This window comes from Quercus robur, chromosome 2 (genome assembly GCF_932294415.1).
Source record: "Quercus robur chromosome 2, dhQueRobu3.1, whole genome shotgun sequence".
Lineage (NCBI taxonomy): Eukaryota > Viridiplantae > Streptophyta > Magnoliopsida > Fagales > Fagaceae > Quercus > Quercus robur.
In genome coordinates this window covers 96615551-96687639 of record NC_065535.1, presented here as the reverse complement: position 1 = coordinate 96687639, position 72089 = coordinate 96615551, and the positions used below count along the sequence as shown (strand labels likewise).

The following is a 72089-nucleotide window of genomic DNA, read 5'->3' as shown; positions in this document are numbered from 1 at the left end:
GGGTAGTGCTCTTCAAAATTCACACCAGTTGGGACTTGGGAGTCTTTGCAATATGAATCTAATTTTGAGTATTCAAACATACTTCTGAACTTTCGTTCAATCCTGCATATTCTAAAGTAAATTTCCAACCCCACCCATTCACACCCTTACTTTCAATCACTCATTTGACTTCTTGGCTTCTTGCAAGTCATGAACTGATCATTTTGACATCTTCATTTTGGGCTAACACTTAGTTTAAGAGAAATAAAATAGTAAACTCAAAGTCAAACTTACCTCAAGAAATAACAGAATTAGTAAAAAAGATTAATTAAGAGATAACCTCTAGAACAAATTAACATCCATGTAATATACTATTGTCATGTACATCACACTGCAAATAGCAGCAGTTGCAACCTAAAATTTTCAGATCAGGACATCTATTCTATCTACATGATTCTTTCTTGAGTATACTTACATTCTAGTTCCATTTGAAGATATACACATGATGCATTTCAACTAACAAGTTCATAGCTAGTTTATGGACTCTTCCTGTTTCCTACTCCATAGACTTCAAATATAACAGTCATCATAGTAACAAAAACCTAACTTTTTCTTCTGTTTGGGGGAAAATTCTGACAAAGAGCTTCAGTCAAAGAGATTGCATCTTTTTCATTCTGAACTGTCCTCCAAACCTAGAAATTTGATGTATAAGAATTAGTATCACTCCAACATTTGAGCAATGACATTGATAAAGGATCCCTTTTTTCACCATGTGGACCCACATAATACCATAAAGAGCATTCACAATTCTAAACTGCTTGCTTTCAAGGTGCATGACTCAGATCTTGGGGAAAATTCTCTGGCAAAGAGCTTCAGTTTTGGGGAAATTCTGGCTAAGAGCTTCGGTCAAAGAGACTGCATCTTGTTCACTCTGATCTTTCCTACAAACCTTGAAGTTCAATGGAGAATTAGTATCACTCCAACGTTTGAGCACCGACATCGAAAAGGGACCCCTTTTTTCACCATGTGGACCCACACAATACCATATAGAGCATCCAGTGTTCTCAATTGCTTGCTTTCTAGGTGCATGATTCAGAATTTGTTCATCATCATCACTTAACTCAATAAACTCAACTGTTGACATGTTTTGCTTTTTCTCATTTGTCTGTTCATGACTTATTTTTGGAGAAATAACATCGCAATGGCCCTCAAGAGCAAAAGTGCGTGATTTTTGTGGCAATTCTTCAAGAAGCAATGACTTTGAACGGCGCTGCTTTACTTCAGGAGTAAAAGTGAGAGATCCTTGTGGCAAAACTTCAGGATGCAAAGCCCTGGAATAGTGCTGCCCTCTTTGAAGAATGTCGTCACCTTTAACACCAGGGGCAAATTTATGAAATTGTTCAGTTGATTTTTTGTAAAGAGATCCTTCAGACTGCTGCTTCTCTTCTGGGATAGGCACACGGAATTGGACTGCCTTTACTGGGGCAACAAAAGCTAAGCCATGGAAATGAACACACAATATAGAGGGTTAAACTTTCTACTTTTATCAAAGAACATCTACAGACTGAATCAAAAGCTAAATTGAAATTACAGAGCATTTCATTATCCAAATTGGGGCCGAATCAACAACTGAACTGTACAGTCTGCTGAAAACCCCCCACGGCTCCCATGAGGGAACTCCATGCGCTGGCAATAAAGTATTGCATGCATTTTCTGCAGTATATGCAGGTCCCTTAAATGAAAATAAAAAGGATGCTTGATTGGTACCTCTAGTCCAATTTTAGACAAAGATCAAGGAGGATATGAAGCCCTGATGGTAAACTATACCTCCAATTAGTGTGGTTCATAATTTCTCAACAGTAATGTGTATGTTGTGTGTGTTAGTGGGCATAGCCCAAAGCTATTTGCTTGTTTTCTGCTTCACTATTTTCTCTACAGGGTGTTGGCATTGTAGAGTTTAGTAGAAAAGTGATTTAGAGTTCAACAACAGCTGATCTTGCAAAAAGAAGCTAAGACAATAACAAAGCTAGTCAACTTATTTGATAATTATTCTCATACTCAATACAAAGATGTTGAAAATTATAGACTTACTAGCTAAGAATTTTATATTATGAAAATATCAAAGGTGAGATTAGCCATTTTTAGTGACGCACAATTAGATTGCAGAGAAACAGTAGAATTAAATTCACAAATGACTCTGGAAAAGACCAGACTTATAGAAGCTGATTCTTGGAAGACAGTTTCCTATAATATTTTGCAACCATCAAGATACTCAAAATTTTGCAGAAGAATCATTGATTTAGTTTGACATATTAGATTTCGAAAAGGCAAAAAAAGAACGGAATCTTGAAGTATTGTCAGAATTTAGAAACCTTGATTCTGCATGCATACATGTCCAGCTCCCATTCAATTATTGGACACAAAAACTACTGAAATTTCAAACAAAGATCAATCTGCAAAATCCACAGTAATAGACACGAGTACACAACTCAAACAGACAGATACATGTCTTTATTATGCACATATAATTTTTTTATCATAAAAGTCAAAACTCAGCAAACCTGCAGGATATTTTCTACCATTTGGGTAGCAAGAAGTTCCTTTGCCTTTTAAATCAGTGCAGGGGAGTTCAGAAGTCCCAGGGGCTAATTCTGGCAAGCATCCTTGTTTATCTTTTCTAGAAGAGTCCTCAAAAGTGAGTTCATCCTCTACTACATCAGCAATTACTTCTGGAACCTCATGCAGCAACCGTGACTGTTCTGATGGTTTCTGAAGCAGCATCTTTCTATCCATGTATTCAGAAAGCTTATGTGCAAGTTAAGCATCACATTTTTTTTCATCAAGAAATATATAGACCAGACTAATTCTGGACACTACAAATACAGAAATCAATTAAACTGGAAGAAATAATAAAGACACAAATAATTTATACTGAACATATGAAAATGCCAATCAACAGAAACTTCCAATTGATATGAGGTTTCGAATGGACTTGTCATCACATGAATAGAAGAAAGCTGTGAGCTTGTGACCCAGTAGAAGGTGTCTTTAATGTAAGAAGTATACACATCACTAGCTTTCTATTGATTTTATTTTTCTGCATTTAGAATTTAGAATTTTATGTTCCAACTCCAAGAATTGTTGATTCAACAATCCCCTCTTTCATGGGGCTGGGCTCCATCCCATGAGAGAGGGGCTGTTCAAGCAACAATGAGGAGAGTTGAAATAAAACCCCTTATAAACAAACATAACAATACATACGCACATATTATAGGTAGTTGTTATTTCAAATCAAAAATTGTTTTCACACTCCCATCTCTCATGGTGGTGGGTTCCATCCCATGAGAGGGGCAATGTTCAAGCAACAATCTGGAGTTGAAATAGCAACTCCCATATATATAATGGTAAAGTCTTCGACTACCAAACAAAAGTGCAAATATGATTCTTGAGAGCAGTCACTTAATGCATGAAAGAAAAAATGCTGAAATGTAAGACTGTATTCAAGCCACCAGTTCAGGATCCCACTTAAGTGGGACCAACACTGGCCAATCACCTTTTACATGATCACCTCAACCTTAATCTCATGGTGTGTTTTAATAACACAAGAATCATATTTGAGAATCCATAGCTTCCCAGAATGGTCCATTAATACTGAATTTGAGTTACATATACTGCATAAAGAAAGGATATTCTCTTCTCCAGCCCTTTTCATTTGCCTGATCAATGCGTCTTTGCAATAAAATCAGCTCTCGCACAATCCACTATCATATAAAAATTCCAAGATAATATAAATCATAACAGCAAAATCAGGAGAATAGCAGCTATCAAAATAAATAGAGAGGCACAACACACAATGGGGTGTTTGGGAATTTTAGATTGTGTTTGAACACACAAGGAGGTTAGCATAACCAAGATTAATATAGAGAAAATAGAGAGACGACCGCTTATAAAACTTCCAAACTGAACCCTTATAAATAAATTCCCAAAAAAAAAAAAATGAAGAACATGTTTAAAGCTGGAAAACAGTTTGACTGTATTTGAGATGCTGCATGTAAGACAGTCAAATGACTTGATTTCAAGGAACTAGAAGTACATGGAATTAGCCATGCACCACCCCCACCAGCCCCCCCCCCCCCCCCCCCCCCCCCCCCCCCGCGCTTTTTCTCGGTGGTAGGGGTGCAAAGAAAGAATTAGGGAACGAATTGAAGAATATGAATCCTTAATACTCCACATTTATTTAACCATCCATAAACTTCAAAAAAATCACAGTTACACTCTTCTTACTCAAAAAAATCTAAAATATATCTTGAACTCATTTCAAATTCAACTCTACAACTTTAGTGAATAGGTGAATGAGCACCAAGTCGCTCCAGAGAAATGATTATGAATATCATATAACATGTCCGCAAAATTATGATTTTTTTAGATCTTTCATTATCTTGCTTGAGTGTTTTTTTTTTGGCTATCCAATATGAGAAATTCAGTTATCAATCTGTCTCTAACAATAATCAGGGAGGCACCCCAGACCTGAAATGTCTTTCAATTTATACTCCAAGACTGCAAAGAATAGGCCAAGGAGCCCCAAAGTAAACATAAAGAAGTTATAGTGAATCCTAATATTTGACACATCCAGAAAAGTTTTTATTTCTTTTCTTCTTCTACCATGGAATGTCATTTCTTCCTTTTCCACATGCATGCTTGTCAGCCCATATGTACTCTTGGAATTACACTATAAATGACATAATCTTCTAACTTTTTAAGTAGATAGAGAAAAATTAAAATAAACACACGTGTATCAAAAAAGAGAACATATAGTCTCGATACATACATGCTTTATTATATCCTCATGCAGAGTTCTAGCCTTCTCCTCAAACTCCACCTATAAAAGAAGGCAAACTATTTAAGGAGCTGGAATAGCAGTTTTTAATTCATTACTTGCAAGGTATTACATAAGCACCATAAAATTATTCACAACCAATACAGCAAAAGGTGAAAATCATATCATCCCAGATACATGATATAAATGAAATATATCATCCCACAAGGTAAAAAACCTCAACATACACCAATATTAGGGAAAATATAAATGAAATATAAAATTTTTTTTTTCTTTTCTATTGGATAACTTAAATTTATTTAAAGAAAGAAGAAAGAAGAACAACTTAAGTATATGAGGAGAATACAAAAGGTCCCCATAAAATTTACAATCTAAAGTCTGCTTTTCTTTTTTGGCTGCTAGTTTAGAATCCTCATAAGTAATAAATATATTCTTGGAGCAATGAACAGTAAACACTCAAATACACATAATTACACTATGCAAGCACAAAAAACAGTTTAAGCATGAAAAGACAGGCCACTAATTGTACTTTTTTTTTTTTGATAAGTGACAGGCCACTAATTATACTTTCTAGATCATGTAGCAAAGATGTAGCACAACATAAGAGAAGGTTCCTCAATTCCTTACGAGCAAAATTGTTTCCATAATACGTGGACAATTATTTCCTAACTAGGTCTCCTTCCAAGAATTTTAATCATTCCTGTTTGACTGTTCCAATATTACAAAGGTGCTTATCTAGAATATTTTAAAGCTAGGCATTAGGGGATAGATTTTTCAAGGAAAACCAAAACTGATGCAACTCTGAAATTAAAGAACAGAAAAATAAAAATAACCAAGGAATCAACACCTAGGCTTGCTTGGAATCGGTACCAAGCAAGAAAGCAAAGCCTAGGAATATGCACCTAGAGTCACCTTATAGTAACACCAAACTATTGAGGGAAAACTCCAACTACTAATTTTATTACTTGAGAAAATTGTTTAAGTGCGCCTCTGTAGGAGTACAATAGCGTGCTTATATAGATTACTATGACTTAACCCTAATTCTTTTTTTCTTTTTTATGAGAAGAACCCTATATCTAATTGACTTAGGACTTCCCAATTATATGAATTATAGATATACTCTTGACTCTAGGAAATTAAATAAAATATATATAACTTAATTAACTATTAAGAATCAAAATAAAATCTAATTGACCAGTAAAATGCAAATGACTTCTAAAATTATATAAAAATAAATTTGTCTTCACGCTTCCCGAATCACTCCCATCCAATTTGTTACTTTATTTCCACAATACAGTGGTCTGCTATTCAAGAATAATTATTACACAATTTAGCAGATATAGGCACCACTTAGAAAGTGGGAAGTGTTTCAATTTCAAAAGAAAGATGCTTGAGCCTCTGAAGCAAAGAGCCAATCATGATATATCCAAGTAACAGGTAGTTATTTCCCAGAAGAACATTAAAATGGTGTCCATAAATAGTCGTGAAAATTCTTGAAAATGCTTATGAGGATTTTAATTATAATCTACATAAAGTTGAAAATTTGAGGTTCATGCATGTTCCATCCTTTCATTTCCAAATTACCTCAGTTTGAAAGCAGATTTTCTAAAAGACTCACCCCACAGCCAAAAGAGACAGAACTTAAAAAAGAAGAAGAAGAAGGGCAAGACCTTCATAAAATAATGTCTACCATGTGGAAGAAAATTCCAATTGTTTGTACCCTACCAATGACTAAGGCTCAAGATATATAAAATCAAGAGTCCTTTGCAAAAGACTGTTGTTAGTTGTAATTTGTTTCCACAAAGAAAGCAATGTGCTTTTACATATTGTTTCCCATTTTAAAGATAATCAAATATTGATTCTATTAGTATAGTTAATCCCTAGTGTATCTGGGTGCCGTCCCCTTGGCATCTTTTACATTAATTTTTGCACTTGTCAAAAAAGAAAAAAATCTATTAAAACACTTGATCAATTTCTTGAGATCTGATATATATTAGTACTAGTGACTTTGAAGTTTCCACAATGCCTTTTGAATTTACAGTAAGTGACACTACTTACAACAGTAGGCTTTCTGAGCAGGCCATCTTTCACTCTTTGGAGCAGATCCTCACATTCTTCCTGAAAAAAGACAGCATCTGATCATTGGGATTTTCATTTAAAACCAGCACATATTTGGAACTAAACAATAATTTCTGCTAGAAAGCGAGGGGTATGTCAATTGATGAGGAAAATATTGTAATTAGGAAAGGTTTCACGGATGAACTATGGCTAAAAACTCTACTCAACCAGAAAATTAAAAAGCATTTTTCCTTTGCAATTACAGATCAGTAGAAACCATATTTAAGAAAATCTTTTACAACATCAACTCTGGATAAACCCAGTGCTCACTGTAGAAACAAGTCCTAAGATTTTCATTTTCTTTTTCCAGCAAAGCTCATAACTAAACCATCATTTTTTCTGATAGGTAGCTCATAACTAAATCAACATAAATTAAACTAGTAGATATATAAATTTAATTATTATAATTGACTTAGGAAATTAATCATCCCATGTTTCTTTTGATTTTTATACTATTGTGCTTTTATATCTTTATAAATAGGACAAAAATACTATAGAAACAAAAGAAAATAAAGACATTCAAAACACTAACACTGTTGTTACCTTAGAGAAGTCATCATCAGAAAGCTTGCAAATGGATACATCTTTTGGACGATTGGAAACTTGTAGGAGTGTTTCACCATTTGTTGAAGCTCTCTTTATGCCTGTGATGATAAAAGTTACAACACACAAAAGAAGGTTTAGTCACCCAAGACAGGAACTTTATAGCATTCACTGAAAGAACATTCGCCAAAAGACTGATCTAGTTTCATGTCCAGTGCAAGTGATAGTAAGGAGATATATATAATTAGATGAATCCTAGATCTTCTGAGCTACTCTTCTCTATCTTCCCATAAGCTGTCTTAACATGGCCTAGACTTGGAATCAACTTCATTAAAAGAGTAATTTACATTTCCTACTGGGATGGTTTTTGAAATTAAAGTTCATAATGGGGAGTAAATTATGGAGTTTTTTTTTTTTTTTTTTTTTTTTTTACACTTAGTTTCCTCAGGTTATATAGTATTTATTTGACACTTAGATTTTCATGTCATCAGAACCAATTCCTAAAACTACAAGCCACATCATTTATTTATTGCTATATGACAAGCCACATCTTTAAGGCATTCAAACGCCACAAATTTGTGAAACCCAGAATCTAGTACTACTTTTATGTGTATGATCCATGTAAAGGTTTTTCGGTCCAAGCAGAAAATTCCGCACCACATTTGTACCTAAGTTGTTTTAGTGATTAAAAGTATTAAATAAAAAATTGTTGTTATAATAAAGAATTAAGCTTTGCCATAATTTTTACTCAGAAACAACATTATGTTATTAAAGTAAATTCAGAAGTGGCAAACGTAACAATAACTCTCTGGAACAGCTATGACAGCAAAGATCCCTGTAACTATTAGTTATTCATAATTTGTAGCCATTAATAAGGAAATTACCTTTAACTTGCACAAGCTGATGAGTATTTTTTTGCAAGTAGTCATTTGGGTCTGACTTTATTCTCACAAAACTTCCCATTAATTTTCCTTCAAAAGTTTCAGGCTGCTTCAACAGCTCTTCCACTAAACTCCTCTTCAAATAGACAAGCTTGATGTTTTCAACAACTATGGATGCAAAACAGCTTCGCTGTACAACTGGAGTTACAATTGGAGTTGATTCCTTCAGAGATATTCCATCTGAGCTCAACTTTCTTTGCCTTTTAGAGGGGAACAAAACACCTTCATCCCTTTCTTCTGAACTACACCCAAACTCAGATTCCTCCCATTGCTCAAGGTTCACAGCAAAGTGAGCTTTCAGGAGGTTATGTATACTATTTTTAATCACCGACTTTCTTCCTAAGAGAGATTGTAGCCTCTCATCACAAAGAACTCTCTTCTTTTTTTCTGGGTCAAAAAGCTTGTTCTCTCTACAATAATCAGTAATGATAGTCGTAACATCATTTTGTGATAATTCTTTGGTTGAATCTTTACCGATAGAAGAAAGAAATTCTATGAGAGGTCTTGAGCCCCATCCAATGAACTCCTTTTTCTTTGATTTTGCCTTCTTTTTCATTGCACTTTTATCTCCCGTGGATCTCTTCCTTTTTCCCACAGCCTTGTTTTCTACTATATCATCCAGGTCCTCATAATCAGATACTATAAGGTGACTTTCTTCGTCAAATTGATCATCGTCTTCATCTTCTTCCCCTTCACAAGTTTCATTTGAATCATAGCCAGCCATGTAGTTCTTATTCTTCTTCAGTAATTTATCTGCGGAATGGACATGCTTTGAAGTTAACCCTTCCTTTTCTTTGATTATCTCCCAATATTCCTTGAAAAGGCCCTCATATGTATCTCTATCTTTGAAGTCTATCTTGCCCTGTATCATAACCAGATAGCTAATGGGAAAAAAAGTAACAAGGCTTAAATTTATTTGGCCAAACCAATAAGACACTTATTGAAAGAAGAAAAAGAACCCTCAAGAAGCTGAAACAAAAGTAGGAAAACTGATTATTTGAATCCATTGATGAAAATAAGGTTTAGGTTATTTGCAAAATATAATTATGCCTTTTTTTCACCTGAGACTTAACCTTCATAATCTAAAGATCAGCATTAAATTCTCATCTTTTCATTTCACTTACAAGCCACTTATCCTTGTAATGAACTGTGGCAAGCTATAGGCTGAAGAGCTATTTTCTTTTGTTATTAAATCACTAGTTCTGTGAATAATTGGGAGAACTTCCTTAAAAAAATTATTTTGAAAAATTCTGAATGTAACAAAAATGGAAACAATCAAACAAAGGAGATAAGATAGCATTATGTCAAGACAGCCATTCTCGCTCTCTCTCTCTCTCAGCATTTTTCTTTGTCTAAGACTCTATGTTGCTCCTCTCTTGTATACTTATGGACTAAAAAAGCGGATTCTTGGTGGCTTTTAGACTTTTAGTTGAATTCTAAAAAGGGAAAAACAATATTAGAAGATAGTTGAAGAAGCAACAAATCCTGAATACAAGAAAGAACGAATTAGAGATGTTTTATATGGTACTGGCATGTCTAATGTGGTTAATTTGGCAGGAATGTAAAAAATGATCTTTTGAAGATATTGAGAGGCCCTTAGATCTGGTAAAGTCTCTGCTAGTAGGGACTTTGTTTGAGTGGTCTTGTATTTGGGGTTTTACGCAATGCATTTCTATTTTTGATTTCTTACAATCTGTTAGCATTTCTTATTGATTTGTTAATATTGTTTCAAGTACAGTGTGTTCATCATTGTGAACACAGAGTACATTTTTATTTAATAAAACTTCTATTACCTATAAAAAAAAAAAAAAAAAATCAAATTAGAGATGTATTTCCAGAGTCAGACAACCATACCCCATCAAAGTCGACATCGATGTTTTCTTCTATAAGTTGTGCAAGAGTCAAGCAGTGATTGCAAAATCCTTTCTTCCCTCTAACACATGCAAACTCAGCATCACAGATGCAGCGTCCACAAACAGCATTTGGGCAACAAAAGCACTGAAATTTTGAGTTTTTCTGGCAAATGAAGCAAGAATGCCAACCTAAAATATAAAACTTTAGCTTTTTATAAGCAGGTACAACTACAATGATGCAAGCATAAAATAGAGGGGCTAATAAAAAATACTAAGAAAGCACCACAAAGTACTATAGAAAGGCTTAGTTTATTTAGAAAGTAAAGTAATTTGCCGATGAAGTGGAGCTGAAAGATGATCTATCTTCCGTAACTGCACAAATTTAGGATGAAAAAAACATTGACATAATATGATGGAACATATCTTCTCTATCAATTGCAAAGTTGGGTATGCATTTTTCATTATTTGAGGTAAAAAATCATAGTAATATTACTTAATTCAATATCCAATAGGCAAAAATCTGGTCCAGATTTAAATGGTGCTATTTCCCTAAACCATTAAGATAATGCGGCAGGTGTGACATCTAGGATAATCAAAATGGGGAAAAGGTTGTGGCACGCATATCATATGTATCATACATAAAAAAGGGATGTGTTGTCAGGCTCCATGTATTTCACATATACCTAATCTGCATGATGCTTGAACAGTAGAATTCATTCAAAATGACAGAATATTACACAGAAGTATCATCATAGATAAAATTTAGTAGCTAACCGCAAGTCCAGCGATCTACAGTCTTCACAAAAGAATCATCTCTTCCCACACAATGAGGATGATACGCTTTAAGACAATCCCTGAAAGAAATGAATATGCTATAAAAAAAAAACTGAAAATGTCTTTTGACACCACACCAAAAAGTATATTTTATATGAAAGTTCTTAGGAGAGAGACATAATAATTTCCAATTATATTTGAAAGTTCTTAGGAGAAAGAGATGTATCAGTATCCAGTTATATAGGATATATAGGAATTTATACATCTGACCAGCATCCCTAATCACCTAGCCCGTTAGAAACATAGCATGCTTGTGCTAGCAAAGACCAAGTTTGTAGCAGGGAACTGGTAACCAGAAATCAAATATGCACCATGACAAGTTTCTTAATTCTGAAAACTAAAAGTAGATATACAATTCCTTTGATCAAACATGTAAGATATTAGCAAAATCATAAATTTGAACAGACTTTCAAATCATCCGGTGCCGTTAGTAATATATCATAGTAATACTCGTGTGCCTAAATGCCAAGCTTGTATCTAAATACTGTTTACCACAAAGCAAATGTATTAAATTACAAGTTTCTTAATTCTGAAACCAATACTACACCTACAATATCTTTGATGACTTAACCTAGCATTTTAAGTTTTATTTTAGACATATGGATCAGATTGTAGAGGTGGAAAACCAGCAGCAGTAAACACTTAGCAGCAGAAGTCATTAAGCTGCAGCAACCCACCATCAGAAAGGGTTGGTAATCAGGTAATGACAAGTTAATTTATCCAAATTTTGGGCAGATTATTTAAAAATCATTCTAATACCACAAAAACAAAAGTGACCATATAAAAATAAAAGGACCAAAATATTTCATCCAAATTTACTGTTCATTCAATCCAGGTACCACACCCTTGCTATATATATCACAGTTATAATAATAATTCCAAAGCCAATGAGCTACCCTCCACCACAGGTGCCTTACATTCCTCACTCAATCATATGCATGGCACGTGCAACAAATCCAACAAACAAACATGTTTGATACTGATTTGGACACCCCGTTATTTTATTTTTTCCAACTCTCTCTTCCATAGCATTGTAAATGACAAAACTGCCCTTATTACTAAAGATTGAGAGGACCAACTTTTGAATTTTTTAAAATAAATAATTGGCATGCCCAAATGAAAAAAGTTGTGGTTTTTTTGAGAACTCACTTGTACTCACAGACCATGAGCAACCCTCCATCTTTGCAGATGAAGCAGTAATCTTCTGCAATCTCTTCCTTCTTTCTCCTATTCTTCCTTGCCATAATCTTTGAACCAAACACTATCTAACTTCCAAAATTAATCCCAGGGCAACCCAAATCCTTGAAACTCAAAAGCTGAGAAACCCTGTCAAATAAACAAGAAATATCAGATATACATACACCATCTCTCTCTCTCTCCCCACCACGATCAAGTTAAACTAAACTTATGCTAAATTATCACAGTCCCATTTGCAAAAAAGAAGCAAAGAATGTAACAATAAATTTGCAAATCTAAGGGAAAAGAGAATTAATCATAAAAAGTAATGTGGAATGAAAGCCTAAAAATATATGTATAACACAATAATATAAAACAAAACAAAAGATATATTAAACCAAATACTAGAACAGCATTCTGAGCAATATATGAAATTCTTTATTATACATTAAAAAAACCAACTTGTGAGAGATAGACCTTGTAAAAATCAGAAAAGTAATTTAAGATGTTCCTTCTCTGAAAGTTGACGCTTTTTTTGTCTCTCTAAAACTTGGTCATCACAGAAATGACCTTTTTTTAATTTGGGTAATTCTATGAAGACCCATCTGAGAAAGAAGACCAAAAAAATAGAATAAAGCACAGACCTTTACCTGTCAAATTTGCAAACCAAACAGCTAAAAATGTTGCAATGAAGCTTGGGTAGAAGACCCTTGTGTAATGAAAAGCTAAAAAGATTGTGTTTGAGACTTGAGCCAGTGAGAAAACACAACAATGTTGGGTGGCAACCGTGGCATTGGGATTGTATTTATAGTGGGTTTTCAGCGTTTATGTCAGAGGATTTGCGTCAAGTGTCAGACGTTAATATCATTATCCAGGTTCTGGATTATTAAAAAAAAAAAAAATCTCATGTTCTGAAAAATCTGTATTTTCGGCTTAAAAAAAAAAAGAAAAATCTGTATTTTCATTTTTCGTTTTGTTTTTACATAGTAAATTAGTAATAGTAGTACTCTATTGCTAAAAAATAGGCCACCTTTCAAAAAAAAAAAAAAAAAAAAAAAGGCCAAATAAATTTTGACCTTTTCAAATCTCAAGGTAAAAAAATATAATGTTGATAAATTAAGATTTAAGTAGGTGATTTTTTTCTTTCCTAAATGGAATTTAGACTATTTAACGTCGTTTGAGATGACATCTTACGTAGGCACTTAGACTATGTAACGTCGTCTGAGATGGGTTTTTTTGTAACAAATTGCATGTAACGCCATTTTCATTATGAGTCCATAACCATATACGAAAAGTAACTGTTACATAATATAATAAATCTGATTTGAAGAAATCGAGGCTCTAGCAGCAAGACGTGTGGTGAAACTTGCATGCAAGATTGGACTTTGGGATTTGTGAATTTGAAGGAGGCTCATCTTATCATCTATGATCGTAAATAACCACAATGGATTGCACAAAAACTATGGGATGGTATCGATTTAGTCATGTAAGATTAGTAGAAAATTCAATAGCTCATGCATTGACAAAGCTTGCAAGGGAAATAGAGGGTGAATCAATTTTGAATGGAATTGGTTCCTACACATCTTGTAAACTTGCTTAAGTGTATTTGTTATAAACAACTTATATCTTCATCTAAAAAAGAAATTTTACTTTCAAAATCAACCTTTTATTGAACAATCAATGTTAGGTGTTAGGGGTACAAAAGAATTTTATAAATTTTTTTGTCGCAACTTATTAATTGGCAAATTGTGATTAATACCATATCAGGTTTGCATAGTTCACTACTAACACTATTGTAATTATACTCAAATTATAACATGCTAATTAATTGGAAAAAAAAATTTTAAGTGAACAAAAAAGTAAAAAATTTTCCCATAAACTTTTTTTTAATATATTTCTAAGTCATTTTTTTCAAAAAAATAAACCACTTAAAAAAGCTAAAAAAAATTAATTGTATCACATGAACACTTAGAGATATAATGAGTACAATATATGTCTCATTTAAAAGAAGAGATAAACATTAATTAAAATTTAAAGTAGGTAATTTTTCTTTTTCAAATAGACTATTAAGTGTCGTCCAAGGGAGCATCTTACGTAACAAATTACATGTAACACCATTTTCGTTGTGAGGTCCATAACCATATACTAGCCTCTGAGCACGCGCGTGACGCGCTCACGCGCGTGCTCAGAGGCTCTTCTATTTTTTGGGTAAGGGTTAATTTAGAGCATTTATAATAATTTGGGATTACTACATTTTTCAATTACCAAAAAAATTTATAAGATACGTAACATTTTCTATGGAGTAGTAAATTAATAAGATTTTTGTTAAAGGAAATGCTCTTAAAAAAATCCTAAAATTTAGTAACTACCCATCCACGTTTTTTTTCTTTCTTTTTTTTTTTTTGTGTTTTTTCCTTTTTGGTGTTGTTGATATTGTTCTTTTTTTCAAATTTTATGTATGACAGTTGTCATTTTTTGTCTAATCCTAAAATGTAGTTTTTTTTTTTAATCCTAAAATTTAGTCATTTACTACACATCCATAACATAAGTAAATGAAAGCTTAAATTGAAAATTTTATGGCAAGAGATACACATTAATTGTATAAAACCACAATTGTATTTTGAGATTTTTTATTTTTAATAAAGTATTAAATGGTGCTTTAACCTTAACAAAAGGCTAATACAATTGGGAATTAATGATTAGAAGTATCTAGAAAAAAAATTGTATAAAAACTTCATGATTGTTTGTTGAGAAGAAAAAAAAAATACCATAAAGTATTATTAAAGGTGGTTTAACAAAAACCCAATATAATAATGAACTTTTATTTTAATTCGTCAATGCTGTTCTTCTAAATTTTTTATTGAACAAAAGTACACTAAATGTAGTTTAAGTTCATAGCAACAGGAACAACATCCATATTCACGTTTAAGTTCAAATTCACGTTTTCCATTTTTTTTTTAAAATCTCTTCCATATTTTGGGAAAAAAAAAAGACTTCTACTATAAAACCACTACTATAACTTCTCCATCCATATCCTTATATTTAGGCACTAACATATCTGATTTTGAAAGAAAATAAAAGGCTAAATTTTAGGGAAATTTAAAAGATTAAGGTGGGGAATTGGTGTGACCCTATCCTTATTTAAAAGTTTATCAAAAAAAGAAAAGAAAAACTATAGGTTTAAAAAAAAAATCCCATGTTCTATCCATGAACTATTTAAAAAAAAAAATCCCACTTTCTATTCCACATTTAAAAACTACCCGACCACCCTTTTTTTTTAACCCAAATTCACGTTTTCCTCTTTTTGTTTTTTTTTTTGGGTAAATCTCTTCATATTTTAGGGGAAAAAAAATCTTGCTTTTCGACTCCTCGGGAGGAAATGAGGATTTTGAGGGGCTATTGTAGGGGCCAGTTAGTCAGGAGGTATTATTAAAGCTGTACGAATTGGGCCTATGGCCTAATCCGAGGATATTAACCAATCCGAGGGTGGTCAAATTAGGTTATAATGGGAATGGTATAAGAAGAAAAATAAAGATAGTATGTGATAAGTCCAACATACGTCCGAGGAGAAAAGTTATCTCGGAAACGGGGATCTGAGGTCAGTAAGAATGTGCTATCATCTCAAACATTCTTCAAGGTTGCATCACAATTAGGAGTTGGATGTTGGACAAAGGATGAGTAAAGGGAAGAAACAAATATCTTCAAAAACTGCTACCTCCACATTAAATGCCTCCCAACTAACTCTCTAGCTGCATTAATGTGGAGGTGATACCTGAACAGTGGCCAAGCAGCTGTACAGCTACTAGTTGATGGTTTTGGGGGGTGTTGGATGGGACAAGAAGGAGTTCCTTGCATCTAACCTACACATGTATGGTGGAGATGACACCAAGATTGTAGTATATAGCATGGGAAGGTGGCCTAAAGGCGTAGGAGGGGAAAAATCAAGAAATCTTTGTAAGAATACTGTGAACTCTTGTAACTTTGCTCATGTCCAAGACATTATAACATAAGCTCCTCAGGCCGTGCCAATGACAAATTTTCTTATCCTATTTGTGTTTAATAGTCTTAATAAACCAACAACTTTTATTGTCTTTCTTCTGGAGTAAAACCAATTCTTTCACCCATGCTCTACAAATTCATTGTTTGGGCTTATTGGGCTAAAACCCAATCCTATACTGGGTCCAATCCAAATTCAGTCCTTACACCTTATATTTAGGCACTAACATATATGATTTTGAAAGAAAATAAAAGGCTAAATTTTAGGGAAATTTAAATTATAAAAAATTTAAATTGAATTTGACATAGAATTATACAAATGATAAATATAGTTTCTATTACAAATTTACAACAATTTCTTAGATAACAACCACTTTATGTGAGGTTTAATACATATAATAATTCTTGTAAAATCTCTCATCCGAACTTATCTAATATTCCATTCCAATGACTCAATGCAATCCAAAAAATTTGTGCGTACGTGAACCTGCGAGAGATAAAAGAATTAGGGTTAAATCAAGTATTTAAAAAAAAAAAAAAAACTTTAATCAACAAACCAAAGTTAGCATGCGTGTTATTAAAGATAATAGCATAAGTTTGTAAGAGTTTGTGTTTGATTTAAATTTTGATGAGATCATTTTTTCTGAAAATCTTATTAAAATTGTTTAGAATAAAGATAAAGATTTTTTAGAATTTAACTCTATCATGGACTCTTTGAAATCTTATCACCACATCATCAACTATTTAAATAAATAACTAATGGAGATCTAAAAAAAAAAGTAAAAAAAAAGGAGTTTACATTTCAAAATTACATTTAAAAAAAAAGAAAAAGAAAAAAAAAAAAGGGAGTTAACGTGATACATACATATATATATATATATATAAAATAGAACTCAAGGTTGCTACATTCCTAAATAAAAAAATAAAAAAATTTAACACCAAAAACATATACAATGATGGTAAAAAAAACTTCCTTAAAAAGAAAAAAAAAGGTGAGGAAGGAGAAGGAAATAATAATTGATCATTTATATTTTGATCATTAATCAGGGAGTATTGTGGTAACTATTTTTATTTCAATTCCAAAATTTTAAATAAAATGTAAACGAAGGCTACTAAAGGAGGTAAGGGAAGCCATATTGTTTAACTATTTACAAATGATTTTGAATACTTCTTTTGTAGCATAAAGCAGTTCTGTCTTTGGATTACAATACCTACAATATGAAATGACAATTCATTAAGAAGTATAGTGGTAGAGTATATGAAGGAACCATTCATTTCAAAATTACATTTAAAAAAAAGAAAAAAAGAAAAAAAAAGAGTTAACGTGATACACATATAAAAAAAAAAAAAAAAAAAAAAAAAAAAAAACTTAAAGAAAGTCAATCATAAACAAAAAGAAAAGAAAACAAAGAAGAACTTGCAAAAGATAGAACCTAAAAATTTGTTGGAGTTTCTGACAGTAAATGTTTTTAATCTAAAGAAAAAAGAAATGAGGATGTAGAGCTAAACTAAATATCTTCAATCTGAAGAAGAATGAGAGATAGAAAGTGAGATAGAAACTGCAAAGTGTACGTGAGTTTGTGGGTCTTAAAATGTAAGAGTTTTAATTTACATATTTATCCTCGTTAGTTGAAAACTTGTAAGTGGGTATGATGAAGGTATTTTAGACATAAAAAAAAATGAGGAATCTAAACAGGGAAGCCCTTTAGAGCATCTCCAGCAGATGTGGCAAATTTTTATACTGGTTGGAGAATGAACAGTGACTTTTACCTTTTAACTACCCACTTTTTCAAATATACTTTCCAATAGATTCTCTATCTCATTTAAATATTATTTTTTATTCATTATTTATTCTTTTTTTAATAATTACACATCTTCCAACATTTTTTTATTAAATACTTGATTATTATAATAGGAAAAAAACATTTGAAGAATGAACAGTAGCCCATCAGACTTGATGAGCTACTGTTCATGAACCAAAAAAAATTCTGGATATAGAGAGTCCATTGGAGACCTATTTTGTGGGTTTACTCTCTATAGTAGAAAAGATTTTGTGTTTAACTCTCCTGTTGGAGATGCTCTTAAATAGTAGTATAGAAGAGGACTAACAGTTACACGATATAAAAAAATCTATTATGAAGAAGTCGAGGCTCTAGCAATAATGCATGCGATTCAATAGGTGTAACAAGCAGAAACCATGGGATGGTATTTGTTTAGCCTTGCAAAAGATGAGAAGGAAATCAATGGCTCATGCATTGGCAACGCTTGCAAAAGAGGCAGAGGGTGAATCATTTATTTATGGATTTATTTTTAATAGAAGAGGAGGGTGAATCTATGTGCATGGAATCAGTTTTAGCACATCTTCTAAACTTGCTCTGGTGTTTTCGTAATAAACAACGTCTACCTCATCTAAAAAAAAAATTGTTTACAAAGTCAACATTTTGTAACAATTTCTTATGTGGAAAGTTGTGATTAATGCAAAATCATTTTCACATAGTTCACTATTGATACTATTTTAATTATAAAAAAAATCATAAAATGCTAACTTAAGATAAAAACCTGAAAATTTTCTCCTAAACTAATTATTATTATTATTATTTTTTAATTTGGTTCAAAGTCCAAATTTTCAAATAACTCACTTTGAAACAAAACTAAAGAATAAATCGTATATCTTTTTTAGTTATTTATTGAATAATGTTAGGGATACAAAAGTGTAAGGACTCAATTTGATTCCCAAGCCCAAATGATGTATGAACTTAGACCCAAAGAGCCCGATACAATAAATTTGTAGAGAGTGGATTGGAAAACTGGGTTTTAATGAATCGGATCACAAGCAAAGCGGATCCAAATGACAAGAAAATGAAGATAGACTAGTTTAACCTAAGGAAAATCGTCCTCGGTACAATCCGAGGAGATTAGTTTTTATATATTTCTTCTCAAGTTTGATTACAAGTTCAACTCTTGATTTCTACAGTGTTTTTCTTTTAATTTCTCTATCCTCTCTCTTCAGGGTCTCCTTTCTGTTTTATACTACATTCCTTCTTTCCTCTTTTTTCTCCACATGTAGGGCAAACTGTTGATCTTGATACTTGTCCTATCAGCACCTTTCTGAAGTTTCTGGTAGTAGCTGTAAGGCTGAAAATTACTGTTCAGGTATCACCTCCACATTAATGCGGCCAGAGAGTTAGCTGCAGAGCATTCAATGCAATGGTAGCAGCTTTCTCTTAGATATTTCCCAGCTCCTATTTGTCCTGTAAGTTCACAAAGCATATCTTCATCAATAGAACTTCTTAGAACATTACCTTGGATGGCAGAACACACTTTTTGACCTCCACTTTGTTAGCTAAGGAGATTCACCTCCTCGGCATACTTCCCCCACCTTTCACAGTCATAACTTGCTCGTGAAGTTCAAAGTCTTATATCTTTCTTACTGTTGATCTGTCCTCGGACCACTGAACCTCCTTAGCCAAGCCCAAGGCCCAACATATATTTTTGGGCCCCTTGTCCCTACAAAAAGAATTTTACAATTTTTTGTCACCATCTAAATAGCAAATTATGATTAATGTAATGTCATTTCTGCATGTTCATTATTAACACTTTTTAAATTATATACAAATCATAATACGCTAACTTAAGTGAAAAAAGATTTAAGTGAGCAAAAAAGTAAAAAATTTCTCCTAATTTTTTATATTGGTTTCTAAGTCCTTCTTTTATAATAAATCACTTAAAAACTAAAAAAATAAATTGTATCATAAGAATAGTTAGAGATACAATGAATACAATATATGTCTCATTAAAAAAATTTGATCACCATAAATCAAGATTTTGATGATTATATTTTCACTCAATATATACCATTTTCACCTTTTAACTTTGAAAATCGAGTATAATTTTGACAAGTATGATAGAAATAAATGAGATGATACATTATGTACATCTGGTAAAAAGAACTTCGTAATTTTTTATTTTAAAAACAAGACATGGTAAAATAACTTTTTAAAAATTTCATGTTTTGGAAATTTTGCAATCTTTTAATGTAAAACAAGAGAAAAAAGAGTTTTTTTTTTTTTTAAAGGTAAAAAAAAGAGATAAACATTAATTAAAATTTAAAGTAGGTAATTTTTTTTTTTTTTTTTGAGAAACTAATTGTCGTCTGAGATGGCATCTTACGTAACAAATTGCACGTAACGCCATTCTCCTTGTGGGGTCCATAACCACATAAGATGAGTAACCGTTAGTCAGTTACACAATATAATAATTCTATTTTGAAGAAATTGAGGCTCTAACAATAATGCATGCATTACAATTGGCGCAATAAGCAAAAACCATGAGATGGTATCGTTTTAGCCATGTAAAAGATGAGAAGGAAATCAATTGCTCATGCATTGACAAATCTTGCAAAGGACATCGAGGGTGAATCTATCTGCATGGAATCAGTTTCATCACATCTTGTAAACTTGCTCTAGTGTATTTGTAATAAACAACATCTAACTCATCTAGTTATTTATTGAACAATGTTAGGGATCGATACATGTACAAATGAATTTTACAATTTTTGGTCATAACTTAAGTGACAAATTGTGATTAATGTAACATCATTTCTTCATGTTTCACTATTAACACACTATTTTAATTATACACAAATCATAACATGCTAACTTAATAAATAAAAAAACCTTAAGTGAACAAAAAAGTAATAAATTGTGTCATACGAATACTTAGAGATACAATGAGTACAATACATGTCTCATTAAAAAAATGTTGATCATGATAATTCAAGATTTTGATGATTATATTTTCACTCATCTTAAACTATTTTCACTTTTTAACTTTGAAAATTGAGTATAATTTTGATAAGTACGATCGAAATAAATGAGATAATACATTATGTTTCATTTGGTAAATTTTTTAAAGCAAGACATGTTAAAAAAATAACTTTATAAAGATTTCATATTTTGGAAATTTTGTAATTTTTTAGTATAAAACTAGAAATTTTTTTTTTTAAAGGTAAAAAAAGAGATAAACATTAATTAAAATTTAAAGTAAGTAAATTTTCTTTTCCAAATAGACTATTAAGTGTCGTTTGAGGTGGCATTTTGCATAACAAATTGTATGTAACGTCACTCTTATTGTGAGCCCATGATCATATAAGAGGAGTAAACGTTAGTCAGTTACACAATATAATAATTCTATTTTAAAGAAATCGAGGCTCTGACTGTAATGCATGCATTACAATTGGCGTGATAAACAGAAAGCCATAAACCATGAGATGGTATCGTTTTAGCTTGCCAAGTAAAAGATGAGAAGGAAATCAATGGCTCATGCATTGTCAAAGCTTGCAAAGGACACAAGGGGTGAATCTATATGCATGAAATCAGTTTCAACACATCTTGTAAACTTGCTATAATGTATCACAAAGCACAGTTATGGAAAAATTAACGCTCTTTTTGGTTAGAGAATCATTAATGCCCACACTAAAAAAGACACATTTGAATTTAAAAAAAAAAAAAATTCTATAAAAAAAATTATTATTTTCAATTCACTTCACCTCCCAATATTTTGATTTTACTTACGATGTCAAGTTTTTTATATATCCTCTCGAAGTGGCTAATGAGTACTTCACATAAATTCTATAATCTTATACGACCTTTAACAAATAAAGTTTAAAATGCTACATCAAGAGTCCTGTAATTTAGCTGATTGATACCTCCTAATATTTTCAAGACATCCAAGATTTATTATAGGGTTTTAATAGTGCAATAAGACTCACTGACAGACTACATTTCTTCTTCTTTTATTTGTTACTTTCCAATCTTGGCAAGTAAGTCAGATTCATTAAGGGGATTCAACTACTTTTTTTTTTTTTTTTTTGAGAGAGTTTTAACCTATGGCATCTGCTCCTGATAATAGCTCTTTATTATCAGACCAAGACACCAATCAGTTTTTAGTGTAGGCGGGGATTGAACCCCAGATCTCTTATATAACTATTAACTACTTAATTAAGATCTTTTACAGTATTTAAGATAATTCTATAGTAGAGAGTTTTTAGGTAACTTCGTTGCAAAGTTTATAAAATCTTATTTCTTATGAAATAAGTGAATTGAGTTTTATCACATTAATAATATTTAGAAAAAGATTGTCCGTCACAATTTTGGTATCTATTTAATTATTAAATTATTAATGATGTGGTAAAATTTAACCAACTTATTTTTAAATGAATTGATAGAATATTTTAAAAACTCTATGGGCTCTAAAAGAATTCTAAAGATGCTCTCCGACTGGGTAAATCCCTTTCAGGTGTCAATGTTGATATGGAGGCAATTTGCCAACTTGTGATGCAGTCCTGAAATTCATCATCAACAACACACCTAATTGAAATATGCGAAGAAGAGGGATAAAACAAATCAATTAAAATCACTTAATTCCATGATAATTTTTAATAAGAAAACCAAGAAAAAAAAGTGCAACTCAAGCTTAAAATATATATATGGTTGGGTTGGTCCAACATGCTAGTACAACTAGCAAGAAAGCTTTTTACTCCCAAAATTTTTAGGATTGGTTATGGATCATCAAGAACATTCTGTATTAGATCTATTCATAATCCAATATACTATTACATTCCCAAATTTGAGTTCAAATCTTCTGTCTCATTCTATATGCTCCACTTTATACTTCACCAATCAAAATTTGCCACGTGTATTTTGTATTTAATTCATATCTAATTTTAAGCATTTTTTACTTCAACTTCCTAAAATAAGGATTTTTTAAAAAACTAACTACAAAACCCAAACAATATCATTAGTTAGCAAACGTTTCAAACTAATTTCGTTTATAACAATTCGAGCTCAGTGGACTCGATTTGTGAGAGGTGGAGAAAACATGGAAATCGAGTTCAACGAACTCGGTTTCCATGTACAGAAATCGAGTTCGATGAACTCGGTTTCCATGTACAGAAACCGAGTTCAACGAACTCGATTTCCATGAAAAACGACCCACAAGAAATTGATTTGCCAAGAAGACGATCTCTGATAAGAAGACGATCCATCTTCTGCAGACGCAGCCAAACATTTGATTTGCCAAGAAGACGATCTCTGATAAGAAGACGATCCATCTTCTGCAGACGCAGCCAAACATTAGATGGCACTAGACTTCGTTATCTGATCAAGCAAACCCAACAACAAGCTCTCTGAGCACGAGGTCCATCTTCTGCAGACACAGCCAAACCATGGAAACCATCTCTGGCAGACTTCCATCTTCCGATCTCCCGAGTCTAATGAAAACGAGTCCAATGAAAACGAGTTCAATGAACTCGTTTTCCATACATGGAAATCGAGTTCATTAAACTTGGTTTCTGTACATGGAAACCGAGTTCAATGAACTCGATTTCTGTACATGGAAACCGAGTTTGTTGAACTCGATTTCCATGTTTTCTCCACATAGTTTTTCCTAAATCGAGTCCGCTGAACTCGAATTGTTATAAACGAAATTAGTTTGAAAAGTTTGCTAACTAATGATATTGTTTGGGTTTTATAGTTAGTTTTTTAAAAAATCCCTAAAATAAATAAAACTTCCTATAACTCAAACCATCTCACCGATCTTCCACCCATCCCACCAGCCACAGCACCGGTCCTCCACCACAACCATCAGCTTTAGCCGGCACCACCAAGAATAGATCACTGATATCATCAATGGCCAATAGCCACCATCGGCTAGCCACCCACCACCACTGGTCAGTTACCTAAATAAAAAAATTGAAAAAAAAACCCCAACACACGGTCACACCCCCACTAGCCACCCCCACTAACCTTTGCTGATGCCACAGGGAAGAGATCGCCGACGTCATCAACAGCCATCAACTACCGCCTCCTTGTGTTTAAATCCATGATTGGAATTGGTTTTATGATGTCTTGTTAGTGGGTACCCATGAATGCCCTTTCTTCTTCAAATCCATGGCTAGTACCCAATCATGGTGGCAGTGTGGTGTTGATGTTGTTGCTAGCGGCGTTGGGGAAGGGTGGTGGTGATTGGTAGGAGATGTGTTGTGCTTGTTTTAAAAAAATGAATTAAATTATTTTTGGTAAGGGATGACACACGGTGGTGGGTGACTAGCCGATGGTGGCTGTTGGCCATTGATGACGTCAGTGATCTACTCCTGGTGGCGCCGGCGAAAGTTAATGGTGGTGGTGGAGGACCGGTGGTGTGGCTGGTGGGATGGGTGGAAGATCAGTGAGATGGTTTGAGTTATTGGAAGTTTTATTTATTTTAGGAAGTTGAAGTAAAAAAATACTTAAAATTAGATATGAATTAAATATAGTATATATGTGGCAAATTTTGATTAGTGGAGCATAGAGTGGAGCATAAAGAATGAGACAGAAGATCTGGACTCCCCAAATTTATAGAAACAAATTATAGAAAAAATAAACATAATAAATAAGCATAATTACTATACTCAATTTCCTAGGTGGTGGTCAAGGCCGTGAAGCAAGTACTTTCACCCCCCCAAAAAAAAAACTTTAACCAATGCCACTTATCCATTGTTAATAACTAATTATGAAATGTAGTAAACAAGTTGGTTTTCTTATTGTCTTTGAGACTTTCGCTTGGACTTTGTGTAATTACATGCATCTTCATGTTGTTAAATGCTTTACATCATCCTATCCAAAAAAAAAAAAAAAAAAAAAAAGCTCTACATCAACCCTAGGTAGAAGTAGAACTACTTACTATTGTACACTCTTGATACGATGATCACTCTATAAGTATAAGTGCTTGTAGATGTGGGGTGTAAGGACCGGGCTTCAAATCTCCAGGAGAAAGTTTTACACACTTATACATTTAAGATCAGGCTAATTAAAGTAGAATTTCTATCTTGTAAAAAAAAAAAAGAAGTAGAACTACTTAAATGCAACAGCACCAAATTGGTAACGTATACAATCTCTGTTATTGAAAGAATAAAGTTTATATTTCCTACACAGTTTTTTTTTTTTCTTAAAATATTTCCTACATAGTTAGAAAACATGCAAGAAACAACTAACATTGTTGCAGATTTCACATTTAGAAAAGGTACGTACCTTTTTTTATTTTTTATTTCGTATGGTAACTTTCCCTTTTTTTTTCTTTTTTCCTTTTTTAAATTTTTCATAAAAACCTTTTCCTTTTCTTGAAGTCGAGTACTGTGTAATGTTTAAAAAAAATGTAAATTTGATATTATTAGATGGACCAAATTAGACTAAAATGGACCAAATTAGACCGAATAGGATCAAATTAGACTAAATAGTTTTTGTATATTTTTTTTATTGATTCAATGAGTTATCCCTCCTTTTGGAATTTTATTTTTGGTAATCATTAGTAACTCTATTGTCAAAGGAATATTATTATTATTTGTAATTCTTAGTTGTTATGCATTTAATGATAATTAATTACCAAGTGGTGTTATTGAAGGAAATTAATGCCTATGTATTATTATGATACTAAATTTTTTTTTGGTAGTTTTTTTTTTTTTTTTTTTAATTATTAGTTCCATCTTCTTTGATTTTTTTTAAATGATTAGTCAATTGAAAGGACCGAATTGGACCAAATAGAGAGAATAGGACTGAATAGAAACAAGGTAGACCGAATAGGACTGAATAAGAACAAATAGACCGAAGTAGACAGAATGGACTGAAAAAGACTATATTGGACCGAATAGACTGAAATGGATAGATTGAACCTAAGTAGACCAAATAAGAGAAATTTGGACTGAATAGGACCGAAGTGGACAGAATGAACCGAATAGAATCAAAATGCACAAAATGGACCAAATAAGACCAAAGCAGACAATAGCCCGAATAGGAATGAAGTGGATCAAAGTGGACATAATGGATTGAATAGGACCAAGGAGGACCGAATATGACCAAATAAAACCAAAGTAGGCATAATGGACCGAATAGGACCAAAGTGGACAAAATGGACCAAATAGAACCGAAGTGTATAGAATAGGACCGATGTAGATTGAATAGGGCCAATGTGGACTGAATGGATCAAAGTGGACTAAATAAGACTGAATGGGCCGAATTGAATTGAATAAAACTTTAGTGGAAAGAATGGACTAAATAGGACAGAATGGATTAAATTGGATCGAAGATTACAAAATGGACCGAGTAGAACCAATTTGGACCGAATAAGACATTTGAATATTTATCATTTTTATTGCATTTTTCGGGCTCATATTTCTAATTTATAATGTTTATTTTCTTTGTATTTTTTAGCACAAAACTAAAGAGTTTAGCTCAAATGTAATAAAATTTCATACTTTTCAACCCAAAAATGAAGGAAAAAAGAAAAAGAAATTTTAAGCTAAACTTGAAAAGAAAACCTACAAAAGAATCAATTTAAGGCTCAATTAGTTTAAAATGTACTGAAAGGGGACCGAAATTGACTGAGTGGACTGAATTGGATTGAAGTAGACCTAATTGGACCGAATAAAAATTATTTAATTTTTAGGGAGAACAATTAAATTATCTTCAAAAAATTTTAGAGAAAAAATTATACATAATATTACGATACAAAATAATTATTTATTTCCAAGCATTGCGTGGGTCTGCGACTAGTTTAATTATAATGAATAAGCCCAAGGGACACTTATAACTGTAGGATAATTTAAAAAAAAAAAAAATAGAATTTCAATTTATGACATCTACTTTTGATAATTGTGTCTTTTATCATTAGATTAATATACCAATTTGTTTTTGGTGTAGACGAGAATTGAACCTCAAATTTCTTATTTAATCATCAGAGATTTTGCCAGTTGAACTAATTGAAACCCACAACTATAGAATACATGGAATCATTAAACTGGCAATTATAAAATAATATCATTAAAAGAAAAATGATAGAGAAACCGTATGAAACAATCATGGGCAAGGCAAATTAAAGCTTTAATCTCTTCATAATATGGCCAATGTGTAGTTAACTTTTGGTGAGACAAATTATAACTCTGGCTTTGTATGCCTTTTCCTTTTACAAGTAAGAACTTGTTAAGTGCAGCAGCTCTATGATCAGCTCTATGATTGGCATTTTTCTCATTCAAGAATATTATTATTATTATCCAGTGCCAGTGGATTCCTAGTGCACTTTGGGTTTATGGTTGTATTTGTTACAAGCATATACGTAAGAGTATAGTTGCAAGATCCACCAGGTACTTGTCAAAATTACTAATATTAAAAAGTTGCATGTACAACAATTTTGCTGTCACCAGGTATAGTAGTAGTCAGTGATTCAGTGAATAGCAATGGCAGAAAAAATTAGTTGGGAAGAGTGAAAGAAGATTATAAGTTTCATTGGATTTTCCAACATCTAAGCTACTAGGACACGCCGTATATTTGTGCACAAGAGAGAGAGAGAGTTGGAGCAAAAAAACGAAAAAAAAGAAAAGAAAGCTTGGATACTTATATATATATATATATATATATATATATGATTTCATTGCTCACTCGATGAATGATGAGCATACCTTTAATGAAAGAGATTAATAAATCAGCACTAACATTTCACATCTCTTTATGCCAAAAAATCACAAATGCAGGTCAGTTAATGACTTATATGTAGGGAAATTCTCTAGAAATCATGTACTACTCATTGGTGTAGTCGTTGGTCATCCATGCAAATGGACAATCCATCTAAATCGAATTTCTTGTCTTGCCCCGAGTCCAATGTACCTTCGCTTCTAGTTCTAAATGCTTGAACCCAATAGGTGCTAATATGCTGTAATACTGCCACTGGCCATGACAGCAAGTGCTGCAAATATAACCGTGTTTGCATGGAAATCATGGCAAAAACTTCAGATTCAGTAATTAGTGTGGTTTGTAGATCTCTTGTGACCAATTCTTTTGCAAGAAGATGTCCCTAATGATACCTTGGAGCACCCTCTGCAACAAACATCCGAGATGATTTCTTTTTCACCTTTGCAATGCAAAGAAATTCCAAGACTGTTCTTGAACTTCCTAAAGTTAATATTACCTCGTTTTGATGAATGTGCTCTACTTCTTGCTCGGTAATCTCTTCAAGGCAAGTGGCAATATCATGAATGAGTTCATTTACCTCCAGAGTTACATCATGCTTCGGCTTCCTACTTCTGGAACTTTTATCAGAATCCCCAACTCAGGCACATCCTCCAGAAGAGTTTGCAAGGAAGGTGGACACGAAGTGCTTCTTGCAGCAGCAACAACAGCAGCAGCTAATAGAGCTGGATGATTATCCAGCTCAGCATCGGTAATTTATCAGTGAAAGCTTCCAGAAGAATCAGAAGATCAAAAAGATCTCTTGATGGTTTAAAATTAAGCATTACCAATAATCAAGGCAAGAACATTTTCCCTCCTTGAAATGATGAAATCTGCTATAATCCCTCACTATAATTTCTCTGTCAAACACCTTGGAAATCATCTTGCTCGCCTCATGACAATCCTCACAAACCCTCAAATTCTTCACTATTCGAATGCAATCCCCTACCTTTGTTACTAACATACCATAAGCAATTGCTAGCCTCTCACTATGCTCTTTAACTACATTCTCTTTTTCTTCTTCCCCAATATCATGCAATACAGATGAGATCTTTGGAGAGTAACCAGCTTCTGCTATTCGAGTTCCAATTGTTTCAAGCATGTTGTAGATCTCCAAAGAACGCTCATGCTCTCTATCCCCTGCAACAAATTGATGAACTCTGCCCTGTGCTTCAATCAAACTCCAACCTGCAACTTTATTAGTGTTTTGCTCCACCATTAATCTCCGAACTCGAACCACATCTTCCCATTTCCTTGCTTTGGCATATATACTGGCTAATTGTACATAATGCCCATCATAGGTTGGATCCAATTGTATTAACTTATTTCCAATCCTTTCACCCAGTTCTACTGATCCATGAATCTTACAAGCACCAAGCAATGTTGCCCACAATACCGGATCTGGCGGAGCTTGCATCTTTTCAATCAATTCCACAGCTTCATCAACAAAACCAGCACGGCTCAATAGATCAACCATGCACCCGTAATGCTCCATCTCCATCTCAATATCATACTTTTCTGTCATTAGCTTGAAATAATGCCTGCCCTCGCTAACCAAACCTGCTCTACTACAGGCATTCAAGACCCCAATGAAAGTCACACTCACTGGATGAAAACCTTCATTTATGAACCTTTCAAAAAGTGCAAGTGCTTCCTTTCCAAGGCCATGCGAGGCCAACCCACAAATCATGGCATTCCATGATGAAATATCTCTTCGGGGCATATTGTGGAACAAGAGTTTAGACTGTTCAATGCACCCACATTTTGCATACATGTCAACCAGCGCTGTACCAAGGGAAACAGTCATCGGAAAATTCAAAGAATCTACAATGGAATGAATTAATCTACCATTTTCAAGCAAACCCACTTGGGCCGATGCCGATAACACCGTGACCAATATGGCCTCATTCGGCCTCAACCCCTTCTCTCTCATCTCCTTAAAGCACTCCAATCCTTCTTCCAACTGTCCATTCTGCACATAACCCATAATCATTGTACTCCACGAGATAACATCTCTTTCAGGCATTTCATCAAACACTTTCTCCGCATCACCAATCCGCCCATCTCTTACAAACCCCGCTAGCATTGAATTCCAAGTAACAACATCTCGACAATGGCCATTCTCCTCGAACACCCGTTTCGAACATTCCACCCTACAACAAGCAGAATACAAATGAATCAAAGCATTCCTAACAAACACATCCTCACAAAAACCAAGTTTCACCACATGCGTATGAACCTGAGCCCCTTCACATATAGCCAAAGCTTTACTACAAGCTTGCAACAAAAACGTATAAGTATGGTTATTGGGTATCAAATTCCTTCCCAGAATACACGAGTAAAGTACAACCGACTCACGAGGCGACTCGCTCTTGGCGAGGCACCGGATCATGTTATTGGAGGCGAAAAGAGATGGGTATTGAATCGTTTGAAAAATGGAGAGTGAATAGGCAAATGGGGTTGATGGGGAGAGAGCAAGAGAGGCGAGGAGGTGACCCGTGAAGCTGGCACTGGCGGCGAGGCCGGAAACGATGATTTGAGCATGGGCTTGCTTGGTTTGGTTGATGGAAGGGCGTGGTGGGAGAGAAGACAGAGGTGAGTGAAGTGTAGTATGTGTTGAGAAGAAGAAGAAGTGAGGATTTGAGAGTTGTTGTTTTGGGAACGAAAGGAGGGGTTTGGGTCTCTTTGCAAACATAAATGTAAAGCAAAATCGCTATGTTCTAATCTTACCAGAGATTTTGAAAGTTTGGTGGGTAAGAAGTGGCGGGTTTAAGATGTGAATTGCTCGGCATCTTCATTGTCTTTCAATTATATTTCTTCGTTATCATCAACATTTATTATAATTTTCTTGTTCTTTTATTTTAATAATTTTTTTTCTTCATATTTATACTTGGCATAGAAAAGAAATTTGCAATTATGAAAGTAAAGGGTAAAATGTGTAGTCTAAATTTTGTAGGAAAAAAAGAAGAGGAAAAAAAAAAAAAAACTTATGAATATAGTATTTTATTAAGTTCAATTAAGTAACAGAATAATTTTGTGTTAAAATAAGTCTAATAATTTGTTGAACTCAAATAAAAGTACAAATTTTAACAAAAAAAACTCATTTTAAACCTATATGTTTGTGTATTGTAAGGTACAAATGATTTTATGATACAATACTATTATATAATTTATGAGCACTTACAATAAACCCTTACAATACAAATTTTTTTTTGTATATGATACTAATAGCTATAGAATACTTTATTTTACTCTTGGGATGTTTTATTTTGTGCCCAAAATACATTGTTGGTCCTTGTAATTGAGGGTTTTTTTAGTTTTAAAATTTTCAAATGAGCATTATTAGTCCTTAAAGTATAAAATATGAGCACTATTAAATTTTTTTTTTTTAGGTGTCATGTCATTATTTTTTTAATATTAAAAAAATTCATATCAATATTGCCACATAAAAAAACCCATTACCCAACAAAGACCCAAACCCAGACCGTTATAAAAGGGTTCTTCCCCAATTCAAACCTAAACCCAAAAAGAGAGAGTCACCCTAACCCACCCCCACCAGTGGTGGATCCTACCTCCATTAATTGAAGTCCAATACTAATAAAGTACCCATACGTCTATTATCTATAATTTATGATATCTATTAAATCAAATCAAATCAAATCAAATTGAATATATATATATATATATATATAATCTTGCCATGTCATATTTTTCTTTAAATAGTAGAATAGTTAGTCCATATATGAAATTATAGGTTACAAGAAATTGAAGCCAGAAGGAGGTAGGTTGAATAAAATGCTTATTAATAATTTACCAAAACTATAAAATTTCCTATCTTGAAAAAAACTAAAAGGGAGGAAAAAAAATCATATTTTCTTATACTTTTATGTGTTACATGTTAGTTTAAACTAGTCACTAAAAGTTATTAACTTAAAAAAAAAAAAAATCCAACAATGAGTAATTAGACATTTTGCTAATTAGTTTTTTTTTTTAAAAATGAAGAAATATTTAAGTTCTATACTTTTCCATAGTTTAGAAGTATTGTCTAACATAAAACGTCATTGAGTTGTAAGTGCATAGTTACTAAATCTACAAAGTAATTTACAATTCTTAAATTAATAAGGCAAAACTCCCAATAGTTATGGTGTGCATATATATATATATATATATATATACACACACACTCAAAACTAATATAATATGCAAAGATATAAACTAAGACCATGTTATGAGGAAGACACATCAAGTTTCAAATTTGAGTAGCAATGTGACTTTCTTGTAGTAATAACAATATAAACAATTCAAAACATGTAACAATGAGGCCGTTTGGATTCAGCGTTTTCCGCTGAATCCAAGCTGCGTTTTTTGAAATTTTTTTTTTTTTTTTTTTTTTTTTTTTTTTTTTTTTACTTTAGCCGCATATTTTGACTAAATCAACTGTGAATAGTGCATTCGTGCACTGTTCACGGACCCACAAATTCCACTTTTCAGCAACTTTTTCATTAAAAATGGGTCCCACGATACTATTCACATATTTAAAAATTATTTTGCTACAGTGTTTTCAGTTTCAGTTTTCAGTTTCAGCAAAAATAAGCTCAATCCAAATGGACCCAATATCAAAATTATAATAACTAATTCCATTATCTTTTATGTTGAATCCAAACAAATAATTAATCAACCAAAAATCACATGAACCTAAATAAAAAACATTTAAGGTGAAGAATTAAGATCAACCTACTGAAATGCAAATACCAAAAACTCCATACCTAAAACTTCAAAATTTATAGAATCCCCAAATTCTACTTCAAAACCAACCAAATTCAACAAATTTATATATAACATACCAAATAAAAATTTATCAGAAGACATATGTTGCAGTTTTGATTTTTCTCCAAAAAATTAGAGATACTTTATCTGCCATATACAATATAAAATAATTAGTAGAAATTCCAACCCAAAAACCAAACCCACGAAAACAATGTCAATATAAATGTGGAGATTAATCTAAATGCTCAAAAGAAAATCAATTCTAAGCATAATAAAAGAATAAGATAGAAAGAAAAGCTCAGGCACATATGAAAGCAAATAAGAAATTCAACATTAAAGATAAAATTCATTAATAACAATATAAACAAATATCTGCATATGTTGAATTGAAATTCTATTAATAATAATATAAAGGTGGTAATTTTTTTTTTTGAGTCCTATTTTCAACGTGAGTGTCTTTTTTTTTTTTTAGACCTATCAGAATTTTTTGTTTTATTTATTCAAATAATACTAATGTGTAAAATTGTAGTGAAATTAAGAAAGAAAGACTTACCCGGCTCTTATTAAACTGATCATAAGAGTTTTTTTTATTTCTTCATCCGTCATTTCACGCTTTGCTATATATTCATATACTTTGCCATCAATTATGACCATTTTTTCAAACTTATTGCCCATTCATGCAATCGTAGTCTAGGCTGAATTGGAGATCGTTTTCTGGGTTTCTTTCTGTTTGTGCAAAAGCGTGAGAGTGAGAGAATGAAAGGAGATTGGGAGATAAATCATAAAACTATTGTGTTGTAGACGTGGGGTGTGTTGTGCTCTTCTTGAGCCGAAAATTAGTAGTATTTATATGTTATCTCTTGGATATATTAGACTTTGAGTGATAGACAACCTCTTTCTATTTTTTCAATATTTATCTTTCTTGGATGTATTAAAATTTGAATGATAGACAATCTCTTTTTAGGAGGGGAGAGATAGTAGCCTTCTTCTTCTTCTTCTTTTTTTTTTTTTTTTTTTTTTTTTTTTTTTTTTAAATTTTATAGAAGGAGGAGTTTAATTATAATATTAAATAAAATATTAATTTAAGTAATGCTGATGTGGAAAATTGTGGTGCTTACCTAAAAATTCGAAGGTTTCGGTTTTATATATTGAATATATTGATAATATATATAGATAAAATTATAATTTTATTTAAATATTAATGATAATGATGAGTTTAAGTTTAAGTTGGACTTATTAGAAAGATAGAGTTTTACTCCTTGTTAAATTTGGACTAAATAAAAATAGTTTCATTTAAATAAAATGATAATTTTATTTAAATATTGTGCTGACGTGGAAAATTGTGAGAGTTTCAAAGGTTTCGGTTTATATATATATATATATATAGATAATATTCATATCATTTTTGGCAAGATGAAATTGTTGCAAAATCATGTGATCATGAACCTTCCTGCTTTAAAGATTCTCCAAACATACTGGAAGTACAAGAAAAAAAAGTAGGTTTGGATATCCAAAACTTAAGTAAAGTAAGATTGTCATCTTAAATAGTATAAAAAAAATATCATAAAGATTTGAGACAATCATTATCACCTAGAAGGATGGTTTGAATCTAACATGGTCAAGAACTTTTTAGTTCTATTACTTAACTTAAGGGTGTGCAGTGAACCCGCCAAAATTGATCTAATCCAACCTAACCTACTGGATTGAGTCGGTTTTTAAGGGTTGGTGGGTTGTGTTGGGTTAAGATTTTTTTTTTAGTGGGTCGAGTTGGATTTGGGTTGTAAGATTCACAAATTCGCCTAACCTAACCCGATCCACCTATATTTAATATATATTTACATTTTTTCCCATCTTCCTAAATAAAACCCAAACCATAAGTTCTCCTCATATAGTTTGTGTTTATTTGGTGTTATGTTTATAATTATTTGGTTATAAATTTGCTATTATTGGTGGTGGTGTTGTTTTAACGCTCAATTTAATAATAATAATAGTAATTAAAAAAAATCGTCCAATCCGATCAATGTGGATTGGGTTGAGTTGGGTTCTTGTAATAGGTTGGGTTGTGTTGGATTTTTTTTAACCCACCATAATGGGTTGGGTTGAAAAAACTCCTCAACCAGACCCATTCGCATCCTTATGAAGGGTAGTTTAGGATTAACCAAGCTGCCAAAGGATGTGGATTGAGAGAACGCCAAAGAGATTTTCTAGATAGACAACGAGTTGTCCATTTTACCTAAGAACACGCGGTGCCCAATCTATCAACTTCGTTCCTTCCAAGAAACTACAAATTGAGAATGATTCCTCCCTCATTTTTTTATTTTAATAAATTGTTACATCCAATTCAATTAAGAAAACATAAGTCGAATTAATGGAAGAACAAAAGTCTAATTAATGGAAGTCCAATTCTAACAAAGTACCCATACATCTATATTTATTTAAAAGTTGATATGCTTCTATTGAGTCACATTAGCTTAGCATTTCGGTATGTTTGTAAAGAACATTAAAAACAAATTCTAACCATACATTACATTATTTTCAAAATATCTCGCCTTATATAATTATTGAATGTAAAATGCATTATATTTCCTTGAGGAAAAAAAAAAAAAAACTACTTACAAAATTTAAAACACTTTCAAATAACAAATATAGATAGAATAATTTGGAAAATCTAATATATTGCATAAGCTATACTTTGTTAGAAAATAATCACATCATTTTAAGAAGGGTTTGAGATTAACACTTATGTGGGGCCCAATAATTTGCAACCCTGGCCCATTTTTACATTGGGGCCCAAGGCCCGAGCTGAGGAGGGATAGAGCCGATGACGTATAATAAAAGTCCAAGTAATCTTGAGACATAACCGAGGATGATTCTATCCTCGGCATCTCCAAGGCATCTCTAAAAGAAATGACAAGAACGGCATAGGAACAGTTTTGGGAAGAGCTGAACACATCCGCATCGATAGATAAAGGAGTCCTGGACAGTATGGCGACAAAGGACAAAAGAAAGGCTGCCATTAAATACTCTGCGTCAGACAGAGCAATACTTTTCAGTTTTTACAACCACCCCCAACCACTCTGGGTATGGGCTGATGGGACAAGTATCAGTCCTGAAAAGTTGAACATACACGTGGACGTTGGGAGGGGAGTGAAATCTACTATAAAAGGAAAAATAAGCAGTCCAGGAAAAGGGCTGGGAAAAAAGGCCAATAACCAGAGCCTCCCAGACCGTCTCGAGGAGAAAGACTCCTCGAGCGAACACGGTTTAAATCTGTATGAACACTATGACCAACCACCGTCCGGTGACCAAGGCCTAGCCTTTCAAACCCACGCTATACAAATTATATTGTTTGGGCCTTTTTACGTGTGAACCCAATATTATTTTGGGGTTATCACAAATTGAGTCCTTACAATTGGCGCCGTCTGTGGGAAAGGCTTGTGTGTTGGCACAGGCGATGGATCGAGAAAGTCCCCCCATAATTTCTAACAGTCTGTTGTAGTGTCTTAACCTAAAGTTCCACTAGGGGCTACGTTTCTTCAATAGGAGCTACGCTTCGAAGCGTCAGTAGCGCGGATGGTTCTAGGGACATGACCGAGGAGCTAATCCCCCCAAACCAATGTCCCACACCTTGGCCGAGGGGCTAATCTCCCCAAACTTAAAAACTAAGTTTTGGACAGAACCAAGGTATTGCATGGTCCTCGGACTCAAACCTATGGGGAAACCAACTACTTAAAAACTAAGTTTTGGACAGAACCAAGGTATTACATGGTCTTCGGACTCAAACCTATGGGGAAACCAACTACTTAAAAACTAAGTTTTGGATAGAACCAAGGTATTGTATGGTCCTCGGACTCAAACTTATGGGGAAACCAACTACTTAAAAATCAAGTTTTGGACAGAACCAAGGTATTGCATGGTCCTCGGACTCAAACCTATGGGGAAACCAACTACTTAAAAACTAAGTTTTGGACAGAACCAAGGTATTGCATGGTCCTCGGACTCAAACCTATGGGAAACCAACTACTTAAAAATCAAGTTTTGGACAGAACCAAGGTATTGCATGGTCCTCGGACTCAAACCTGTGGGGAAACCAACTACTTAAAAATCAAGTTTTGGACAGAACCAAGGTATTGCATGGTCCTCGGATTCAAACCTATGGAAAAACCAACCACTTAAGAAGAATTCTAAATTGCTCAGTCCTACAGGATGATTATATACCAAAAATTGGGTTACATCCTAGACGGAATGAAGGTCCCAACTTGTCCTCAGATTCTCAGTTCTAAGGGAACTGGTGAAAACGAGCGTTTAAGTTCGGTACGATCGTACCTCGGTCCTCGGACCGGATGCCAGAAAAAACTAAGGCTATGAAGGTCACTAGGAAGGTGGCGAAGCACCCTAGTACTTGGCGACCCGCATGGGCAATTCATTTTGGGTTACACATCCTCGGATGATTACCTCCTGCACAGCACCAAGCATTCAACTATCATCTCGGTTAGTTTGGGGTATGCGACCCTTTTTCAGGTCGGCATTATTGTGCCAGATAGTTTCAATAAGCTCAGAATAATATCTTTTTCTTAATAAGGGTTTCTACCCTAGATATCGCTTTTTCAGGTCGGCATTATTGTGCCAGATAGTTTCAATAAGCTCAGAATAATATCTTTTTCTTAATAAGCGTTTCTGCCCTAGATATCTTTTTTTCATGTCGGCATTATTGTGCCGGATAGTTTCAATAAGCTCAGAGTAATATCTTTTTCTTAATAAGGGTTTCTGCCTTAAGCATCGTTCAGAATATAAAAATAAAAAGAAGTCATACGATAGCACATCTAGTCACAGCATAACTATTGCAGAAAAGAAAGAATACATAGAATGAAATAATGTCAACTTTTATTAATATAAAGAAGTAGTATAGTGCACATTGAGGGGCTTAAACAAGCCTATACAGGAAGCTAATTACAGAAAAAAAAAAAGGAAATACAATGAAACGACAAATCCTGCTAAACTCTGCTCCAGTAGCGACCGTGTATGAGAGGGAGACCCCCTTTGATGGATGAGGAGAAGAAGAGGAAGAAGTAAAAGCACCAAGATGGATTTGGTGATGGGAAAGAAGAAGAAGGGGAGGCAAAAGGAGGCACCAGTGAAGGAAGAGAGGAAGAAGCAGGGATACTTAGTCCCTGTGTCAGCCCTGACTCCTAACACACTGGTGCCATATTAGCTATGCTCATAGGAGAGCGGATGGTACTGATGATAAGCAACCCCAGCTCAGTTGCACCGAAAGCTTGATGCGATTGGCTCTTGCTTCGGATTTTGGCTGAAGGAGGATGAGAAATCTCTTAAGTCTCTGCCAACCCTGCCCTAACCGAGCCATCTTAAGCTTCGGAGGGACACGGTGCTTTTGGAAAGGATATGGTTCCTTCACCCCCACTTTTACCTCAGACATATCACACTCTAAGGTTTGATTGTGCTGATAAGGAAAACTTTGAGCGTAGCTTGAGGTTTAAGGCTTTAGAAAGGTTAAAGGGTCATTATGCAAAGGAAGTACTCTCTTGTCTTGCTTCTTATATGGAAAGTAAGTTCAGTGGCATTTAATCCATACAGATTTCCAAGAAGAGCTGCAAACGAGATAGTGTCCATTCGACTCCCCAACGTTATCTATAACCGTCAAATTTGATTGGCCTCGTAAAGGAAAGTTATTAAAGACGCACCTCGTACACGGGAACGGCAGGAGCGCATCATGAGTAAATCTAAAAGAATGTCTCGTAACCCAGCACATTTCCTAGGCAGATGAAGAGACACCGACATTAATGAGGGACAAAGCTGGGTAAGCCATGATACAGGCCCGACATAAGCAAAATCCTCCTCCCCGACCAAGAGGTAGGGCAGCAGGATTTTGAGGGGCTATTGTGGGGCCCAATAATTTGCAACCCTGGCCCATTTTTACATTGGGACCCAAGGCCCGAGCCGAGGAGGGATAGAGCCGAGGACGTATAATAAAAGTCCAAGTAATCTTGAGACATAGTCGAGGATGATTCTATCCTCGGCATCCCCAAGGCATCTCTAAAAGAAATGACAAGAACGACATAGGAACAGTTTTGGGAAGAGCCGAACACATTCGCATCGATAGATAAAGGAGTTCCGGACAGTATGCCGACAAAGGACAAAAGAAAGGCTACCATTACTGCCATTAAATACTCTGTGTCAGACAGAGCAATACTTTTCAACTTTTACAACCACTCCCAACCACTCTGGGTATGGGCTGATGGGACAAGTATCAGTCCTGGAAAGTTGAACCTACACGTGGACGTTGGGAGGGGAGTGAAATCTACTATAAAAGGAAAAATAAACAATCCAGGAAAAAGGCTAGGAAAAAAGGCCAATAACCAGAGCCTCCTAGACCGTCTCGAGGAGAAAAACTCCTCTAGCGAACACGGTTTAAATCTGTATGAACACTATGACCAACCACCGTCCGGTGACCAAGGCCTAGCCTTTCAAACCCACGCTCTACAAATTATATTGTTTGAGCCTTTTTACGTGCGAACCCAATACTATTTTGGGGTCGTCACAAATTGAGTCCTTACAACTTATAAGTCTCATTTGCTATTTTTATTTTTCACTTAACAAAAAAAGAAACCATCAAATTTTCCACACGTCACGCAAGTCTACAACTAATCTACAGCTAGTCTACAATTAGTTTAGGTCTACAAATTTTCCGCCATAGACCCACTTATATCTACAGCTAGTCTATATATATATATATATATATATATAAGCTGAAGCGTAGCATTTATTATTACTACGTTCCTGTTGAGCCACATCAACGGTCATGTCACTATTTTTTTTTTTTTTTTTTTGGTTTTCCATCTTTAATATTGATTGTCTACGGCAAAATTGATTCTTTGTGTCCAATGTGATGTACTACACGCCATTATAAACTCTAATGGAACATTAAGTATAATTTTCTTTACATTCTTTTATATATATATATGCAATAAATTTTGCTACTTAATCATAGAGCGACATCATCTACTTATGATTTTTATATAAAATCATATATACATATGTATATATATTTTTTTTATTTTTTATTTTTTGAGAATACTAAGTATTTTAAACACGTAGACACACGGGGTGAGAGGAGAAGGTTTTTTAAAGAAACTTACAGTGGTGTATATCCAAAATGGCCTAACTCTTGGATACACAGCACAAACTTTAATATATCTATATATATATATATATATATATCTCTTCTTTATGATTTTTCTATTTTATTTTATATAAAATAATTGGGTATAGTTCATGGACAAACGAATGCACTCCATTACTATTCAACATGTTACAATTCATTTGTTTTAAACGCAAATATTTGACTATTCAACTACTCAAATTGATTTCAACTTTTTATTTTCTTCTTTCTAATTTCAAGTAATTGTTAAAATTGAATATTTAAACTTTTCATCTTCCTATTCTAAATAAATAAATAAATAACTCTTATTCTCTTCCTCCAACCCTTCTCCTCCCTCTTTGCCTCTTTATCTCCCTACTACTCTTTACTTTATTGTCAAACTTCCTTCATCATTTCCTATTTCTTATATTTTACCTCTTCTTCTCCCCATCTTATTTTGTATAAATTTGATATCACTTATTCCATTCAATTCATATTTTTTTTCACACAAAAACTGTGAGTACTCTCTCCCTCCCTCTTTGCCTTTTTATCTCCTTACTACTCTTTACTTTATTGTCAAACTGCCTTCATCATTTCCTATTTCTTATATTTTACCTCTTCTTCTCCCCATCTTATTTTGTATAAATTTGATATCACTTATTCCATTCAATTCATATTTTTTTCACACAAAAACTGTGAGTACTCTCTCTCTCTCTCTCTTGCTTGATTTTTGTTCTTTCTTATAACTCTAATTTAGGTTAATGGTTTTTATTTATTTATTTAATATATTTATTTTTTAATTTCCCATCACAAATGGCTCTTATAGCTTTGGTTGAATTTTAGTTTGGGTTAATACGCAATTTAAAAAAGAAAAGAAAAGAAATTTGAGCTTATATCAAAACAAAATATAAAAGGTTACGAATTTGAATGTGCCTACCAATGGACTTCCACTAAATAGAGATGCATTCACAATATTTTTAGCTTCAAATACTTTTTTGGTAATGTGAATTTGAGAAAGAAACAAGGGTAGTTAAAGGATATATGGTCTTTCATAATTCTCCATGTCTTGAAGAATGTGGAGAACCTATCAGTCTCCCTTCTACTGAAATTTTGTATAGAAAGTCTTTTGTTATAATTTTCTTGACTTTTTGTTATTTTATAATGAAATGGGACTGAAAGTTTTCCTCTGCTTGATTAAACAACTAGAGATAGATATACAAATACTTTTGGAGAAGGCTGATATGACTCTCAAAAAGTACAAGATACATATGGTTGTGGCAAATGAGCTTTTAACTCGCAAAGACGAGGTTGTAGTTGTTACAAGCAATGAAAAGATATCAATTTGTCATTACAAGACTCAAGTTGGTGATGTTGTGGAGAATCCCCTTATTAGACTTATTATGGAGAGACATTTAGCTTATGTTGAGAAGCCGAATCTATGATATCTAAGTCTAAAATATCACCAAATGTTTGATATAACAAACATTTACCAAAAATTGCTCTATGGTAGTAGGCCCTTATGATAATCATTTGGATTATTTGGTAGGCTGACTTGCCTTTGGGCAAAAAATAAAAAAGAAATAAAAAGCATATTTTGATTTCAATCAAAGTGCTTATAAAATAACCTCAAGGGGGGTAGATTATAATAAACATTGTAATCGCTCTATAGCCTATATTGTGACAAAAAGTAAATAAAGTTGTTTTATTTGTAGAGTATCAAAAAAGTCAAAAAAATATTCAGTGTAGTAATTTTGTGTTGTTGCATTGCATCCCATGTGTTTGGTAAAATTTCTTTTAGAAATCTTATGGGTTTTTCTCAAATCTATTTGTTATTTTTATTTTGGTCATTTTATTACAAATAATTAGTATCTCCACCATCAAATTTTTAGTTAATCTGAATTTTCTTGATAAGCTTTTACTTAGTTGATCATCTTTACTGAAAATGCCAAAAAGAGAATAAGATAAAATTTAATTTAATTTAAAGCATCATTATGCTATTAATGTTTTTATGTATAGATACTTAAGGAACTTTTTCTTTTTGCAGTTTATTTTATTTTATATTTCCATTTTATGATATATGATTTATTGATAATGATCTATTGCATAGTTATCTTTATTTACTTTTCCACTTAGTTTCCATTGTGAAGAAGAAAAAGAAGTGGATCTATGTTTTGGAGAAAAATATATCTATAAAAGTTGAATCACATACATCTGTATTGCAATAACAAAGTGTATATAGTTACAACTTGGTCTAATAGTTCCCCCACACTATCAATTTAAAAAAAAAAAAATTATTACATTATGTTTTCATATATATCTCACTATACATAATACCTAATTACAAAATATATTTTGTTACACTACAAAAAACTTCTAATTTAAAACATAAATTCAAACAACACATATTGAATTTTTAAAAATATACAATCTAATATATTAATTCAATAATTATCCAATAAAAAATAATCATATCATATTTTTCTGCGCATCACGTGGGTCTACAACTAGTTTAAATAATACTCATAACATTTTAGGCAAGATGAAGTTGTGGCAAAATCAGGCAATCATGAACTATCAAATTTTCGATCTTTTCTAAACAGCTTAGAAATATAAGAAAAGGGTAGATTTGGCTGCCAAAATGTTTTTTTTTTTTGTTGACGGCTACCCAAAACTTAAGTAAAGGCAGATTACCATCTAAAATGGCATAATTTAAAATGTTAAAAAAAATTCACAAAAGACTTGAGACAATCATTAACTCCAATAAGGAAGGTTTGAATCTAACATTCATGTATCATAAATACTAAATAATCACACATATTAAGATAATAAACAAACTCACAACAATCATATGTTATCTCGAAAAGGACATAATAAAAATTTTAAATCTAGCAAACCAAAAGTAGATGGAGAAAACATTTATACGACTAGCTTACATAGAAGAAATGCTGCGAAGAAGAATGGTTAGTTGAACATGCATATAGACCATAATCTTTGTTCAATGGCATCTTCTTGCCAACCAACGCACTCCACCATGACTGATGGCCTTCAGCACATCTCAAAATGATCGGATTCTCATTGTTGAAGCACAATCTTATCAATTACTAGCACACGGATATCGTAATTCTCTCTAAAGTTGGCAACTTCAATGAGTCATTGATCCAAGCGCTTTTTGCTCTTAGAAGACCAGAAAGCACAAGCATCTTTAGACTTGAAAGCACACCAGGTTACAACCCATAGTATTCTCTCAGATTTCAGGACATTATTCAATTCAAGCTATTCAATCAACTTTGGACATCTGCATAAAGTTAAAGTTGTTAGTCAAACCATGCTTCCAAATCCAACATACATGACCTTCTTAAATGCTTTATAGAAGCAACATTTTCCATAAGAGAAAATTTTCCATTATTCACAATCTCATCATTGATAAAATACCTAAGGTAGTTTTGACTATCCCTTTAATAGTATAATTTAAAAGTTCAAAATTTTTCATTACAAATTTGAGACAATCATGACCACCCACAACAAAGGTTTCTTTCTAACATTTATGTATCACAAATACTAAACAATCACACATGTCAAGATAATTGATACACTCATATTCATATGTGATCTTGAAAAGGAAGAACACGAAAATTTTAAATCTCACAAACCAAAAAAGTTGATGGAACAAACATTTCTACCATTACCTTACACAAAAGAGTTACCGTGAAGAAATCTGAAGCCGAAAAGACTAGTTGAAAATGCATATAGACCGTAATCTTTGTTCAATAGTATCTTCATTCCATACCAACGCACTCCACCATGATTGTTGGCATTCAATACATCTCAATTTGACTGAGTTCTCACAGTTGAAAGGCAATCTTGTCAACGATTGGCACCTGGATATCTTAATATTCTCTAAAGCTGGCCACTCCAATGAGTCATCAGTACAAATGCTTTCCACTTCTGGAAGATCATAGAGCTCTAGCGTTTTCAGTTTGGGAAGCACCTTGAGTTCAAACTCATTGGAGAATATTTTTTTCAACTTCGGACATTTCTTTAAGATTAAACTTGTTAGTTTAGCTAGGCTTCCACTATGTACTGGACCTTCCCATATGCTTTCTAATTTTGGGACATTATATATGTACATCTTTTCCAAGTTTTCTAGTGCACTTCTTCTTTCGCTATCACCATCAATAATTGTTTCAATATCATCGCAGCCTTCAATTAAACAACCTCGCATTTTATTGATATTTCCAATACCAAAATCTGATAATCTTGAAGCTCCTTTATGACCAATCAATTCAAATGTTTCAGAATTTGCAAGAACCTCTGAAATTGCAGGATTTACCCCTTCACCATTTGCAAGCTTGAAACACTTCCTGATTTGATATTCAAAACAATCTAGAATATGATAACTTGATGAGTCATGATAACCAACAGAAAAGTGGAATGTGAAGTGCATTTCCTTCCACAATGGGCTTGTCGAGATAAAACTCCTAAGGCAGTCCACATCGGGAAAGAAAATTGAAAGAGAAGTCAAACATTTCAAGGTAGCCACCTCCTCTGTAATAGGCTTTACAACTCCCTCCCACCTTCGATTGTTCGGATCTACATCAATTCTTAGTTCTTCCAATAAAGAAAGATTTGAAAAGACATTTTGATGACATTCAACATCCCCTGATTTTCCCAAGCCAAAATTTGACAAGGACATACGTAAACACTTCAACTGAATCAAATATCCAATTTGAATTGGTAAATGATTAATCCCAGTTCGTCGAATATCAAGCACCTCAAGATGCTTTAGTTCTTCTAAGTACTTAAGCCCTATTAAATTGATGCAAGAATTCAGATACAATGCTCTTAAACACGTCAAGCAAGGCACAGATGATGGTAATGACTTAATTCCAGTGCCGTGTAAGTCTAGAACTAGTAGATTTTGCATGTATGTAAAGAATCTATGAGGAATCACTTTCAGGTCATTATTTTTTTGTAGCAGCAATGTTTTAAGATTGTTGCAATCTGGCAATTCTGGTAAAATGCACAATTTGCTATCCATCAAGGAGATTCGATTTACCTGCTGCCATTCTTCCTCATTGGGGGGCTCTTGTAGCTCCTCTTGGGTTTTCACCAAAATCTTAAAATCTTCGCTTTGGGAAGAAATTTTAAGGGCCATATTCCGCAACACTTTGTTCATACTTACATGATTCATCTTCTTGCTCCTCTCTAGCAAAGATACTTTGATAAGTTCGTCCAATATTGTATGCCCTTTACCACGTGCAAATATAAAATCATCAGCATCATGAATAAAACCTTCAGCTTTCCAACATTCCAACAAATAATCTATATATATGTCATAGTCTTCAGGATATAATGCAGTGTACAAAAAACAAGATTTTTTATTGTCAGCATCTAAATCTTCATAACAAAACTTTAAAAACTCAATCAATTCATCCATGCCTTGGACTTTGATACTACGCCATCTTTGCAAACGCATTAATCCATCATGCCACAGGTGGAAGTTATCCTTTCTTCTGAAGGTGCTTGCTACCCTATCTATTAAGAGCGGCAAACCAGCACACTCACGAACAACTAGCTTGGCTATTGGCTCAACACCTGAAATATTTATATTTTGACCGACTTTCTCCTTAAACATTTTCCATGCATCTTCTTTAGACATTCGTTTCACATTAATCAACGCATCCATTTCACGACAAATGTGACGATATCTAGTCGCCAATACCACCTTGCTATCCTTTTGGTTGTCATAGATTCCTATCTTTTTTAGATCCAGAATGTCCCAAACTTCATCCAAAAGAAGTAGATACCTCTTGCATTCCAACTCCATAGATATTCTCCAAGCAATTTCATCAACATTAGTGATGCCTTCCATATTCAATTTTAGCCGATCTATAATTACATGTTGCAACTTTTCTACACTCCAATCTTGTGATACATGAACCCATATGACAATATCAAACATTCTAGCAATATCTTCATTGTCATTTAAGTTCTGCATTATTGTTGTTTTCCCGATTCCTACCATTCCCCAAAGTCCAATTTTTTTAACATTCCCATCTCTTAGGAGGCTCAATATATCTTCAACAACGCAGTGGAGTGATGGCTTGTCTTCTATTTTGGGTGCATGCATAATTCTCACACGTTCTGGCGGTTTCTCAACTATCATTCCCCTCTCAAATTTTGCCTCTGACCAGAGGTTATGTAGCTCATCGCACTTCTCTGCCATGCTTTTGCTAAGTTTTGCACGGAAACGATGGTGAAAAACCCTCCATAACCGCTTTTTACCTCGTACTTTCTCGTACTTGGTTTTCAGTTTTTGCACATCTTCTTCACTCTTCGTGACTGTAGACATCCAACCTTGGCATTCTCTAGTGAACTGTTTCGTCTTATATTTGTTTGCTTCAGCCACTGTATCTTCCTTTCTAGCAGATAGCTTCTCTGCAATATCTGTTAACCTTTTATAGTGTTTTTTCAGGTCACGCGCATAATTAACAGTCTGATTTATGTTATTGACAATCCGTTTCCCATCTTTGTACACCTCAGCTGCAACTGCAGAACCTACTATCTCTGTTCCCGACATACCTGTGGTACAACAAAATAAAATTTAAGACGTTGACAGAAATTCAAAATGCAAAATGAAGACTAACTTTTCAGTTCAATGATATAAGGATTAAATTATAGTTAACAACACAACAAGGGCATGGTTGGTCCAAAGATGCCAACTAGATTCCACTGAAATGTTAGTGGACGAACTCACAAGATTAAAATACAAATTCAAAGCAACGGTGTTAGAGATATATTAGTCCATTAGCATAGGTCCAAGTCTAATTCTATTTTATGTGCAAGCCAATCCTCCTACTTGCACTAAAAGTCTATTAGTCTAGGGTTTAGTCTACTATATATACATATGTTATGGTTCATTGTAACACAAGATTTGTACTACACTCTAATATATTATTGATGTATCCCTTTAGGGTTTTCTTCATGGATGTTGGCCGTTAAGCTGAACCACGTAACCCTTGTGTGTTATTGTATCATATACTTTATGCTTCTGCTTCCGCATCTATACTAGCATATTCAACATGGTGTACCAATATTAATATTTAACATGAAATGTTAGTGGGCGAACTCACAAGATTAAAATACAAATTCAAAGCAATAGTATTTCACAATCTTAGAAAAAGACTTTACAGATGAGACTCTTTTCATCAATGAAGATTATCTATACATGGGCTTATAATTTATTTTTGGGTAGATTACATAAATGGTTTGTAATCTTTACACCTTGTGTTAATTTGATCCATAACCTTTAAATTGTGTTAATTTGATTTCTAACCTTTTGTTGTTGTGTCAATTTATTCCCTACTATTAACTCTTGGACAGAATTTGCTGACATGTCTAACGGATTGAATAAAAAATTATTTCTTTGGCACGCAGGCGGACACCTAGAATGCCACATCATATTACATTAAAAAAAAAACAAAAAACAAAAAACAAAACAAAGAACAAAATAGAAGCATGCCCTGCCTCTCGCAAGTCCTATTTGGGATCAAAGTTTAAAAATCCCTAACTCTCTCATTCGATAATCAGACCATCCCTCATCACTCAAAACCACAACACACAACAGCTTCTTCACATTTTGGTCGATAACGAAGGTTGTAGATGGTGAGGATTGGCGGTTCTGGTGAGGACTCTCTCTCTCTCTCTCTCTCATTGTGGTTTTGTTTTGAATATTTGTGATGCGGGATTTTATTGAATTGGCACAAAGATGGGAGATTTTGGTATTGGGTTGAATTGGGCATTGGTTGAAATTGAGCTTTTGTGCTGTGTGTGGAAATGTGTTGCTGTGATTGTTTACTTTGAATTTGTGGTCTTGGAGTTTGTGTTGGGACTGGATTTTGTTTAATTTGTTGATTGGAATATAAGCTTTTGAGCATTTGTTCCATTCTGCCAAAAAAGAAAGAAAAAGAAAGAGCATTTGTTCTTATTCTCTGTGTGCATTACAATGATTTGATTTGTGATTTTGGGGTTTGGTTTGATTTGTTGAGGCAGAGGCATGATTCCATTTTGTTCTTTGGATTTTGTAATATGAGGTGGCATTTGAGATGTCTGCTTACATTGCAGAGAAATAATTTTTTTTATTTAGTCCGTTAGACATGTTAGTAATTTCCGTTCAAGAGTTAATAGTAGAAACCAAATTGACATATCATTGAAAAGTTAAGGACTAAATTGACGTAAGGTCTAAAGGTTAAAGACCATTTATATAATTTACCCTTAATTTATTTTTTTGGAAAAAGTTAAATTTTTTTTATTTGAGTAATAAAGCAAGTAATGATAATTTGTTATTTATATTAATGTTTCAAATATAAAATAAAAGTAACTCAAAGGTCCTTTTTCCCCATTGAATTTAAGTAGCTCAAGCTCGTATTCACCACGTGAATTATAAACTTTAGAGAAAAATTTTACTAGTATGTCACGAGTCATGATTTTGTGATACGTACATAGATGAATTTGGGTTGTGGGTCATCAGAATTCATGTAGGATACTAGGAGTGATATGTAGTGCATTACGTGCTTGGTTAGGAGATGTGTAGTAATGGGGGCTGCTTTTGCATGGGATTGGTAGAGTTGTTTTAGTCGGTATTGATATGTAATTTTGGGTTTGTTAGAATAAGCCCCGAGTCTTTAGTTCGTGGAGTCATGGTTGTTTAATCTATCTTACTACTATTTAAGGGATTTTCCTTATTTAGATTCCTAATTTTTCATATGCAAATTAAGTATCCTCAACTTAATCTATTTAGAAGATGTAAGTATCTATACTAGGATAAAAACTTCTCTCTCCTAGACTCCCTTAGGTCTTGAAAAGTGGAAGCCACAACTAGTGTTTTTTCACGCAAGATCCAAACTCTTCCAATCTGTGATACCAGATTGTCATAGGGGATTTATGTTCTTTGTTTGATCCCCCATCCCCCTTATCCATTCGGTGATACCTGATTGTTGTAAGGAATTTTATTCCTTGCTAAATCTCCCTTCTCTATACCTCCCATTCTTGCAACAATTAATATCTTTCTTCAAATTGAGTAATCTTCGCTAATGGATGCGTCCTTGGAGGAGATGTGGAAACGCTTTCGTCTCTCTAAAGTAGAAAAAGGTGTGATGTCTGTTAAATCAGAAGAAGTATCTTTTTCACAACAACAGACTCAGTATTAGGAGATAAGTTGGTGAGTTCATCTATATATGTCAAGGAAATTTTTGAATTGGATAAAGATGAAGATATGGAAATGATTCCAACTGTTCATGAAGAGAAATTGGGCCGTACCAAGTCTTCCTTAAGGACTTGGAAACGGTAAAGTTTTTATTTATAACTATTTTGTGTTGGTTTTAATTCCGTTCCAAATTTTATTGTAATTATGTTCAATCATGTTTACCCTGTATTTTATGTGAGATTTTATTGTATGGGTTGTGTGTGAGAAAGAGTGTGAAGACTCAAGCTCTTATTGAAGACAAAGTGGATTTTGCGAGAAGATTCGCGAGAAGCTGTCCCGCGAAGTGAGCCACGTGCAGAGCACATGACTGGAATGCGATAAGTCATGACAGCTGGTTTTCGTGAGTAATTTGCGGGTAAGGCCTTCCCACGAAATACCCGCAAAATATTCTGTTTTGCTATTTTGGCATATTTGCTCCACCATGTCTTCACCTACACTATATATACCCTCATTACCCACATATTGTAAGGAGTGCTTTTCAGAGAGAAAACCCTAGATATTATTACTCTTAGGAATTAGAGATTGTTATACCCATAATCCTCTACACAATCCTTTGTGGTTTTCCTCAACTCCTACCTCTCCATATTCAAATCCTTAAGAGGTTGATAGCCCAAACACTTACCACACCCATTCTGAGTGTAAAGTGGGGGTTTTGGTACTGCTGGGAAGCATTGGAAGAAGCCAATCGTTTGGTGGATGCAATCGGGCTGAATTGCGTGATCTAGAAAGCTAGAGAAGACAAGGCTTCGTCAAGTCAGTTGGTAGCAAGAGCTTGGAGGGCTCAAGTACATGGGGTAGACTAGGCTTGGAGGGTTTTTTGTTATTCGTGTACTTCAACTTATTCTCTAGTGGATCAATTTACCTTTTGGAGGGCGGCAGAGAGATTTTTCGCCGAGTTCTTCGGTTTCCTCTTCGACAACACGTCTCGGTGTTATCTTGTGTTTGCATTCTTCTTCCCTACTCTTTTAGTTTTCATTTTATTGTTGTTATTTAATGAATATGACTTAGAGTAGTTTTATTGTTTGTTCGCTCGCATTTACTCTTATTCTGCACTTAGTTTAAGTTAAAGTAAAAACATCCAAGCCATAACTTTTAATTGGGGGTCTAAACAAGTTCTTGTGTATTCACACAAATTCGAGCTTTCAGAAACGTATGCTTAGGAGTAGTGGAAAAATTCCAACAGATTATTCCTTCTCCCTTGGTGTCACCACAAAAAAACAGGGTGCTGAAAAAAGCTTAGAAAATGCTACTGAAAGCCATAGACTCTAAGATGTGGAGTCTATAAAACTCCTAAATTTTAGATAAATTTAAAATAATAATAAAAACAGTTTTTTTTTTTTTTTTTTTTTCACCATGTTTCTCTATATCCCATAAAATTAGGCACCACCTCTCCTTACACCTTCTAACTTCTTTTTTTTTAGATTATATCAACTTGGGTTTATTTTTGATAGAGTTGAACACTTACAAAAAAGAAAAATGTGAAAGAGAAACAAAAAACGAGCATAAGTGCATGGTCAGAGGCTAGTGTAAAATTAGTAATTAAAAAAAAAAAGGTTATTCATACTATTCTCTATCTTTTCTTTTCTTCTTTCTTTTTTTTTATTATTTTTATTTTATTTTATTTTTTATTATTAAATTAGGGATGTGACTATGATGATCCCCCATATCATTTTTGTTGATAATACACCCATTTTCTATGATGCAAGCCCAACTCAACTTTGCTATTTGAGATGTATCCTTATTTGTTTTAAGGCAGTATCTAGTATGAGGATAGATGAGAACGAAACTGAAATTGTGCCAATTGGAGAGGGGTTGAATTTTTTTATGAATTTTCAAGCAATCATCATGGCTGTCGTGTTTCCTCTTTTCCTACGAAATACTTGGGTTTGCCTCTGGGAACTTGCTTCAAGGCAAGGCACATCTTGGACATTATCAATTTATCATGGAGAGGATGAAAAAGAGATTGATTGGCAGGAAGAAATTGTCCTTATCAAAAAGGGTGAAACTTATTACCCCTTTTTTTTATACATAAGTTACACATGCACCTTCTCTTTTTTTCTTTTTTTTTTTTTGAAAAAGAAGTTACACATGCACCTAGTGGACCTTAAACTCATAACCTCATCCTTATTAAAAGTAGTTTATCACTATATTTCCAACTTTTCTTATCTTTACTTTTGTTGCCTACAGCTACAGGCGTGGCCAAAGGCATGGAGAATACAAAGGGGCTTTCTCTGGTGGTGGTTTTGTTGAGGTCAAACCGCAAAAGGGCCTTATAGTGTGGGCTTGTGGAATAATATTTGAAGAAGATGGAACAACTTCTCACTTTTATCTGATCTGTTGTTGGTGACAATGCTAGAATACGTTTTTGGCATGATTTGAGGAATGGTAAGACCACTCTTTAAGGAGGGGAAATTCTTGTATGCACTCAGCGAGACATAAGTCTTATATGCTGGCGTACGTATAAGATCCCACCTCCTTAAGGAGAGATATCTTAGCCTCTTTCTTTTTGTCTGGGACAAAGACACTGAGGTTACGGATTATATATATAACACAAATGGGAGCTTTTATTGGAATCCATTATACATTAGAGAGGTGCAAGATTGTGAACTATAACATATGGTTTAATTAATGGAGGATATATATATATATACACATACTAAGAAATTACCTAATGGGGAGGAAGACAAATTGGAATGGATCTCGTTGAAGTTTCAAGGCTTCCAAGTGAAGGGTTATTATAAGACACTGAGAGGAGATAAGAACCCATTTCCTAGGCAGAGAATTTGGAAGCTCATGTTCTACCAAGTGTGGCTTTTTTCATACACCTAGCTAAGAACTTGACTACAACTCTACAAGAAACCTTCGACAATAAGGGATAATCATCATATTGGTGCTTAATGTGCAAAATCGGGGAGAATGTCTTGTTTTGTGTTTGTAAGGGTCATATATTTATGTATTGGCAAAACGCACGTTAGTAATTGAGTCTTAGTTTCTAGTGTGTTCAAGAATATTTTGGTTGAATAAACAAGTGATATTATTGAAAACACAAGATTGCTTAAGAAACTAATCAAGAAAAGATGTCAGAACAGGACTTAGATACCTTTTGATACCTGTCAATCTATCAAGACTTAATGGATCTCGATACCTCTCAATCTATTGAGTTACTGGAATTTTTTTTTTTAGCCAGCAACATTTTATTTAGGTGCCTATTTTTTATGGGTTTTTTAACCTAGTTGGAGAGCTATTTAAAAGCCCATTAAGCTCCTATTAAAATAAGGTGGTTGTGATAGAAAACCTAAGGCATTTCATATTGAAACTCTAGCATCGACTTATTGAACCTGTGAGTTCAAAAAATAAGCAAAGTCTCTAGTACTAACAATTGAAGATTTTATGGGGGGTTTGTGTAAAACTGTTGCAAAAATCAGCTACAACAATCAAAAGAGTTGTTGTGCTGTTAGTCATAAATAGGATATTTGTGCAAAGGAAAGGTCTATTACAATAAGTAGTCCAACAGGGGATTGTAGTTGAGGTTTTGTTGTAGGTAGGTACTTTGGGATAGTGTAAGATTCCTTGTATTTGCAACCTCAATTATTGTTAGTGGATTATTCAGGAGTGATAACCTAAAATTCACCCAGTAGGGTTTTGCCTACAATGATTTTTCCCATCTTGATCAAATTACCATGTCAAACTTATTTTCCGCTACATTTGATTTAGATTGGTGATTTTATTGTACCTTAATTTGCATGTAACTTGGACTAATTAATCGACTTGGGTAATTAGTTAATTTAATGAATGTAATGAATGATGATGATGACCTTCAAGAAGCTTATAATAAGCTTTATAAATTATTTTTTCAGATCTCTTAAAAGAAAACAAAATTAGAGACTAAACTTGAGGAGATCAAACTTGAAAAAGGTGAATTGATTGTAAAATTGGATGAAGACAATAAATTAAATGAATTTTTGAAAAATCAAATTTCATCTCAAGTGGATAAAATTAAAAGCTAGGAAGAGCAACTAATTGAATTTAAAGTTGAAGTAGAAAAATTAATTAATGTCAAGCCTGTTGATGAGCCTAACTCAAAAGATTATTATTATTTTTTTTATATTCCTCCATTTAAAAAGAATAATGAAGAAGAGTTGAAGGCTAATATAGCTAGGATAGACAGAGGTGAAAAAATTTATGTTGAATCTGAAATTTCAAAAAACCTATGTCTAAATCCTCTCCTAGGCTACAAGAACATATGAATTTGTCCCACTTGTCATCATTATCATGTTGTTGGTCATATTAGGCCAAATTGTGCTAAGTTGATGTCTTTGTCAACATCCAAATCTAAACACCCACCTAGGAAATCTAGTAATTCTAAAACTACTGATGTTTGTCACCATTGTGGTGCTTCTAGTCACACTCATCTTGATTGTTTCAAGTTGTTTCCTCTTAAGCAAGTGTTTGATATATCTCATCCTTTGTCTCAAGGCTCTATACCTATTCGTGGTAAGTTATTAAAATTTAAGTTTTTTTAACTCAGTTTCTGGGGAATGCTATTTCCTCTAATTTTTTTTTTCTAAAATAAAATACAAAAGCATGAACAATTTGCATTTTTTACTAAAGAATATTCTTACAATGCTTTTTTAAGAGTTAACAAAATATAATAATAACTATATTTAGCTTATTATAAAATGCATCTAATTGCATATTTTAAAATGTACTCATGCATATACATGGAGTTACAAGCTAGTATAAATATGTTACAAGCTAGTATAAATATATGTGTGCATGTGTGTAACTTTTGAAACTGCAAGGTTATTTATGACACTCTTTTTTTAATTATAAAAAATATTAATGAAAATGCAAACATGATATATATAAAATGTCACTTAATTTACGTTATATCCATGTTTTTGTTGTCTCAATTCTATGCCAAATTAATTAACTTGTAATTCTGCATAGATTTTCATGTATTTTTGGGATTACATTGTAATTGGGTAGAGTACTTAAGCCTTGGTCACTATTGCTAGCTGAAGAAGTTCACTTTCGTGAAAGTAGGGGAGTTCAAGCAGCCCGCCCACCTACCCAACCAGCCCGCGTCCGATCCACCGCCACCCAATCCAACAACTCCGGTGGTCAGACGCGGGTTCCAAACTCTCTAACCCGACCCTAGTGGGTTGGTTGTCGGTTTTCCCTTTCAACACTCGTGAAACCCGACCTGCCTGTAAGCTTCACACTCATTCTGGCGATTATTAAGCATTCTGGACCAAATTTGACGAGACCTCATTGAGATCCGTCGAGATCTAGTCTAGATCCCACGAGATCTCGCCGTTATCCAACAAAATCTAGGCTAGATCTCGATGAATCCAGCCAAATATCGACCTTGATGATAAAACTCGAGACCGACCCGATACAACCTAAAATCGACGAGACTCGAACTGAAAGATCCGACCAAATCATTCGGGTCGGTTTCGGGTTATATTTTCATCCATCCGAATTATTCGGGTCGAGTCCAGGTTGGGCACAAGCTTGACCCATGAACAACCCTATGTGAAAGTAAGTGTTGCCCGCAAGATGAACACGTGGCAGAAAAAGGAGCGAGCTTTTTCTTTACAACTTGGTGGGTTTTCATGGTTTTGGTTTTGAGGACAAACTTCTAGCTTTTCATGGTTTTGGTGTCTCGGGTGGTGGGTTTTAATGGTAGTGGTAGGGGGATGTGGGGGTGATAAACAGTGGTGCTTGGATTGAATTGGTTTTTGTTTTTGTTCATTTTTTAATATATTTGAATTTATTATTATTATTATTTTGATGTGGTGTAATTTTAAAATAGAAGATGTAATGTAGAGCGTATTGGAAATAATGTGCTAAAATTGATAAAATAAGTTACTAAAGTAAGTTTTGGTGTGGTAAATAGCATTTGGTATGATATTAGTAAGTATTAACGGTATCAAATCACAGTCAACAAGTAACACCTATAACAGAAAACGCATTTAATGGTTCGATTTTCTAATAGAATGTTGAGAAACTATTCCAGCTAACTATTACCTATTTACCTTCTTAAATTATTTTATTTCATTAAAAAAAAAAAAAAAAAGTTTAGTAATGGACAGCTAAAAATCAGATCAGATTTAACAAAGAAGACCGTTTTTGTTTTTTTAATTTTTTAATTATAATATGAATATATATATATATATATATAACAATTTCATAGACTAACTGGTCGAAAGACCAATAGAAAGTACATCTCTTTGGACATGATTAACAATCACGGGAGTTTCTTCCACCCAAATTCCAATCAGATCAGATTTGACAAAGAAGACAGTTAATCCCGGCCGAATTGAACACCCAAATGGCATACAGCTTAGTCATTTTCCCAGTCAAAGTGAGAGGGCATATATGTATAGAGTAACGTAATAAGCTTTAAGCACTCCATTTCAATTTCCAAACGCATAAACCTAACCATGAATGAGAGAATAGTATATGTGGATAAAGAAGACTAACCTTAGAACAGCTCAAGAAAATCACCAACAAGGAGATATGCAATTCCGGCTCCCCTTACCTAATTCCAAGAAAAAGTACTAGACCATTAAAGTCTTGGCCCTCCAGAAACAATAGAGCAGTGTTAAAAACTTAAAATTATGAAACTACCTTACTGCAGCTCATGAAAATCACCAACAAAGAGATATGGAACTTCCGGCTCCCCTTATAAGCCACTGACAAAGTAAAGACTAGACAGGGTAAGTTGTCCCCACCGGAGTCATAGAACAGCAAAGTTACAATTATGAAAACTCGCCTCTTTAATTTAGTACAGCTCAAGGAAATCACAAATTAAGGAGATTTTTTTTTTTTTTTTTTTGAGTACCAGGAAGAAGATCTGGAACTTCCTGCTACTCTACCTAGCCACTAAACAAGTATAAAGACCTGCTTCTCTAGTCATTGACAAAAGTATAAAGACCAAACCGGCCCATATTAATAAAGGAAGGGCTCGTGTACAATGAAAATTTTCACTGGATACGGCAGGATTCAGACATGTGTTCAAGAGTGGACATGTGTCTGTAATTCAACATGTCCAATTATAACTTTTATTGGATACAAGCCACATCCTATTAATAATAGAGCAATATTACAAATGATGAAAACTAAATTGAAAAAAAAAAAAAACAGTAAACTATGGAGACGTACATATAAAAAATTAAATTTACTATAAAATAATGAATTATGAAAGAATTATTCTAATGCGTGGCCTTCACCTTAGAAATACTTCCAATGGAGAACAAATGCTTTTTTCGAATGCTAGAATAAGTTAACGTTGCTTTCCTATTGAACAAATGCTTTTTTCAAATGCTAGAATAATTTAACGTTGCTTTCCTATTGAACAAATGCTTTTTTCAAATGCTAGAATAAGTTAACGTTGCTTTCCTATTGAACAAATGCTTTCCTATTTATGCTTCCTCCACCAATAAGTGTAATTGATTTTGATTGTCAAGTTGTTCACCAAAAGTAACATCTATTAATTAACCAAATGATGTTTTAAGTGATGGTTTACAAATAGTCTCTTGATAGGATAAAATAAATAAATAAATAAATAAATATTTTTATAGAGATAGTTCCAATTTATAGCATCCGCTCCTGATAACTTAGCCATTAACAAAGTATAAGACCTGCTCCTTTAGTCATTGACAAAAGTATAAAGACCAAATGGAGTAAGGTTTGGGTCCATATTAATAATAGAACAATGTTACAAATAATGAAAACTAAATTGAGACCAAAAAAAAAAAAAACCGTAAGCCGTGGAGACGTACATGTAAGCAATTAAATTTACTATAAAATAATGAATTATGAAAGAATTATTCTAATGCATGGCCTTCACCTTAGAAATTCTTTCAATGGAGAACAAATGCTTTTTTCGAATGCTAGAATAATTTAACGTTGCTTTCCTATTTATACTTTCTCCATCAATAAGTGTAATTGATTTTGATTGTCAAGTTGTTCACCAAAAGTAACATCTATTAATTAACCAAATGATGTTTTAAGTGATGGTTTACAAATAGACTCTTGCTAGGATAAAATAAATCTTTTTTTTTTTTTTTGAGAAACAAATCTTTTTATTATTATTATTATATAGAAATAGTTTCAATTCATGGCATTCGCTCTAGATGATCTTTTTTTCAATCACAAGAGACTTTACCAATTGAGCTAACTGAAATCCACTAAAACTAAATATATAATAATTAAGGGCTTGTTTGGTTAGCTGAAAAAACACCACTTTTGTTTTCATTTTCAGTTTTTAGTGGGTTTCATCACTAAAAAACCAGTTTGGTTTTGACATTTGTATTTAGTTTTTATTTTCAATATCTTAAAAGTTGAATTTTGAATACAAAAAAATGAATACAACTTTTCAACATTTTCGTTTCTCTATGAATATGAATACAGGCATATTCATAAATATTATGAAGACAAAAAATTACTTTTTTTTTAGTGATGTGATGTGTGTGAGTGAGAAAATTTACTTTAAAAAAAAAAATAGAAGACAATGACCAAATTAACCCGGGTATAATGTATTCTATATCCAAATTATGTATTCAAAACAACTTACCAAATATTACCAAATGTGAATATAGAAAAAACAAATGAAAAGTGAATACACCACTTTTTAAAACCAAATAGACGATAAATGATTAAGATAACTTTATGTAGGTCACATTAAAACTCATAAGGATGATTTTTTTACATTATCTCACTTGGCTCATGTGACATTTGAATACCTTGATGAGTGACTATAATTCAGCATAATATTACTCATACCAAAATGCTCTCACTCAAATAAATAATTCAAAACATGAATCATGGTGATGATACCCTAAATTATAATAAGTATTTCCTTCCATGTTTTACAATATGGTATTCTTAGTATGAGTATTTTTATGAAGGGTACCATTTTAGAAAATTTTTATGAAAAATTAAAAAAAAAAAAAAAAGACTAACTTTTTTGATCACTTTTTTCAATTTATTCAACAACTTTTTCAATTTTTCATAAAACGTTTCCTAGAATTAATAATTAATGTATGCCCTACCAGATTATTCTTAAAAAAAAAAAAGGTAAAGTGCAAAGCGCACCCCTTAAGTTTGGAAGTGTTTGAATTTTACATCCTAAAATTTCAGAATTTTGATTTTGCCTTCTAACATTCTTTGTTATTTGGATTGTTAACCCGTCAGTTTTTCGCTAATTTGTAAGTTAACTATCACATTTGCTAATTGGACCAATTAAATTGCGACACTTGTTATTAACTACTCTGTGTCATTATTTTTTGATAAGACTCCATGTCATTATCTATACTACTATTTAAGGAGTTTCTCCTATTTGGATTCCTCAATATCGATACCCAAAATATCCTAAACTTTACTAGTTTGTAAAGCTTAAATAGTAGGGTTAGACATGTAAAATTACTAATTTAAAAAGTCCTAAGTTTTAGACAAATTTGAAAAAACATTGCCTACAAAATAGATAAAGAGTGTGAGGTTTTTTTTTTTTTTAGAATAAAATATTAGAAATGTGTGTTAGAATAAGTGGGTTAGTGGGAGTGTTTCTATTTTGTAGGCAATGTTTTTTCAAATATATCTAAAATTTAGGACTTTTTAAATTAGTAATTTTACATGTCTAATCTTACTATTTAAGCTTTACAAACTGATAAATTTGAGAATATTTTGGGTATCGAAATTGAGGAATCCAAACAGGAGAAGCCCCTTAAATAATAGTATAGATAATAACACCAAATAATAATTACGAACTTTCCTAAACTAAGTGTATGTTTGGAAAAAATAATTTTTGCCAACTTATTTTACTATTCAGGTTATTTTTGCTACTATTTATGAGTCCTATTGCACTTTTTTTGGTATTGTTCATAGGTTCTATTGTACTATTTCAGTTAACTTTTACCTTTATCTACCGTACTTTTAGCAAAAAATTTTCAGTTTCAGCAAAATAAGCGGATCTCAAACAGACCCTAAAAGTTGAAAATTGTGATCATCCCCAACTCTAATTCTTTGGTGGTAGTGGACCTTGTCGGTGGAGTTTTGGAAAGAGAAAGCAGAGTGGAATGGGTCTAAGGAGCCTTTCATTTTTGGTAATATCATTGTTATTGCTGTTTATATCAATCGCAAGAGCTGAATTTGTTTGGATGCCAAACTTGGTCACTGGTCATCATCAGATTTGGAACTGCACTTTTGAGGACCTTTGATTCTTTTGGGGAAGAACACACTCATATTGTTCTTCCAAAATTTTAGTAAAAAAAAAATTAATTTAATTGCTTTCTTTAATTAGATTTTAGGATTTATTTTCAGTATTTTAAAGATTTTTAAAAGTTATTTTATTACATATAATAAATAATCCACATGTCACAATTTGATTGAACCCACTGATGCATGTTGTAAGTTGATGTGGCACTTAACTAACACATCAGAAGAATAAAAATAAAAATAAACTAACAGAGGCTAAAAATCCAAACAACATATAATGTTAAGGTCCAAAATCCAAATTCTAAAATTTTCTAGTGTAGAATTTAAATACTCTCAAATTTTAGAAGTGCATTTTGCAATTTATCTTAAAATAAAATAAAATAAAAAATAAAAAATGATAGCTCCCCCTACCGCTAACATCCAATATAGGTACAAAGACTCGACAAGGTAAGGTTTGGTCCCTCGTTAATAATTGAGAAAGAAAAAAAAAAAGGAAAGAAATGTTAGATCAGTGTCTTTTACCCAAAAAAAAAAAAAAGAAAAGAAAAAAAGATAGAGCAGTGTTACAAATTATGAAAACTAAAGTTGGAGCAACTCGAGGAGACTGGAACTTTCGTCTCCCCCTGTTGTTGACATCGTCGACCTCGAATAAGGATAAAGAGTAAAAGGCTAGACGATGTATAAAGTTTTGGTCCCACATAAATAATAATTGAGCACTCTTTTCTTAAAAAAAGAAAAAGAAAAAGAAAAAGTAATAATAAAGCAATGTTACAAATTATGAAAACTAACTTTAGCTCAGCTCAAGAAAGTTACCGAGAAGTGGGTTCTAATTAGCTCAGTTGGTAAATTTTTGTCTATATCAAAAACTAATGGTTGTATAAAAGATTTGGAGTTTAATCCTCGTCTACACCAAAAACTGATTGGTGTCTTAGTCTAATAAGAAAGAGCTATTATCAAGAGCGGATACCATAAGTTGAAACTCTCTCTTAAAAAGAAAGTTACCGAGAAGGAGACTAAAAGCTAGGTCTGTAAATAAATAAAACTATGCTGGAGTTTGGTTTGGAAAAAGATTTGTTATCAAACAAGCTAAGCTTAAGCCTAAATTTAGACTTAACTATTAAACGAGATGAGGCAAATATAATAATGTATTCATGAACAAACTTGTAAATATGAGTCTATTTAATTATATATAGTAGTAATGTTATACATTTACATGTAAATTTGTTTTAAAATTATCATTCATTTCTCAATTTTCATCACTCATTACTTAGTAGCGGCTTCAGGAATTTTTTTCAGTGTGGTCATTAAAAAACTTAAATTAAACAAAATTTAATAAAATAAAATATATCACAAAAAAGTGCAAATACATAAATCTTTAAAATTTTATTTTACGAGTTTTCATATTTTAAATTGATGTATTATAGTTTCGTTATCAATTCTGAAAACTCACTTACTGTATAAAATACTTGTGAATGTTTAGACCCCCTAAAAACAAATTTTCAAAAGTAAGCTTATATTCAAACAATATATGTGTGGAATATGAAATATAAGCAATACCCAAAATAGCAAACTACTTTAAGCCAATAATTAATCACATCTAATAGAAATTAAAAGGTAAGAGTAAGGGAAAGAGAGATGCAAATACAAGATAACACTGGCACGTGTTATCAAAGAGGAAACCGAAGAACTCGGCGAAAAACCTCTCCACTGCCTTCCAAGCGGTAAATGATTCACTAGAAAATCAGTTGGGATACATGAATAGCAATAGACCCTCCAAGCCTAATCTACCTAGTGCACCTAAGCCCTCCAAGCTTCTTGCTCCAACAAGGTTACGCCGAACCGTGTCTTCTCTAGCTTATTAGATCCCACAATTAGCCCATTACATCAACCAAAATGAATTGTTTCTCTCTTGAACTGCTTTCCAAACACCAAGAGCCTTCCCACTATTTTGAATTTGGTGAGGTAAGGATTTGGGTTATGATCCTCTCATGGGTATGACAATAGAGAGGATGAGAGTAGAGGAATTTGGAGAATTAAACGTACAAGATTGTGGATGAATCAATCTTGTTTTTCTCTAGGGTTTTTCTCTCAAAATTCTCTTTGGAAGCTCTCTATATTTCGTGGGTATAAGGGTATTTATAATAGAGTATGAGATGGAATGTGAAAAGTTACTTTTCAACAAAACAGGGTGTACAGGCGAGTCACTTGCGACTAGGATGAGTCGTGAGTTCCAGTCGCCAGTTACCAGACTAGTCCAGATTGTACTTTTTGTCCTGTAGTGATCCAACTGTCCTGACTCTTTATCTTCCTATATGCTTCACATGTGTGCTTCATTTTGGTGAGTCACCACTCGCGAGTCAGTCGCGAGTCACCTTTTTGTTGCACACTCTTGATCAAATCTTCACACATTCTCACACACAACTCTTACATTATTCCCACCTAAATACAGGGTTTTTAAATGCTGAATTACACGCAAATTTGACATGGAATAAAACCAACACATAGTTGAATATGTTGGTTTTTAGACCCCTTAAACAATTGATTAAATCTAGGTAATTAGCCAAGTTGTTACTTAGTCCAATTAAACAAGTTTAGGTTATCAAAATAATAAAGATCAAATCATGCAAAGCAGCGGAAAATAAATAACACACGATATGATCACCTAGGAAACCAAACCGGTAAAAACCTGGGGAGGATTTGACCTAGCTATCCTCAAGGTAAACTTGAATCCACTATCAGAAAGAATCGAAGTTCATACAAAAGGACTTACAAGCACTCCCGCTCGACTTCCTAATGCTACCAACTAGTAGAACTTACTGACACGACCACGTGCAAGCTCCGAATCCACGGACTCCTTCTTTCTTGGATTCCCACCAGCTACAAGCACCCCCGCTTGTGTATTCTTTAAACTTTAATGGCAGTAACTGTTTTGATCATCAAGGTGTAGAGAATATCTCCTCCTTGAAAACCCTAAGTTTGTGTAAAGGAAAACTCCTCTAGATCTCAAAAGAGATTTACACAAACCGCAATATGAGCAACCTTAGAGAACTCTTGGGTACAAAACCCTAGATCTATAAAAGAGGCACAAGATGCACTCTAATCTCTCTAAACGGCTCTTGAAAAACGTTCTAGGGTTTCCCTTATATATAGGAGAGTTTTACTTGAACCCTAATACGTTTAAGTAGAGTTTGGGCTGAACTGGAACTCTGCAGAAAAATAAATCTGCACGTGGTTCGATCGATCGAGTCTAATTTTCAATCGATCGAGCCTTGCAGATTTAGTCCAATAAATTCTGCAATCACTCGATTCCAATTTTACAAATAAACATACTTTGAGCAAGTCTAAACCTAGACTCTATGTTTTGATCATGGTTTGCCAATACAATACAAATTGAAATTCTAATACATTAGTTCCTAATTTCTTAGAACCTAACAGAATATATTCAACTTTACAAATTTTATCAACTGCATCATTTTCAATGTATACAACCAAACAGTCATTAAACTACTGATATCTCATCCAATTACGAACATCTTGCCTAATAAGTAACATTATAAACAAAATACATAATCTTTTTTTATGATGTCTTCCAACCAATTTTTGTATTCTTTAAACTAATTAGTATTAAATCAACGCAATGCTCCATTAATTTCTTTTTTAGGGAAATCATGGCCAAGAAGTTGACAAAAACCTCTTTGTAAATATGCTCTTCTTATTTCAACCTGATCATTAGGATGAAGAGATGAGACATTTTCTCATAGCCTATGATCTGAAAGAAAATTATGAAAGTCAATAAAGTTTTGCTTAGAATATTAATCTTGCAATACAAGTGATTTCTTATAAGAAATTTATTCATGGTGCAAAATAATAAAGGGTAAACTATAAGTTCATTCAATATATTCAATTTAGGCATTCAACTGTTATTAATCATATTCGATAAAGTATTCAGGCATTACTTAATTTAGTGCATATGCGTATATATAAAATATATCACATAAATCCAACAAATTCAACTAATGATTAAAATAAACACTAATAGACTAGACATTTGAAAATGTGTGTCTTTTGAGAACATAATTTAAAAATTACAATTAAAAATTTGATTTGGGCTAAATTGTATTTGTTTGGACAATTTTTTAGAATTGTTACGTTCGCAACATTTTCACAATACTTTTACAACAAATCCTAGATAAGTAGTTTTTACTAGTTCTAATTTGAACCTACCATAGAAATCACTTTTTTGTCCACCAATAACAACTTGTAACAATTTACTACTTAAGATTTATTTGTGAAATTGTTGTGAAAATATTGTAAAAATTGCATTTTTTGAAATTCTTCGGTTCAACCTTCAGTGGACCAAAATTTTGGAGAGATCAAATTTTATTTTTAATGGACTCAAATTTTTATTTAGGGTGTTCAAGTTTTTTTCAGAGTGGTCAAGATTTTTTTCTAGGGTGGTCAATAACCCATATTAATTTAAAATTCAAAAATTTTAAGGTATTAATAAAAAAAAAATAAAAAAATCAATTCAGGGTGGTCATGTGACCACCCTGAGTAACATGTAGAGCTGCCAGTGTCAGTACTCAAAAATTGTGGACCCCATTAGTACAACTTTCGTTTGGTTTGATGCTCATTACTGTTTTCATTACTCAAAATATTTTCATCACTCATTACTCACTTATTATTCTCTCTCTCTCTCTCTCTCTCTCTCTCTCTCTCATTTTTTTTTTCTCTTTTGTGTGCATTTTTTATGTTTTGTATACTTTAGGTTGATGAATTTGTGTGTTCATAAGAACTTTACTTTAGGTTGATGCATACTCCTACAAATAAATTAACTAGGATTAAATTGTATTTCATGCTCCAAACTTTTCGGTTTTTTGTTTTAAAGTTTTTTTTTTTTTTTTTTAATTATTAAATGCTATTATATTGCATCATAAAGATAGTATATAAGAATTGTGGGGTCATGGGCCCAGATCATACAATTGGGCTTTGGGCCTAGGGTCCTAGCCGAGGATAAAGGGCCGTCCGAGGATGGGTAAGTATAGTCAAGGAAACCCATGCTAGTGGATAAGGAAGACAATATTGAATATAATGGCCTAGGAGTTTGTGCCGAGGATGAATTTGTCCTCGGCTAGTCAAGGCCGAGGTCCGTAAAGGATGCCTGCCATCTAGAGGTGCGATCCATGAAGTTCTAGAAATATGGATAAGCCTTGTAGGAACAAAAGACAGAGAAGAATCTCAAAATATCTTGGGAAGAGCTGCTGTCACCGCATTGAATGCACCCTAGCTAGCTCCTTGGCCGCATTAATGAGGAAGTGACCACTACACAGTATTATTGCAGCCTTACAACCACCCCAGAAGACTTCTAGAGGGGGCTGATGGGACAAGTATCGAGATAAACCATCATCTATCCATGTGTAGGGTAGAGATGAATGAAGATATGTAGTATAAATAAGAGTAGAGACCCCAGAGATCGGGGGGGGGGGGGGGGGGACAACCCGTCCTCCCAGCCATGGTGTCCTATAAACAGGGAGAATAAGAAGAGCATAGAGCTCCCCAGACTCCTCGGACGAGATTCATTGACCGGAGCCAACCCGAACTACCGTCCGGTGACCAAGGCCTAGCCTTTCAAACCCACACTCTACAAATGATATTGTTTGGGCCATTTTACGTGCGAACCCAATATCGTTTTGGGTCGTTACAAATCGAGTCCTTACAAGAATATAAAGTTATTTAATTACATAGCATGACTTGGATAATTTGGTGTGACTATATCGTTTATTCGGACTATTTTTCTTCTCAACTTATTTTCTATAGCTATATTAGGGTTCCCCTCTTTGAATAAGACTTTTTTCAAGTTTAAAAATACCCTCACCATTACACAATGACTTTTCCTACAAATGTTTTAGGATTAGCGTCAATAACGTCACACTATTCTCCAAAAAATTCATTTGATTGAATTAGACTTTTATGTGATTCAAAAAAATACCATTATTAATAAATAGTGAATTCTCTTAGAATTAGGAGCAATAATTTCTGTAAGGACTCGATTTGTAACGACCCAAAACGATATTGGGTTCGCACGTAAAAAGGCCCAAACAATATCATTTGTAGAGCGTGGGTTTGAAAGGCTAGGCCTTGGTCACCGGACGGTAGTTCGGGTTGGCTCCGGTCAATGAATCTCGTCCGAGGAGTCTGGGGAGCTCTATGCTCTTCTTATTCTCCCTGTTTATAGGACACCATGGCTGGGAGGACGGGTTGTCCCCCCCGATCTCTAGGGTCTCTATTCTTATTTATACTACATATCTTCCTTCGTCTCTACCCTACACATGGATAGATGGTGGTTTATCTCGATACTTGTCCCATCAGCCCCCTCTAGAAGTCTTCTGGGGTGGTTGTAAGGCTGCAATAATACTGTGTAGTGGTCACTTTCTCATTAATGCGGCCAAGGAGCTAGCTAGGGTGCATTCAATGCGGTGACAGCAGCTTTTCCCAAGATATTTTGGGATTCTTCTCTGTCTTTTGTTCCTACAAGGCTTATCCATATTTCTAGAACTTCATGGATCGCACCTCTAGATGGCAGGCATCCTTTACGGACCTCGGCCTTGACTAGCCGAGGACAAATTCATCCTCGGCACAAACTCCTAGGCCATTATATTCAATATTGTCTTCCTTATCCACTAGCATGGGTTTCCTTGACTATACTTACCCATCCTCGGATGGCCCCTTATCCTCGGCTAGGACCCTAGGCCCAAAGCCCAATTGTATGATCTGGGCCCATGACCCCACAATTTCAAATAAAAAATTTAAAACACACGTTTTCTACAAAACCTACAGCTACTATTGTTTTGAATTCAAAAACAGAACTCCTAAAATTTAGGTTTTTTTTTTCTTCACATTCATCTTTTTTTCCCCTAAAATTTAGCCATTTTTTTATTCCTAATAAAATATCTCCAGTTAAAATATTTAATAATATAAAAAAATTAAAAGAACTCCTAAAATTCAGGCTTCTTTCCCCTCACATTCATCTCATTTTTCCTAAAATTTAGCATTTTTTTTATTATTCCTTTTTCATCCAAATAAAACACCTCAGGTTAAAAATAAAAAAAATACTACTCATTTAAAAAATAATTACTTATCCTTATCCCAATTTTTTCTCTATATCACTTTTATTATTATTGCAGAGGCCCCACTACACTTTCAAATATACATTTAAAAAAGAAATTATAGTTACAGCTTATCTCTAAAGTTTATCACATTATCTTTAAAAAAAAAAAATTTCATGTCATAGGTAGTTCGAATTAATATAAAGTTACCTTTCTTGGATTGGATTTTTTTGTGGTTCCAAAACATCCTCATCAATAAACGATAATTTCTCTTAAAAAATAAGGTCATAAATGTCAAATACCACTCAACCTCCCCCTTAAAACATGAACTCATTCAATACACAATCATTCACCTCAAGTCTCCTTATCTATTTTGGCGATTGCAAACATGTCACAGTACTCTCCTGTATAAGGTGTACAAAGCTCGTTACTTCCCCCAGGGTGACTTCCTTACAGTTGAACTTGGGAATAATCCATCCTTTGCATGGCGAAGCATCTTCTCAGCTCAAAGTATTGTGCATAAAGGGTATCGGTGGCAGGTTGGGAATGGAGCGTCAATTGATATCAGAAGGGATAAATGGCTGCCTAGTCCGGACACTTTCAAACTCATCAGCCCTCCAGTGGCGCTACCAATGGGAATGACAGTTGACAACTTAATTGACCCACACCATGGCACTTGGCAGAGAGATTTGATTTAGCACACTTTTTCTCCAGATGATGCACGGTCAATTATGAGCATTCCATTGAGCTCTAGGCTACCCCCAGATCGGCTAATATGGGCATACACTTCCAAAGGCAATTTTACGGTTCGAAGTGCTTATAAGATAGCCTTGTCTTCTTCTTCGGATCAGAGAACTGACAGTTCCAGCAGTGGAAATCGTAGTAGCTTTTGGAAAAATCTCTGGCGATTAAATGTCCCAAATAAAGTTAAGTCATTTGCTTGGCGAGCAAGTCGTAATATTTTACCTACAAAGGACAATTTGTGTCATCGGAAAGTCCTTAATGATCCGATTTGCGAAGCATGTGGGTTAGGCGCTGAATCCGTTGGTCACCTATTCTGGAGTTGTGACTGAGCTCAGGAAGTATGGAAGTTATCAGGAATTCCGTTTGATAATTGTGGGGTACACTTGCGAGACTTCATTGATCTCTTGTGGCATCTACAATTCTCTTAGCGAGTGGGTAATGAATTGTTGGAACTTGTAATAACAGTTGCCTGGAGTATGTGGTTTAACAGGAATGCAGTCCGACAAGGAAAGGCACGACAAATGGCAGCAACGATTCTGCAGAAGGCACGACTGTTGCTTGAGGAGTTTCAGCTTGCCAACTTCCAACCTTCACAGCCGATGATGCATGTTAGGGAACAGTGGACCAACCCTTCTCCGCCATGGTACAAGGTCAACGTCGATGGAGCAGTTTTTGAGGCCCAACAGGCATCGAGTGTGGGGGTCATCATCAGAGACCATGGTGGCCTGGTAGCAGCAGCCTTGAGCAAGAAGGTGTTCTGTCCTTTGGGTCCTTTAGAAGCTGAGGCTAAAGCTCTGGAGGAAGCTGTGGACTTCGCTTGGGATGTTGGTATAAGGGATGTTCATTTTGAATGTGATTCAAAAATGATCGTAGATGCTATGCTCGGTGCTAGCTGTCCTCAAGCATCCATCTATAACATCATTATAGGCATTGGTCAGAAGGTATAGGCATTTAGGTCATTCCAGTTTTCACATGTTAAGCGAACAGGGAACCGGCCAGCTCACATATTGGCTCAACATGCCAAGAATATTGACAATTATGTAACTTGGATAGAGGAAAATCCAGACTTTATTGAGTCTGCCTTGGCTCAAGATATACTGCTTTTATCTTCTTCTTAATAAAGTTACTGTATTTTCATCAAAAAAAAAAAAAAAGTCTCCTTATCTATTTAATTTTTAGTATAGGTCTATCATTTGAATATAACTTTATAGTATATTTAGAGGTATTTTTAATCATTTTAGGAATTTTCTATGCAATTGATTTGATTTCTCTTTTGAGGTATGTGATTTTGGCTAATACGAGTATTAATTGTATTTGTGTAATTTAACAAGATATTTCCACCATATTATTTTTATCTAGAGTAGCACAATTTTGTTGGTATTGTTTTGTTCATAATTTCTTGATCTTATTCCTTCTCAAAACAAAAATTTCTCGATCTTATAAACATATTTTTGCATTCCAAATATAAAAGAATGACAATGAAAATTGAAACAATTCATCTTTTAATTTTTAATGAACTCACCCCATTAATTGATGCCATATGATACTAATTAATATTCATATGAATCTATTCCTTGCATTCTCCCCATAAACATTTTTGGTAGCATTTCTCTTTTTGGTAGTTCAATAAAAAAAATCTAACTATTGATCCAATGACGAAGACAGTTATGCTCATGTCAAAATTTTCATAAACATTTTTTGTAGTCCCAATAGAAAAATATGAATATGAAAATATATACTAATATAAAATAGAATATGGTCCCATGTATAAAGTTGGTATTATTCCTACTACTTCTTGAAAATGTCTTTGTTGACAAATATTTATAAGCTTATAAATATGTAAGACTCATGCAAAGCAATGAAAATGAACATAGAAATATGTATTGATTATATATGCCCAAAAAAAAATGTATTGATTATAATATAATTATAAATTTAATAATGAAGAAAAAAAATTTTCTCACATAAACATTTTAGGTAGTCCAAGTAAAATAGAATTTCAATATTACTCTCTGTACTTCTTAAAACTATTTCGGTAAATAAAGTTAAAAAGTAGTTGAAATAGTACAGTGAGACCCATAAATAGTACCAAAAAGTGCATTGAGATTCATGAATAATAACAAAAATAAGTTGAATAGTAAAAAAAACTGTTTTTTTAATTCAGTACTAAACACACACTAAGACTAGTAAAAACTGAAAAAGTAAAGACTACTTTTTTTTTTTTTTTTTTTTGGGGGGGGGGGGGGGGGGGGGGGGGAGGTGGGGGACTGAATAGTATAAAGACTGGACAACTAAAGTCTCGGTCCCATGCACGTATATAGTTGAGCATTCCTTTAAAAAAAAAAAAAAAAAAACAAAGAGGAAAGTAATAATACAGTAATAAAGTCTACAAATTATGAAAACTAAAGGAGATCTCAGATCTGGAAATCCCGGCTCCGCCCCACGTTTTTCACTTTTTCTCAGCAAAGAAAAAAAAAGTTTCCACCCCACGTGATGTCAGAAATAATTAGAGATATTTGGTGCTTTTGTCTAATCCACCGAAAGCAGTCCAAATCAGACCTATTGTTAATAAATTATTTTAAAAAAATTTGACACAATTTTTATGAAAAATATAAAAAAATTAGTATAAAAAAATGACAAAATTTGGCTATAAACTTAATTTAAGTATATTACTTTCTTTGAAAATTTTAATATAACTACATATTTTGAAAATTTAATTGTTAGAGTGCATATTTTGTATACTTTTAACACACATGTCAAATTTTGTGTCAATAGGATGTTATTTACTATATAATCCATCAATTTATTTTTTATGTATAATTTTAGATTACAAAATCTTGCAATTTAAATAATTAATTGATAACATAGCTATTATTTTTTATTTTCTTGAAATTTTGTAAATATGGAGAATATAAGAAGAAATGTAATCCAATGGTGGATTTATCAGAATTCATATCTAATAAAAAAATTGTGGGGCCCAATAATTTGTGACCCTGGCCCGTTTTTACATTGGGACCCAAGGCTCGATCCGAGGAAGGGTATAGCCGAGGAGGAAGGCCCGATCCAAGGAGGGGTATAGCCAAGGAGGGGTAATATAAGCCTAAATAGTCTCGAGATGCCGCCGAGGATGATTCTGTCCTCGGTGGCGTCCAAGGTCCTCCTGGAAGAAAGGGTAAAAACGGTATAGGAACAGTTTGAAAAAAATCTAAAATATCTATGTCAATAAAGAGGAAGACGCTGGATAGAATAACAGCTAAGGACAAAAGGAAAGCTGCCATTACTGCCATTCAACGCTCTGCACCTAACAGAGCCATGCTCTTCAGCCTTTACAACTACCCCCAACCACTTTGGGTATGGGCTGATGGGACAAGTAACAGTCCTGGAAAGTTGAACCTACACGTGGACGATGGATAAGGGATACAAGCTAACATAAAAGGGGAAGACGGAATCCGGAGAAGAGGCTGGGAAAAAAGGCCAAGAACGAGAGCCTCCCAGCCCGCCTCCAGGAGAAGGACTCCTCGAGTGAACACGATTTAATTCTATATGAACATCATGACAAACCATCCTCCGGTGACCAAAGCCTAGCCTTTCAAACCCATGCTTTACAAATGATATTGTTTGGGCCTTTTTACGTGTGAACCCAATATTGTTTTGGGTCGTTACAAATTGAGTTCTTACAAAGATATTGAGCAATGTTGTAGCCTTAGGCTACAACCAAGTTTGTAGCCAAATTTTGTCAAAAAAAAAAAAAATTGCTTTATCATTTTTCCATTAAATATTTCTAAAAATAATTCAAAAATTAATGCTCTTAGAGCATCGATTAAATTTTCCAAAAAATAACGAAAGTAGTGAGCCCAAAATAGAAGTAATAACATTTACAATTACTCATCCTAAAAACATAAATATTTCTCCTGCTTGGTCTGGGGTAATAATTCTGTTTAAGAGAATCTCATGTGATCTTTGGAACGTAGAAATAAGAGTATAATTCATTAATTCTCGTATGGATCCCGAAAATCTTCCTAATAATTTGGGAGATATCTTCTTGATCTTCATCTTCATTTGATTTTTGGGCTAATGCTTTTAATAATTGCTTTCTTATATTCTTTCTTTGATTGAGCAATTAAAGGAAATGAATAGAAAAGGAGAACTTAACTCAAGATTCAAGGAGAAAAATGGAAAATATATATTCATTCCAGTATTCCACACTAATGGCTTAAGCCTGTACAAGATTATATAGGGTTGTAAATGAAATAAGTTGTTCATAAACAACTCAGGTTTGGTTCAATAAAAAGTTCGTTCATATATATATTGTGGGGTCATGGGCCCAGATCATACAATTGGGTTTTGGGCCTAGGGTCCTAGCCGAGGATAAGTGGCCGTCTGAGGATGGGTAAGTATAGTCAAGGAAACCCATGCTAGTGGATAAGGAAGACAATATTGAATATAATGGCCTAGGAGTTTGTGACGAGGATGAATTTGTCCTCGGCTAGTCAAGGCCGAGGTCCGTAAAGGATGCCTGCCATCTAGAGGTGTGATCCATGAAGTTTTAGAAATGTGGATAAGCTTTGTAGGAACAAAAGATAGAGAAGAATCCCAAAATATCTTGGGAAAAGCTGCTGTCACCGCATTGAATGCACCCTAGCTAGTTCCCTGGCCGCATTAATGAGGAAGTGACCACTACACAGTATTATTGCAGCCTTACAACCACCCCAGAAGACTTCTAGAGGGGGCTGATGGGACAAGTATCGGGATAAACCATCATCTATCCATATGTAGGGTAGAGATGAAGGAAGATATGTAGTATAAATAAGAGTAGAGACCCCAGAGATCGGGGGGGGGGGGGGACAACCCGTCCTCCCAGCCATGGTGTCCTATAAACAGGGAGAATAAGAAGAGCATAGAGCTCCCCAGACTCCTCGGACGAGATTCATTGACCGGAGCCAACCCGAACTACCGTCCGGTGACCAAGGCCTAGCCTTTCAAACCCACGCTCTACAAATGATATTGTTTGGG

The 72089-nt window shown here is 33.6% G+C and overlaps 4 protein-coding genes and 1 pseudogene across 7 annotated transcripts; 1 reads left to right on the top strand and 4 right to left on the bottom strand.

Annotated features, from left to right (window-relative positions):
- Positions 1-322: 322 nt before the first annotated feature.
- On the bottom strand, positions 323-13117 carry LOC126716070 (uncharacterized protein At5g08430-like). Of its 3 annotated transcripts, none has more exons than XM_050417022.1 (11): positions 12926-13117; positions 12255-12431; positions 11046-11125; positions 10273-10460; positions 8362-9280; positions 7478-7578; positions 6875-6934; positions 4808-4858; positions 3671-3740; positions 2541-2786; positions 323-1473 (listed from the first exon to the last, which is right to left on the bottom strand). In XM_050417022.1, exons 2-11 carry the CDS (start codon positions 12347-12349, stop codon positions 818-820), a joined length of 2466 nt encoding a protein of 821 aa, XP_050272979.1. In that variant the 5' UTR covers positions 12350-12431; positions 12926-13117; the 3' UTR covers positions 323-817. The 3 variants fall into 3 exon arrangements, with proteins under 3 accessions (XP_050272979.1, XP_050272978.1, XP_050272980.1); XM_050417021.1 differs by having other exon boundaries at positions 12932-13117; XM_050417023.1 differs by lacking the exons at positions 11046-11125; positions 12255-12431; positions 12926-13117 and having other exon boundaries at positions 8362-9299; positions 10273-10428.
- A 14649-nt stretch (positions 13118-27766) lies between these two features.
- Positions 27767-28525, bottom strand: LOC126706075 (uncharacterized; annotated as a pseudogene).
- Positions 28378-30621, bottom strand: LOC126716069 (pentatricopeptide repeat-containing protein At3g62890-like). The gene has a single exon (XM_050417019.1). The coding sequence runs from the start codon at positions 30504-30506 to the stop codon at positions 28596-28598; it is 1911 nt and encodes a 636-aa protein (XP_050272976.1). The 5' UTR covers positions 30507-30621; the 3' UTR covers positions 28378-28595.
- Positions 30622-42464: 11843 nt separating this feature from the next.
- On the bottom strand, positions 42465-56013 carry LOC126716068 (probable disease resistance protein At4g27220). 2 transcript variants are annotated; one of them, XM_050417018.1, is made up of 4 exons: positions 55639-56013; positions 55492-55549; positions 43442-46319; positions 42465-43032 (listed from the first exon to the last, which is right to left on the bottom strand). In XM_050417018.1, the coding sequence occupies exon 3, from the start codon at positions 46315-46317 to the stop codon at positions 43468-43470; it is 2850 nt and encodes a 949-aa protein (XP_050272975.1). In that variant the 5' UTR covers positions 46318-46319; positions 55492-55549; positions 55639-56013; the 3' UTR covers positions 42465-43032; positions 43442-43467. The 2 variants fall into 2 exon arrangements, with proteins under 2 accessions (XP_050272975.1, XP_050272974.1); XM_050417017.1 differs by having other exon boundaries at positions 43424-46319; positions 55639-56011.
- An 11050-nt stretch (positions 56014-67063) lies between these two features.
- Positions 67064-68023, top strand: LOC126706067 (uncharacterized). The gene is made up of 2 exons (XM_050405330.1): positions 67064-67375; positions 67505-68023. The coding sequence occupies exons 1-2, from the start codon at positions 67064-67066 to the stop codon at positions 68021-68023; spliced, it is 831 nt and encodes a 276-aa protein (XP_050261287.1).
- The last annotated feature ends 4066 nt before the right edge of the window (positions 68024-72089 follow it).

Bases quoted from the DNA above. Each gene is read 5' to 3' on its own strand.
- LOC126716069 (XM_050417019.1), bottom strand. From the start codon at position 30,506: ATGTTTGCAAAGAGACCCAAACCCCTCCTTTCGTTCCCAAAACAACAA.
- LOC126716070 (XM_050417022.1), bottom strand. From the start codon at position 12,349: ATGGCAAGGAAGAATAGGAGAAAGAAGGAAGAGATTGCAGAAGATTAC. The intron at 10,461-11,045 runs GTTAGCTACTAA...TTTATATTTTAG, and splicing joins TGTAGATCGCTGGACTTGCG to GTTGGCATTCTTGCTTCATT. The intron at 4,859-6,874 runs GTAAGTAGTGTC...CTTCTTTTATAG, and splicing joins TGCTCAGAAAGCCTACTGTT to GTGGAGTTTGAGGAGAAGGC.
- LOC126706067 (XM_050405330.1), top strand. From the start codon at position 67,064: ATGAGCATTCCATTGAGCTCTAGGCTACCCCCAGATCGGCTAATATGG. The intron at 67,376-67,504 runs GTTGGTCACCTA...CAATTCTCTTAG, and splicing joins GTGGGTTAGGCGCTGAATCC to CGAGTGGGTAATGAATTGTT.
- LOC126716068 (XM_050417018.1), bottom strand. From the start codon at position 46,317: ATGTCGGGAACAGAGATAGTAGGTTCTGCAGTTGCAGCTGAGGTGTAC.